General features: G+C 40.0%; 4 protein-coding genes and 2 long non-coding RNA genes across 6 annotated transcripts; 4 read left to right on the top strand and 2 right to left on the bottom strand.

The window, feature by feature from the left end:
- The first annotated feature begins 4,844 nt into the window (after window positions 1-4,844).
- Window positions 4,845-10,856, top strand: LOC124284453 (N-alpha-acetyltransferase 30-like). The gene is given in 5 exon segments (XM_046720533.1): window positions 4,845-5,522; window positions 6,324-6,447; window positions 8,837-8,892; window positions 10,596-10,661; window positions 10,663-10,856. Coding segments are annotated over 5 exon segments (837 nt in total). The 5' UTR covers window positions 4,845-5,003; the 3' UTR covers window positions 10,735-10,856.
- A 5,791-nt stretch (window positions 10,857-16,647) lies between these two features.
- On the top strand, window positions 16,648-31,003 carry LOC124284455 (actophorin-like). Its single transcript, XM_046720535.1, has 4 exons — window positions 16,648-16,888; window positions 24,055-24,193; window positions 26,319-26,448; window positions 27,639-31,003. The coding sequence occupies exons 1-4, from the start codon at window positions 16,886-16,888 to the stop codon at window positions 27,799-27,801; spliced, it is 435 nt and encodes a 144-aa protein (XP_046576491.1). The 5' UTR covers window positions 16,648-16,885; the 3' UTR covers window positions 27,802-31,003.
- A 2,414-nt stretch (window positions 31,004-33,417) lies between these two features.
- LOC124284450 (microtubule-associated proteins 1A/1B light chain 3C-like) lies at window positions 33,418-47,341 on the top strand. The gene is made up of 4 exons (XM_046720531.1): window positions 33,418-33,588; window positions 45,411-45,466; window positions 45,728-45,834; window positions 46,791-47,341. The coding sequence occupies exons 1-4, from the start codon at window positions 33,534-33,536 to the stop codon at window positions 46,954-46,956; spliced, it is 384 nt and encodes a 127-aa protein (XP_046576487.1). The 5' UTR covers window positions 33,418-33,533; the 3' UTR covers window positions 46,957-47,341.
- A 3,976-nt stretch (window positions 47,342-51,317) lies between these two features.
- LOC124284448 lies at window positions 51,318-51,757 on the bottom strand. The gene is made up of 2 exons (XR_006900553.1): window positions 51,669-51,757; window positions 51,318-51,568 (listed from the first exon to the last, which is right to left on the bottom strand). It is a non-coding gene; the product is annotated as an uncharacterized LOC124284448 (long non-coding RNA).
- On the top strand, window positions 51,441-52,824 carry LOC124284449. The gene is made up of 2 exons (XR_006900554.1): window positions 51,441-51,538; window positions 51,602-52,824. It is a non-coding gene; the product is annotated as an uncharacterized LOC124284449 (long non-coding RNA).
- Window positions 52,825-53,732: 908 nt separating this feature from the next.
- Window positions 53,733-69,407, bottom strand: LOC124284447 (TALPID3 protein-like). The gene is given in 16 exon segments (XM_046720530.1): window positions 53,733-54,290; window positions 54,321-54,816; window positions 55,268-55,405; window positions 55,607-55,792; window positions 56,585-56,885; window positions 57,319-57,395; window positions 60,131-60,264; window positions 60,267-60,419; window positions 61,709-61,991; window positions 62,729-63,017; window positions 64,192-64,427; window positions 65,659-65,786; window positions 66,128-66,360; window positions 66,742-66,867; window positions 67,560-67,774; window positions 69,289-69,407. Coding segments are annotated over 14 exon segments (2,961 nt in total). The 5' UTR covers window positions 67,749-67,774; window positions 69,289-69,407; the 3' UTR covers window positions 53,733-54,290; window positions 54,321-54,328.
- Between the last annotated feature and the right edge of the window lie 2,682 nt (window positions 69,408-72,089).

Raw genomic sequence — 72,089 nt, 5'->3', positions numbered from 1 at the left:
TTGGTAATTACAAGACTGCAATTCATAGCAGTGGAAGTTACAAATGAGGAAAGTTAATTTTGTAGCTTCCTGCTTGTATCACTTCCAATATGTCACTGTTTATTAGTATATACTGTAATATATTAAGTCAAGCTGCAATCCATGTGATATCTCTTGACTCGAGTTTTCTACCTGCAGAGGTGGTGTGGGTAGTCTCATGATTAAAGCATCTGCTCGTCTCATCCAGGTTTGATTGCCCACATAGGTACAATGTGTGAAGTCATTATCTGGTGTCCCCAGCCGTAATATTGCTGCAATATTGTATAACTATATTTACTCACTCCCTCTAAAAACCTGTGAAGATTCAGGTTAGAATTGATCTTCAGTAACCCATGCTTGTTGTAAGAGGCGACTAACGGGATTGGGGTGGTCAGGTTCACTGACTTGGTTGACACATGTCATCGTATCCCAATTGCATAGATCAATGCTCATGCTGTTGATCACTGGATTGTCTGGTCCAGGCTTGATTATTTACAGACCGCCGCTATATAGCTTGAATATTGCTGAGTTTGGCGTAATACTAAACTCTCTCACTCCCTCTAAATGTCTGTCTGAACCATATGAGGGATGGACAAGACCACCAGCCTGCTAGTCTTGTTTGGTTTTGTTAATGTTAAAAGTATCCTAATGGCTTGTAAAATTTCATACATTTAGTGATGGGATGGGGGTGTTTTACCCTGTTATAACCATTCAGGCTAGTAGATACTCTTTAACCATTCAGCCGAGTAGATACTCTTTATTAGTTTTCATCACTGATATAGTTTAAACATACTTTGAACTTGATGAAATTAACAAAAGTATTACATAATATGAGAACTGACTTGTTTACAAGATATGTAACTTCAAAAGGAAGACATAAATGTTTGTAACTGGTGATCCAGTTTGTGCCATGAAACATATGTAAAAAAACCCATCTCGATGATAAAGTCTGGTGGTTATGACACCACCCACTTCTTGTCAAGAATGGGATTTAGATACCTTCCCCATGACCTTGATTGTCCCCAGTAATACAGTATTGTATAGTTTTATACTCTTGATATGAATAATAAGTTATCAACAAACACCTGCGCTGTTTGAATTTACATCATCCTTTCAACCATGTGTTTGTACTGATTGTATAGCAGGCAGATTGTCATTGTTAAAAAATACAAATAAACATAATCAATGTTCCTCGAGTTGTTTGTCTTGCCCACCATGATGCTGTGTTCAGTACTTCTTTCCTTGCTGCAGATTTAGGTCTGCAAGGCATGTGGAGCTTATGTTGTAGTTAGACCTCGGCAGGTCTTTCACTAACTGCTTCTATTTAGACATCCACTCTGAAACTCCTGAGCTTTGGAGCTGAAATGCTGTAATGGTCCTAGCTATGATGTCTTTAAAAAGTGCTCACAGAATTCCTGTCTGAGTTTAAACATTAAAGCCATATTGAAAATGTAATATTTTTATCATTCATCCACTGTTGCATGAATTGTTATAAATTTGCATGTGTAGGGATATGATTTGCAGAGTACCATAGTACATGTTTCTTGTGGTGCTTTTTGATGTTTGACCCATATACTTTGCAGGTGCCTGTTCAATATTTCTGCATGTCCTTTTTCTGAAATTGTGTTTGTTTGAACCCAGCTATGGACCCCTACATTGTGAGAATACAACGCATTCTGATCCACTTTAGCTTCTCCATAAGCATGATCAGTACTTTTATCCTTGTCAGAGGTCAAGGTCGAAACACCATTTCTATCCTGTACAAACAATATGCTGAAAGTGAAAGGTGAGTGAGTGGGTTTAGTTTTATGCTGCATTCAGCAATATTCCAGCTATATGGCGGCAGTCTGTAAGTAATCGAGTCTGGATCAGACAATCCAGTGATCAACAGCATGAGCATCGATCTGCGCAATTGGGAACCGATGACATGTGTCAACAAGGTCAGCAAGCCTGACCACCCGATCCTGTTACTCGCCTCTTACAACAAGCATAGTCACTTTTGTGGCAAGCATTGGTTGCTGAAGACCTATTCTACCCCGGATCTTATGCTGAAAGGTATTAACGGTACACAAATGGTAAAAACTTGTTGCAGGTGTTAAGCCAAAGGGTTGCCAAGGGTTGACATTGTTGCAATTCACAAATCACGGTCAGGGATTCTATTTGAAAGTTTTGGTAGGGGCACCGATTAATGCACATGGTTGATCATGCATGTATTACTTCTTTCTGGGAATCAGTGCCTCGTAGCTCAATTGACCGCCTCTGTGGTGTAGTGGTGAGAGCGTCAGGTCGTGGGTTCGATCCCCGACCGCGTCATACCAAAAGACGTTAAAATATGGTACTTGTTGGTCCCTGCCTGGCGCTCGGCATTAATGGGTACAACAAGGACTGGCCGTCTCGAAGTCAGTATAATGTGTCTGAGTGAGGTATCCATGCTTCACTGCGGCATGGTATCTCAGTGGGCTAGCACTATAAAACCAGCTTAAGTCTGGGCTAGTACAAGCAGCCGCACATACGACACACGTGCATGCACGTCGTCATATGAGCGAAATATTCTCAAGCACGACGTTAAATCCAATTTCACCTCACCTCACCTCTTAGCTCAATTGGTGTGTTATGCTTGTAAGAGAACCAATTGTGCTGCATTCAAATACCGGTATACAAATTATGAACAGACACAAATAATATACATTTTGGGGATTCTACAAGTCTTCATTGTTGATATCCCAAGAAATATTTCAACAATCTCACAGCCTAACATATAGACATTATATTTGGGATTACACTTTATCAGTATTGTACAGGTTCTAGAACTTTTTGGGATTGGGATTCAAACCTACTCTCAGAGTGAGACACCTAATCGCCAACACACCAAGTCAGCAATCTAACCAACTCAGACATTCTGGCTTCCACAAAAAATGGAAGTCTGACAACTGAAAGTGTAGATCACATACTTTGTGTACCCCTCTGACAAGTGTAAAGTGGCACAATTCCTGAAAGCTGTAAATCCAAAATATAACCTGTTACATTTAACCACATTTTTCATCAGTTCTTGAAAAAGAAATGAATTTGACTCCAGAAGATATAAAAAATCTTTATGATCAATATATTACAGTTATATAGAAAGGACCTAAAAGGACCTGATGATCTGTAAACATGCTATAACAGACAATTGTGTTGCACCACAACTCAAGCATTTTCTTCTGTCAGATGTATGTGATGAGACATGGCTGGTGATGCTGAACACAGACATCACTGGGGATAGGTCCTTACTACATTATTAATGTCATCCATCTAAGGCTGACGAGTAAGAGTTTATTTTGTTCATAACCTTTGCATTGAAGGATAATAACTAAGAACACTGCTTCTTGCCTCCATTAACACTCAGATAGTAAGCATATGATGTTATTTGAAAGACCATCAAACATCAGGGAACATTATTACCAAACAATATTCTCTTGCTGTTTAAGTTCTCTAAAAGACTACAGATTATGATGCATTTTTTCTATAGGAACAACAAAATAACAGACTATACACAAGCATCACTGTGAAGATATGTTGCTAAACTGTCTTTTGTCACTACTTTTCTTCAACTTGGGCACAAAAGAGTCCCAATATACCAATTCACAGTTGCTCAGTTACCACATACACTCATTCAGACATATTCTTGTTTTCTCTTCAAAGTTTTATCACTTAGGCTGTGGCTGTTTAGCTGGTTCAAAACCTTCTTTTTCAATCTTCTCCTTGTAACGTAAATAATCACGTCGTCTGTCAAAGTATTTTACCTGAAAAAGAAATCAACAATTTGATTAAGCATCTTAACCATTTACTCATAGGCATGGGAAGATTGGTAAAATCACTGAACATTCATATGCTTGTTGTCTTGTCTATTATTTTGTAAAACTGCTCTAGCTTATTAACATTTGATTTGATGCATAGTTATATTGTTCAAGAAAAGTTTAATGCATTCAAACCTGCGAATGTACGTTATTATTCCAGTTGTAGAACTTATTTCATCGTTTTGTTAGCACTGACCCATGTTCTTGAGCACAGCTCTTCAAATGACTTTCTACTTTTTTGACATTTTGACACATCTTCTTTTGACTTTTCCAAGCATGCCCAGTATTCATCTCGAGCACCCCAACACTGTTTCCTCGCTTCTTGATTCGGTGCTTGAGACATTTCTCAATATTCTGAAAATAAAACTACATAGAGTTACGTGAGTACAAGACAGGCCATTAATCTGCCACTTTTTGTCAACATTCTTTTGTTATCAGGGGTCCAACACCTGACCATGTCAAATATATTTTACTCTCCATAAGTTTAATTAACTGTTTTCTAGTAATACATGGTGTACTGTTGCTTTGTGGATCACCTGGACAAGAGACCATGCACTGGTATACTATTGCATCAACTGTCAATGTCATGCTGTTTTCTTTTAGCAAAATTATTTGTTTTTTAAATAAAACGAAATTATTTACTTTAAATTATTCCATTCATGTATCAGTTGCGTCTATATTGGTAATAAACACTACATTACCTATCGCTAAGTAAGGAATGCCAAGTTACATGAATGACCTCAGTAACACATGCAGCTTATTATTCCGGAAGTGACCAAACAACTCTGGTGGAAAATCCTCCGCGAAGAAAAATAAAGAAATAGTATTTACTGATATTTATATTTTTGTTGCCTCATCGAGAGGGCATGTTTAGTTGCGTTTCCATGGAACACCACGAGGTACAATTCGTTCCCTGAAATAACGTTGTGATGTTAATATCTTATTTTCACTACTGCGTTGTAATCTGACGAAGGAAGTGAATCACATCAATTCACGCATGCGCTCTTGAGAGTGCTGCAATGGTGGACAACAACATGGAGGAAAAACTGAGTCACGTTTCTGTAATGATTGTAAATCAACAATTAGACTCAGTTATAATATACTAATGAATCATAATAATGGCATATTAATCAAACTTTCTCTATAGCCATGGCTGATAATATTATAGATAGAGGATCGGAAATAGAATCTGATGTGCAAACTGTTGCAAATGTGAACGAGACAAGCGAAACTAAGGACCTCACTAAGGTCGATTTTGTGAAAAATCCAGCTGATGGATTAGTGCTAAACAGCAAAATCAAACACAGGAAGGAGGCAAATGGGTTAATAAATCACATTTTGAAAGCCCCAGAAGAATATGATCAAGCAGAGAGTGGCGATTCTGGCCAAGGAAGTAGCTGCCAAGACTGTGAACATGGTCATCCTGATACAGATGTGTCCGAAGTGGCAGTTGGCCTATCGTCGTTGTCAGTGTCAAGCCAGTCCCAACAAGCTCAACTTTCACCAGTATCTCAAAGAGACATTAGAGAAGGCATTGAATATGTTGTGTATGAATCCGAAAAACAGATGCCAGATATAATGAGGCTCATTACGAAAGACTTGTCAGAACCTTATTCAATTTATACTTACAGATACTTCATTCATAATTGGCCCAAACTGTGCTTCCTGGTAAGAGATTTGCTATTTTGATTCACATGCACTATTTACAACTGCAGTGGTAAGCCTTTGTACATGAATGCACATTGATGGATAGATTTGTATGTTGCATGTTATAAGAGTATTTTGGTCTATGCTCTAATCAGGTGTAAGGAGTTTTTGTGATACTTAATTTTGAATGGTTCTCTGGTCAGTGCAGTTTTGGTGGCTATTTTGCAATTTCTGATGTTAATATTTCATAAATTTCTTTCAATTGTGTTATTTGCAGATCAGAGTTGAAAACATTCCATCAGTTGGGAATGACATTTTGAATTGATGCACGTTCTAATCTTCTGCTATTACCATAGACAATGTGCTCTGTCCTAGGGCAGGTAAACATCAGTCTGTTGATTGTTTGAAATGTAAAACTGGAAAAGGAGGTGCCTTTCAAAGTCTAACTATTGTATCAATATATATGTAAAGCTCTCCTGTCTATTTCACTATTCTGTTTATGCTAAGGGTAAATATTTCTTATAACACATGCTTTGAATGCCAAGTCTGAACTCATGTTCACATTCCATTGATTACCTTGCATGGTCCATTGTGTATGTTTGTGTATGTCCGAAAATTCGGATGAACTTTTCTGAATTTGCTCTGAGAAGAAAGGAAACATTCATTTTATTTAAGTGAGTAAACAGTTGTATTTGATTTGAGCAATACTTTGAACATAAGTTTGACTTCCAGGTTCACCATACCAATGTCTTTTCATTTCATGTGGTAAAGCCCTATAACCTGCCTCTCCAGGATTCCCAATTTTATTTTTTACTTTTCCAGGCAATGGACCAGGAGAAGTGTGTAGGGGCTATTGTCTGCAAGCTAGACATGCACAAGAAGATGGTCCGTAGAGGCTACATAGCCATGCTAGCTATAGATGCAGATTATAGGAGAAGGAAAATAGGTGAGCTATGACCTAATGCCTCACGTTTTTTGTTCAGCATGATAATAGATAAGGTGGCTAAAATGATTGATAATCTGAAATATCATAAGTAGAAAGACTGATTAGTGATTACCAATATGAAATTGAACTAAAGCTGAATTCTTTTGTACTACATGTGATGTTTAAGTCATTCATGTGTTAATTGTGTATAATTCATTTGCATATAAACTATGACATAATTTGGTGATTTACAGTAAACTATAACAAACACACTTATGATAATAATATTTTATTGCCCAAGAGGGAATTTGTTTTACATCAGATGCTATGATAGAATAACAGCATAAGATTGTTGTACATTTAGTATTGTAACATATAGATTTAAGATGTATTCGACATTAAACTAGCAATAACAATCCCTGCTGAGCAACATAAAGATTTAAAGAAGTATATGAAATAAGAATAACAGTATCAATGTATGCTGAGCCTGCTAAGTAAGAAGATAACAGAACTGGGTTATAATGAACTGATGTCAAACTCTGGGGTTTTCCCTGCCACTTGCAGTTGACATGGTTGAAATGTGACCTACTCCTACTGTATACAGAACTAAAGTTAGTGATCCCTTTGATTTCAATGTAGCCACAGGTTACTGTATTAACAATTTACATTGCAAACTATAAAGGTTTGTTAGTAGTTTCATATACATTTTGGGTAGGGGCGGTGGGGTAGCCTCATGATTAAAGTGTTCGCTCGCCACGCCAAAGGCGGATTTCGATTCCCCACATGGGTACAATGTGTGAAGCCCAATTCTGGTGTCCTCTGTCATGATATTGCTGGAATATTGCTAAAAGTGGCGTAAAACCATACTCACTCACTCACTCCACATTTTGGGTAATTAGGTTTCAGTATTTTCCTATGTATATTTATTTAGACCTCAGAGGCCCCAAGTCTGTGGGAAATGCCAAGAAGATTCCAAATATGAAATTAAAATGTTCCCCATTGCTGTTCCTATAGTTATAACTGGTTCTATGGCTTGGTGGAGATGTTTATTTCTCTCATAAGCAGACCAAGAAAGTGGAAGTGGTTATGAGGTTTAGTGAGAGATAAACACATATTGCACATTGTTTGGGGCATGTAATTGTCACATGCATGAAAACAAATTCACAGTATCTGCAACAGTTTGTTTCTTTTACAGACTCACAATTTAACATGTTCTGCATGCGCACATACAAACTGTTTCCTCGAAATATTGCCCTTATACATCAACTAATGAGAGATCTCATTTTATTGGTATTTCTCTGTTGTGAGTGAGTGACTTTAGTTTTACGCTGCTTTTAGCAATATTCTAGCAATATCATGGTGGGGGGACAACAGAAATAGACTTGACACATTGTACCTGTGTGGGGAATCGAACCTGGTCTTTGGGGTGACCAGTGAACGCTTTACAGGGCTCCAGATAAGGGCCGCATCGGCGTATGTACGGATACAAAATATGCACGATCCGGTAGCAAATAATTTAGAAAATGTAGCAGGTACGCACCACAGCAATGGTGTACGGTCTTAGAATCATTTACAAACGTATTTATCTGAAAAAAATATTGGTTTATTGTTTATTGACCTGTTTACACAAGACTATCAATGTTGTGGTGCATATATGAAACGAAACACAAGATTACTGATACGCCATTAAATTCCACTCAGTACTCTAAATGTACTCTTAAGGTTTTCCAGTACTCCTGTAGTGAAAAAAATATGGAGTACGTACTCCTGATGTTAAAAAATATCTGGAGCCCTGCTTTAACCACTAGGCTACCCCACTTCCCTCTCTTTCGTAACATACTGGTACCGATAATTCACCATTTGCCTTATGGGGAATTATTTTAACTGGGTGGTTGGTTACTCATCACATATTTCAATTACAAGGAGCTTTGCTCACAATATTACTCACTCAATTGTCTGGTCACGACTTGAATATTTTCAGGGCAGCTGTCATACAGCTAATGTCAGTTTTGTTACAGCCTTGTAAGTGAATGTAATCATCATTTATGTGGTCGATGCTGGGGTAACCCAAGATGGGCTACTTTGTGGCTGGAATGATGCTAAGAGCAGTTTTAGAACCCAACATTTTCACTTCTCATTTATATGAGACTTTTGAATTTAATGATGACTTAATGTTTGTTAAATAATTTATGTAGTTTATTGCAAATCTATTAGATGTCATTTGGCAATGATATTATTATGTATACATGTTTTGTGTTACACTATTCTTATCTGGTTTGTGAAAAACCTTGTGTATGTCTGTGAATGTTGTTGTGCACATTTGAGATCAGAGGAAAGGACATTGTTATTGTTTCAAATGTGTCTTTCACTATTATTATCCATTCCTAATTAGTTTGTTTATTTTCCTCAGGATCCAATTTAGTGACGAAGGCAATCAGAGCCATGATAGCTGATGACTGTGATGAAGTAAGTATTGAAGATTTGTTAGACTGTCTCTTCATGGGGGATGTCCAATGTTCACTAAGCAAAAAAAGTCAAACCCTTTTTTAAGGTCATGGAAACTGTAACATTTATATGGATTAAGGTGAAGTGACTGGAAATGTTACTGCAAGTAGGGAAAAATATAACATTTTGAATTTATGTGAAAGTATATACAAGCTATATGATTTGAAGATTCGCATTCGCCAAATAAAGTACAGCAACGTGCAATAAACTTTGACAAAGTACTATGACTGTGTCCCAGTGCACCCAGCTGTGAATGGGTACCTCATAAGGATGGGAAAACCACATTATTTTGGTGGGCTTAGTGGCTGCAAGAGTTGTGTGCTCCCCAGGGAGTTAAGATTGAAAAGATTGACAATGTGCCCTTGAGATTAACGTCCAACGATCGAGTGAAAACAAAGCACATTTGAGCAGCTGGGCTGGATATTGGTGCTATGCAATTATTAGTGTGTGCGTGCATGCATCCATCTGTGCATCTGTCAACATGTTGGCATCACTTTTGATAGTGGAAATACCCACTTCAAAAAAATAAACAAAAACTCTCTACATCATGATGTATTAGGCAGCAGTTTTAAAAAGTATATAGCAATAGCATTATGTCATTCAAAGACCAGAAATTGCCTAATGGACATTCAGACTTCTACTCACTTGTGTCGACCTAGGCATCTCTGAGTACTCCACCAAGTCAAGAGAGACACCACCCATGCAGCCCAGCTTCTGTTTTCTTGACGAGTATATCAAAGGCTGGCACATCCCAACACACATGGAGAGGCTTTATTACTTATCAATGCTTATTCTCAGATCTACGATCTTTGTCTTGTAGTCAGCTTTCAAGTTTGTTTACTCATTCTCCACAAAGCATTCGATTGGAATGTTTGTCACGGTTTTAAACAGTTCTTTGCAGACATATTCTACTCTGCACTTATAAGCAATGCTGTGTGGATTAATGCAAGGTTGGATTAAGAGTCATATTGTAACCATGTATACAACTGCAGTTTTTTACGCTTAAAAGGGTGGTGAGGTAGCCTAATTGCTAAAGCGTCTGCTCATCGAGATGAAGACCTGAGTTCAATTCCCCACATGGATACAATGCGTGAAGCCCATTTCTGGTGTCCTCCGTTGTGATATTGAGTAAAACCATACTCCCTAACTCACTAAGGAGGGTGCTACATTTCGCTTATTGTTAAATAAAGGTACAGGGGTATATTGCAGTGGTGTGTTTGACATGTTACTCACACTGGTGCAGCACATGAACAGATACACATAAGAAGCCAGGTTAAACTGCACTTTTTTGCAGGAATAGGTTTATGAAAAATGTGCACTCATTGGTCTGAAATTACACAATAGAATGTTCCCAAGAGACTGAATTATTTTGACTGCCCAAATACAACTACTGGTATCCAGTGTGAAGGATCTTGAGAGAAAATACTAAATTTCTAAAGAAATAAAGACAAGAATTTCTTGATGTCAATTTGTGTTTGTTTTGAGGTACTGGGCCGCGTTTTACAAAGTGATCATAGTGCTACCACTATCGTATCTCCTATACTTTAACATAGAGTTATGACAGTCATAGTCCTAAAATTGCTTTGTGAAACAGAACCCTGGATGTTTTGGAGTGTATAGAATTGTCTGTTGCCCTAATATGGTCATGTTTACCTTTGTTTCAGGTTGTCCTGGAGACGGAGATCACAAACAAGGCAGCATTGCGACTGTATGAGAACCTGGGTTTTGTCCCGAGACAAACGACTGTTTCGATATTACTTGAATGGTGTGGATGCTCTCAGGTTGAAACTCTGGCTTAGATAGGACACTATCAGAACTTCCCAATATTTTTGATTTCAGATGAATAATACAGATGTGTAAATTATTTGTGACACTTTGTTGTGGAGCTTTCAGAGAATAAATCTCCATGTATGTACACTTTTAAACTGATTGTTGTGTTATTGTTTCTTGTCTTCAGTTGATCTTCAAGGTTGTTCATAGATCTTGAACTAACACTTTCATTTGAAGGGTCCTACAAGACAAGTTGTCTCATCACTGATTGGATTTTGAATAAACAATTACTCTTAGAAACACCATTTTGAAGTGAGTCAGTGAGTGAGTTCAGTTTTACGCAGCACTCAGCAATATTCCAGCTATATGGCGGCAGTCTGTCAATAATCGAGTCTGGACCAGACAATCCAGTGATCAACAGCATGAGCATCGATCTGTGCAGTTGGGAATCGATGACATGTGTCAACCAAGCCAGCTAGCCTGACCACCGGATCCGTTAGTCGCCTCTTAGGACAAGCATGGGTTACTGAAGGTTCATTCTAACCCAGACCTTCAGGGGTGACCATTTTGAAGTGAAACCACACACTTTATCCTACACAGTGGATATTTGAATAACAGTACTTAATTATCTACTGTTCAAAGTTTGCTAAAGATTACATTTTCATTATATCGAAATTCATCTAACAAATAAAAATTGAAATATCCCTATACATAATGATTGGGTAACCCCACCCGGACCTCAATTTCGAGGGGCGGTGGGGTAGCCTAGTGAAGCGTTCGCTCATCACGCGGAAGACCCTGGTTCGTTTCCCCACATGGGTACAATATGTAAAGCCCATTTCCGGTGTCCCCCGCCCTGATATTGCTGGAATATTGCTAAATGCGGGATAGAACCATACTCACTCATCTCAATTTCGCGATGAACAGACAGAGACATACAGCAAGGGAAGGTATAGATGAATGTAATTGTCAGAGAACCTAGTAACACTTGGTAGTTGGTATTGCAACCACTTATCGTCAAAGACGACAATAGAAAAGTTAGGCAGATGCATAGACAAGTTTGAAACTGGAATAACACAACCTCACATTTGTAACGGCCTTTGGTGGCATCCAAAGTGTCATATCATTAGGCCATGGTACTGATACCAGGTGTTTGGATCAGCAACCAGACGACATGTTGGTGGTCGACAGCGTTCTGTCACACAGCGGGGAAAACAGGTTCTCCTGATCGTAGTAAGACGACATTGCTTAATGACTGCCCCACACACTCAGAAATGACCAGCGGAACGCCAATGGCGTTAACGTTTCTACTCAGTGTGAATCTTCTACGCGAAGCTGGCCTCCGATCAAGGAGCCAGCATATCACAGGCAGCCACGTTGGAATTGGGCTTAAGATCACGCCTTTTGGACGGACCAGGGCCTAGATTTTCGAAGCTCTCTTAGCGCTAAGATAGTCGTAAGTTAATGTTAATGTATGGCACTTACGACTATCTTAGCGCTAAGAGAGCTTCGAAAATCTAAGCCCAGGGCCCCGTTCCACAAAGCGATCGTAGCGCTAAGATGATCGTAACCCCCATACTTTAAAGGTCACATGCAACCAAAAAATCAAACATAATTAAAACACAATTATCACTTCTTCATGACATATAATATGCATTGCTGATTATGAAAAAACAAATAAACAAAATTATAAGCGTATAATCGCAAATCAAAAGTGCAATAGTTTGTACTTGGGTTTACCTCCCTCGAAACGAAGCAGCCGGGATACCGAACCCAGTCAGAGCGGGTGGGTGTGCACTCAAGTGGAACGGCTGGTTCATTAGCAGATGCCGTCTTCACGGCTCATTGTGTGTGTATATATAGAGATGTTGGGTTTTGTAAATACATGCTCATTTTTTATGTATAACATTTTGCAATCAACAGACATCATAACATGTCATGTGTTCAAGTATCACACCTGCCTGTCTGTGTAATTACATAATGTGACAGAGACCGAACTCGGGCCATAAATCAATGCGTTTTGTTTATGGTGTATAGACTGATTGGTGTTAAGTTCAAATTGCATGTGGTCAGTGATCGCAGTTGTATATTGAATATTGTCATTAGCAGACAGGCAGGCAGACACACAGGTGTCAATAACACAAGACATTGAGTTTTGTCTGTGACAGCGACATATCTATATCACAGTTAGAAATTGTGTCAACGCTAAATAATGACATTGCTTTTAAGTATCGAACTGAGAAAGTGACTCGGTAAGAAGAACGTGTGGTGAAATAGACAAATGAAATTACATAAACAGTTTATTTACTGTAATAACATATAAAAAGCTCGCGCCTGTGAGATATCAACAAAACGTTATGAAAATAGCTCACACCAAAGCCTTCACCGAGTACTAGTATTCACCAGACAGCCCGCTATCAAGTTGCGCGAACCTATTTCACTCCGCACGTGCTATGAGCGCAGCCAAGCTGTTGAAACCCGTATTCCCCAGAAAAGTCTGGGGAAAATTAGTGAAACGTTTGAACTCCGATTTCGCGCGTTTTTTTTTTCATCGCGTTATTTTTCAACTTTATAAGTTGAATTTGCATTTTTTTACGATTTGTTTCGGTAAGTCCATACCGAAAGGTATCAGAATCTGCAAAGTTGTGTTTTACGTTGCATGTGACCTTTAACATAGACTTACGACTGTCGTAGACCAACCGTTCATGGGTTCCTGAAGACAGGATCTTCACGGATTATGTTTATTATTCATAAGTACAGATGCAATACATAAATACATAACTTAATAAAACTATTATATGTGATTGAAGTAACTGAAAATACAGGAATATATTAATATTTTTGAACAGGTTCAAACCATACTGAACGATTTTGAATGGGCTGAAATCTCAGAGCAGCAACGCATTTCCCCGCATTTTATATACGTTTTAGTTAAACTCTCCTTAGGTTCAAGTTTGAGTGTATTATCTGTTTATATTGTCTACAAAGCCATCCTCTGTGTCGGAGAATTACTCGTACATCACGTACTGATAACAAATGGTAGAGGCCAGCGTGGGTTATCTCCCTTTGATGTGGCATACAGCCCGATGTCCAGCTCACAGATAAGGAGAGCCCAACGAGGCTGTTAAACGGTTGATCTCACCGTATCTTACCAATATGTTGTGTGGGTGTGAAATTTACCATAAAGATGATCTTGGAGTCCTTTGGGAACAGTTATCGCCAGACATATTTCAAACATGGTCAGATATATGTAAAGCTATATATTGACACTTACATGAAAGCTATTCATCGCGTTAAGTCCCCGTGGCGTGTATCTGGCTGTGGTGACACGACTATCGATGGGGTACGTGTACAGGCAGGTATTGGGGTATTCAATACCCCTCATCACAAACTGGCCCATATGACGCGTTTATATGACCTTTTGATATTAAAAATTGTGGTTTGATTAAGAATGTTTTCATTTTTATCTTATTGCCTCCATACTAACGCATTCTTAAAGTACTCATTTATAATATTTCAAATCTAAATATTCACATCGTTTATACATAATTTTCATAGTCGTGGGTGTATTGTTTGAGTGTGTGTGGTGGGGATGGGGTGGGGGTGAGGACGATGGGGTTATAGGTTGTAGGTTATAGTCACAATCGTTTACTCAACACCCGGACACCTAAGATTTCCAAATGTAGCAGTGTAAGGAGTTTGTCATAGAGTTACGTGGGGTAGATCAGTATTGGCTTAATCACTCAGACTTAATCACTCAGTGATGTAGACAAGTGTTTTCTGATTCATATAGCCACGTGATCTGGACAAGCCTTGTCTTAGTCATAAAGATACAAGTTGTGGATGTGTATTGTCAAAGACATATAGACACCTGTAGTTGAGAAGTAATATTCATGCCACGGAGACACGTGCGGTGGATTATTGTTAAAAAATGGCACATATTTCCTCTTCTCATATATACTTCCCATCAAAAGTTTAGACTCATTAGTATAAATTTAGCCACTTACTTCAGGCAACTGTTCTAAACTAAAATTTGCAAAAATATTCCATACTGTTTAAAGGTACTATTTACACATGAACTGATGTATTATAACACAAATTCGTAACGTTAAAAACATTATTGTCATGAGTTCAATAAATGATAAAAATCATCGCAAATTGGCGAATTCTTAACAAAACTTTACACCAAAACACAGCTGTTCACATGCACGATATTTGCACATGCTTTTGAGCAATTTTATGCTTAATCCTCGTGCAATTCATCTGCATAAGGTTTGCAGTTGGTTCCCCCAAGTTAGTGGAGAAATCAATCTTCGTTGTAACCATACAAATATACATAATATATAGTGAGTGTTTTAAGTGAGTCTAAACTTTTGAAGGGGAGTGTATGTATGGGGTTATGACTGGGGGTAGGTCCATATCCCATTTTACTTAAAGGTCAGAGTTTGTCCTTGAAAAGCTGCAGGCCCTAAGGACCCAGAACCTGTGACAACTAACAAACTGAGTTAAAGAGTTTAATTTAACTCTAGTGACTGACTAGTCTTCATTTACAACAAAATATTTTTAAAAATGAGAAATTACCCAATGATATTTTCTGAAATTAATACTCTTAGTTATTGGGGATGAAAAAGCTGTCGGCCATAAGGACCTGCAGAAAACAAAAGCTGTGGGTCCGAGTGGTTTTCAGTCGGCTTCGGGCCTAAGGACCGACGTTAATTTCGAACCCCGATAAACGTCCAACTTATTTTTCGTTTTTCACAAATATGACACTTGGTAAGGAATGCAGTAACCGGATATTATGAGGGTTTACCTGTTACAGTGAGTGAGTGAGTATGCTCACGCACCCACCATACGTTGGTTGTAGATTTCACGACCTGCTACACGTATGGCTTGTCTGTAACAATAAGCTGACCCACTGTGAATGAACTGGCATATCCTTAACAAACAGACCGACTGACTGAACCATTTGGACCCTTCTTGGGCATATATAAACGGAATCTTTACTGTATAGTGGAAACGTACAAGTTTGTGTGGTACGTACAACCTTTCGCCAGGAACTGATTAGGAGGGGACGTATATCACTGTCATAAGCACCACATGCATGTGACATACACTGTGGAGGTGATCCTATTGGCTTTCAGGCCTCAGGGAGCGGTGGGGTAGCCTTGTGGTCAAAACGTTCGCTTGTCACACTGAAGACCCGGGTTCGATTCCCGAAATGGGTATAATGTGTGAAGCCCATTTCCTGTGTCCCCTGCCTTGATATTGCTGGAATATTGCTAAAAGCGGCGTAAAACCATACTCACTGACTTTAGGGTTCAATGAATGTAGCGCCCCTGCTAGTCCATACATGCACACGGGAGTACACGCATTGTATTGAAGTGCATTTCAACAGGCAAGATACGGTAGGACTGTGTGGTGACGCTCAGAACCACCCTAGGCCCTTGACACAAGATATGAAGGTGATCTCAGTGACCCTTAAAATGCCAATAGAGCACCCGTGACCTCAAATGAGTCCAGATTTCGTGTAGGAAGTACAGCATGTCAACATGGAAAGATTGAGGATGGGTGCAGTTCCTGCAACCCAGACAACGGCTGCGGCAGCGACTGTTGAGGTACTGTGGGTGAGAACTTGTTGTCTTCCTGCACTGTTATATATGCCGCCCTCAAAGAAGTCACGTGACACGCTGGTTCCACCTACCTGGTCCCTCCACTTGGATCAGCGTCTAACAAACAACGCTGTCCGTCAAGACCACTGACCAAACAATAAATATATGTCAAATCAGGCCGAGATCTTTAGCGATTGAGTGTAATTGAATGTTAAGACGATTCTTCGCTCTCCCCATTTTACCAAATATGGCACCAGGCGGTCTTGCGCCTGTCTGACACGAGAAGCACGTGCTCTCACCACGCAAGTATGTTCAGCCTCGCAATCCGAGACAGCAAATAGTTCGCACTGCGCAGTGAGCCTAGAGGTTATATTTAGTGGCAGTCGTACTTCTACTAGGAGGGATTGTCGCGAACAGACAAAGTGGACCCATAAATGAGTTTGTGTCTATTTTTACAAGGATACGGCTGATTCCCTATAGTACGGTTGATGTATTATTCCGCCTTACCTGAGCCAGAGCAACGACGATAAGCGAAAGTATTTGGAACACCTTGGAATTATTACATTATTTGAACCATGGTAAGTAAGACCAAATTTATTATATTTTACACCGATTAGGTAAAATCAATCAATGCTTCTGCTCTTTAATGCCAATTTTGGCATCAAAATGGTGTATGAAACCAATAACAGTTTCAATTGTTTAAAGAATTCCGTGACCCGAATTGGTCCACCTTACATTTAGGGTAATGTCAAACACACATTCCACACAAATACGTTTGCGAGTAACGAGCTCCAGCTTCCGTTCCTTTCCAACCTTGTATGTTTATTTTTTTTAACAATTCCTTCACTTGCTGAATCCCGAATCCTTTTCCACACAACTTTCAGAACTTAAAATGGATGGTGTAAATATTTATGTCTTCCAAATTGCCACCTCTATCTATCTGTCAATTAGGCACGGTCTTCTTCAGTGATGTGTTTATAATCTAGCGATACATTCCTCAAGAGAGAGCTTCACCTGGCTTGTTAATTCGGATTTTGACATATTAACGAGGCGTGGTGAGCTCGTTAGAACCTGGGCATGGGTCGGGAGGGGATATCGTTACTATCTACGGGGCCATCATTTCGTCCTCACCCCCTGTGTGCCCACGTATCGGTAGTTAGCACCCCCGGGAGATTGGGCTGCAATACCACGGGGGTCACCATTTCCCATGAAACGTATCCTGACATTTAGTCTCAGAATCTATTTAAAAATATAAATATTACCCAAAAATAATAAAAATCATAAAATCTTAAAGAAGCCCAGAACAATTCTTATTTTCAGGCTATACTTGCCCAATCATTCTAGACTAAATTTGGTCCCTATGTTAACTGTTCTCTAATACATAACTACGTATCTAAACATTACCTAACTCGATATTTGTCAGAGATGTCATGTTTAGACACTATACGTTATGGTACAATTACAGAAAAATAACACGGGCCTGCTTCTCCTTTTACTTCAACTTCTTATGATATTGGTTCGTAACAAAATATTGATATCTCCATTTTAATTGCTATGTTTTAGGCTACATTTCGGTGTATAAATGATCATATATATTCATATATTTGTATTTCATTGCTATCTGTTTCTGGTGATCAACGTCAATCGTAGCTAAGAATATAAACAGTGCTATACCCAGGGATTCGTGCGCTAGTTGGTACGTATGTTTTTGGATGCATTTGTAAAATACTTGTCTATCTTGCTTTGTTCAAGTCTCACTGGGTCACGTCACCTGGTGAGGATTGGATTCCCGATATATAGAGTTTGCGTGTCTAACAGTGTAACGGAGACGAGCTGTTAGAACACACGCGTTATGCATGAAGCAGCACACTCACCGTATTTCCTCTGAAAATATCCCCGTTAAGAAATACATCGGATGAGTTTGGGACATAATGTAAGAATAGTTTCCAATACACACCTGATCTCGAATATCTTCAGCAGGATCGATGACTTTAATTACGCAATGCATGTCATCATGTCCCAAATGCGTAGATCGATGCTCACGATGTCAATCACTGGATTGTTTGGTTGAAAACAACATACTACGGATTTAAACTTTTACTACGATGTTTTGGTGCAAATACACACCATATTAATGAAGAGATCCAGAGGGGGTATTAACAACAGATCGATGTATGTTCAGAACTTAGAGCTTCTGGTTGTGGAAAGTCGGTACAGTTACACACCAGGTAAACTATACCGAAATACATGTAATCAGGAGAGAGAGAGAGAGAGAGAGAGAGAGAGAGAGAGAGAGAGAGAGAGAGAGAGAGAGAGAGAGAGAGAGAGAGAGAGAGAGAGAGAGAGAGAGAGAGAGAGAGAGAGAGAGAGAGAGAGAGAGAGTATACTAGTAGTGCTATACCCGAGCAAACATGACTGATAGTTATTTCACGCGAAATCTAAAAACCCAGTTTACAAGCGCCATGGGAGTGCTACAAGACTTTCTTTACCACGAAGTACGCAGGGCTTCACGATGAACGCATGTTTTATCTAGTAATTCTGATTACATAGCCGATAGGGACCAAAAACGATGGGTTGGTTTAGTGCGTTAATTGTATCGCAACGCATTTTCAAACTTTGAATTTAAACAAATGTTCCAGGGAGGTGGAGTAAGGGTCTGAATGATTCCTATCTCCCCAACGTTTTGTAGACAGTTAAACTGGCCCAATATTGAAGCAAACCTCCTGACGAATGAGTTTAACAGAACTCTGACGTAAAACACCATCTTGTTAAGTCTCCATTTCATATGAAATCCGTTTTTCATGCAACTGAATATAGAATATTTGTTGACTTAAAACATCAGTCTTAACGATACCTTCATGTGTTGCAAAAGACGGATCACGTTAAATAGCTTTTTAGATTAAAGTATACATTTCTATTAGAAAATTATTATATATGCTAGCGTTTAATTTATCAAAATGTACACCTCCTTCATGTTATATGTTATTTCAGTTATATTTCATTTTCATAACTTTGTTAAGTTTCTTACCTTGAATCACACATATCCCCTCAATACCCTGAGACGAACTTGTCCTTTACACTTGTAAACCATAGTGTGTAATATGACCTTCTTTCGATAACATACAGGGTGCTAGTATTTATTTTTTTCAACGGAAGCAGATGTACCAAATGTCAATGTGTAATTAAAAAACACTTATTCACTTAAGCGTAGCTACACGATTCCGTCAGTTCTTCTACATACAAAATTATTAAACATAGGAAATGACTAGTATTAATAGAAATCTGTGGCAAGCTGCGCCGAACATGGTGCAGGTGTCGACTTGGTGTTTATGTTCAAGGAATGGAGATGAGAGTAACACGACAGGAAATGACCCTAAATACAGTTGTGGACAACGTTGTTGACGTCATGTATGTATTGGTGATCGTCACCAACATCCACAATACAAGCATATCCGAGTGGACCAGAATCGGACTGAAAACAATTACCCCACAGTAAACTATTTCCTTAGAATGAGTTCATTTTCCCTTACAATTATCACTTAATGCACCCCCAGCCTTGTGCCAACATATCGCGTGTGAGTGATGTAATAAGTAGGCTGTAATCCCCGACAGGCAATATCATGGGATATTTCACAACTCCGCAAGGCAGGTATGTGAGATACCGTGCGCAAAGCGTATACCTAAGTACCGTTACTCTATACAAGGAGTTCTGGCTAGTTACAAGAGAATCCCACCTATGTCCGCGTGGCAGGCATTAAAACCCAAGCCGCAGCCATGAACACATCAAGAACCGCCATATACATATCTACGGTTCTGTACCAATAACTGTTCCGGAAAACGTATTTTCGGTCTCTGAATGAAGGAGAAAGTAAAACAATGGTTCGAAGGCCGTCACGTAGTCTGGTGCTTGTGTAGGCAAGATGGTTGTCCATAGCTCACAGTTACGCGTTTGTTGTTATTTCCACACCCAAATACCTCCCTTCCATCTGTTGGCATGGCGCCACTTGCATCAGAAGCGACGAGAATTCACGTAGACTGACGTCGACAGCACGGCCGAGGGCATTTCCTTTCACTCCGAACCTCCTCGGCTAATTTCGGAACTGGTGCATCAGATTGGTATTTCGGCACTGTGGGTTATCTCTAAGAGTATGGAGATCTTCCTCTGCATTCCTCCGTAACATGCAGTTGGAAGAATGGTCGCGACGGCAGACAAGACTTAAACATGGCCCACTGCCAATATTAAGATGCCGAACAATCAGATGACGTAATCGTTACTTCGATAGCTCGAAGTTTGCCAACCTTTACTTGTGGAATGTCTTAAAATAGAATATTTATCATGTTTCCCAAGAGGCGAAAGGTGCATCGTATACTTATATCTATTATGATGTATTTAGAGATGTGTTTTGCGATAAATATACAGGTTTACTTAGATTATTGTCGAGATGACAGGATACGGACTTGAATCTTGAAACACATGTCGGTTGCGTTTACGTTAATGAAATAACACATGACAACATCTAATTCTCATAACTGTAAGAGATATAACTTTACTTGGTTTACTTTCTTGGTTTTCTACCAAATTCACCGAAGATGAGTGAGTGAGTTGTGTTTTACGCCGTTTTTAAGCAGTATTCCTGCAATATCACGGCATATGCCACAGAAATGGGCTTCACACATTGTACCCATGTCTTTCTGACAAGCAAACGTTTTTACCACTAGGCTACTCCACCGCCCCCTTACCCGAAGATGTCAGTATAAACAACAACGAATGGCCATATAACATTGTTCCCTTGAGGTGACTCGAACTCGGGCTGTGTTTGTGATGAACCAATACTTACCACTAGGCTGCACACAACCTCGAATTAATATTACTTTTGGAAATAACGAGTGAGTATTTTCTTACGCTGCTTTTAGCAATATTCCAGCAATGTATCACGGTGACACAATTTCTACCCATGTGGTGAATGAACCCGGACCTTCAGCGAGTGCTTTAACCACTTGCCTACCCTACCACCCTTTACAAATGAACTCTCCGGGTATTCCGGGTATGCATGTCGCGCACATGTGGATCGAATGAACACTATATTGGCCTATTGCGTTTCTGGTGTTCCCCGCCGTGATATTGCTGGAATATTGCTAAAAGCGGCGTAAAACTAAACTCAGTCAGTCAGTCAGTCAACGCAACACCATGGCTTTGGTCACTACTCTTTATTTCAATATCTCTGGTCTGCCTCGTCCACTCCGGAATATTTACAGACTGAGCCCATACATTTGTAGTCAGGCTCATAGTCCCTGAACTACATTATTTTCCCCAATGCCTAGCCCTCCCTGCAATGCTACATACCTAAATGAAGCAAGTCTAGATTTTATAATCTCCCAACTCACTCGGGTTTCTTTTCGATTTAAATGGGCTTATTTGTTACTATCACGATTATATATATTCAGGGTCTAAGCGTTAGTCTAATACATTGGAATATCGCTCAGTGCAGCGTTAATCAACATTCAAACATTCACTTAAACCGGGGGCGGTGGGGTAGCCTGATGGTTAAAGCGTTCGCTCGTCACGCCGAAGTCCCGGGTTCGAATCCCCACATGGGTACAATGTGTGAAGCCCATTTCAGGTGTGCCCGCCGTAATGTTGCTGGAATATTGCTAAAAGCGGCGTAAAACCAAACTCACTCACTCACTAAAACCTGTTACTGTGTCCGCCAGCTGTTATATGTTCAGAATGGTGTCGTAAAATGCTACTCACTAACAGACAAGCCCCTTCTCATCTACCGTGCTTGAAATAGAAGGAGAGTATGTGAACTGATCCACTGCTCTGGGAGCGAGCTGATGCTGTGTTACTGACAACGTCTCAACGTCTAAACAAACAACGGTGCTGGTTGCTTACGTACAGTAATCTTATCAAAGGCCATGTTGGCCGATTTCCCAACTCCACGAACATATCATGTTGTGACTTATATCTTGCAGAACAAGTTTGTTAAACTCATAAATATTGTGTATATTTAGCCAAATGACAGCAATGGTAATAAAATATATGCCACAACGTGTTTACAGTAGTACCTATATGTTACTCATTAAGCTCTCAAAATACTTTCTCTTTGTGAGAATCCCCTGTGCATTTTAGTCCCCCATTCAAGAGAGGTATAGATATATATAGGTTTGTAGCAGGGCTAGCGGACCATGGCACCCTATCTGTTACATTTCGGTCACAAAAAACTCTACTTCGTCTTTCAGCAGGGATGGGTTAAATGGCTTCTTCTGTTTCACCTGTCGGTGTTGTCAGACATTGTGGGTTTGTGGGTTAAAGAGCTCGCACTGAGAGATTTTAACTACATTATAGTTTGTCTCACAGTCCCTGAACCGCATTATTTCCCCTTCTACCTAGCCCTTTCTGCAATGCTAACGCCAAAAATGAAGCAAATCAAGATTTCCTCAGGTCTGAATCTCACTGGTATTCCTTTTCAATTAAAAAGGATATATTTGTTTCTATGAAAATTACACAGAGAGAGAGAGAGAGAGAGAGAGAGAGAGAGAGAGAGAGAGAGAGAGAGAGAGAGAGAGAGAGAGAGAGAGAGAGAGAGAGAGAGAGAGAGAGAGAGAGAGAGAGAGAGAGAGAGAGAGAGAGAGAGTAAACGGTAGTCTACATTTTAACTTACAGAGCTGATATTCTAATAAGATTGCAATACCTTTCTCTCACGTCAAGTAAATGTATACTGTTTAACTGTTTGTGCCAATCCATTTGCTTTATATGGTTCACAGACTTGATGCTAATAGACAAGTTTGGATGGGTCCAAAGAAGAAAACCCAACATATTATTAATTGTTTGTGACGACCGGCTTAGTAGAATGTATATAATTAGGTGCATGATTTATCTTGATAACAAAGGAAAGTACAGACCCCGGGATTTATCGCCGCCAAAATAGGGTCTTCTGACTCGAAGTCTAGCTACTCGAAAATGATTACGAATGGTTTGCGCCGGCACTCTCCTCAAACCATGCTTGTACTGCTATGGTTGACGTAACAGTTCGATTCCGCAAATGAAGTACCCGGATGTACCTATCCTGGGCTGAAGTGGTAATCCGAGGTCTACAACTTCGAGGCCGATCTTGTATAGAATTGGTTTGTTGATATCGGTCCCATAAACGACTAATGGTAAACATTGAGGTGGTGTGCAACGGCAGATTGAGACTCTCCAGCTTCCAGACGTCCAATGGCAATGTTTCGATTTACGGGTCCCCGTAACGATATGCTTTCATCTAGCTATAAAATACCAATGACCGTCGGAAAGTAAAACGGCCTTTACATAGGCAATGTCCCTGCTCACGATTCCTCAGAAGTGCACGTGCATATTGACGCTTAACGTAAACGTGCATTATAGTTTGGCATGAAATGCATGTGGACCCAGTTTTTTGTAAATATCTCTTCATCCAATGACCCAATCGATCTCAAACTGTGCAAGCGGATGTTTTGTCAGACAACCTAATCACATTGTAAATCACCGATTTTATGCATTTGTATTAAAGAATCTGTCTATGTAACTGTCAACAAAATAAACAGCAGAACGCAAACTGCTTGCAGAGGGAGGGAGCCAATGACCTGTAACAGCGGCACAATGTATGAAGCCCATTTCTGGTGTCCCCACCGTGAAATTGCTGGAATATTGCGTAAAACTGAACCTAAAATCATTCACTCAGTGATATAAAGACGGCCCGTTGATGTACACAAGTCTGTGTTTCAGGCGATGAGCGGTGTTGCGGTGAACGAGGAGTGTGTGACGGTGTTCGAGAACCTGAAGATGGGCCGTCAGTTCCTCTACATAATCTACAGGGTCACCGACGACCTCCGAACGATCAAGGTGGAAGAAATCGGTTCCCACTGTGAGTACAGGCCCGCTACCAACACACTAGAACAGCCACAGGGCTGTGTAGTCACACTGAAGGATGCGGGAGTTAGTTTGTGTGTAGACCCTAACGCTTAGTCTCTGAATAAAGATAATTTTGATAGTAACAAACAAACCCATTTAAACTGAAAAGGAGCCTCAGGGCTTTAGCACTACAGGGAGGGCTAGGCAGTAGGGGAAATGATGTGGTTCAGGGACTGTGAGACAGACTAGTAGACAATCTGTACAAACTCACTATAGAACAAGGGGCTATATAGTTACACTGTAAGTGCGGGGTTCACTGCGAGAGTAGGCAATCTCTACCCACACACCAAAACGGGTCTATAAAATCATGCTGTAGAGTACAACAGTGTTGATGTATTAGAAGTTTAAGTTATAGAACATACTCGTGGACACGATTCCACGTTAAAGATTGTAGTAGTCTGTCTCACAGTCCCCGAACCACATTATTTTCCTTATTGCCTAGCCCTCCCTGCAATGCTAAAGCCTCCGTGGTGTAGTGGTTAGAAAGTCCGCCCGGAGAACGGAAGGTCGTGGGTTCGATCCCCGACCGCGTCATACCAAAAGACGTTAAAATATGGTACTTGTTCATCCCTGCCTGGCGCTCAGCATTAATGGGTACAACAAGGACTGGTCGGCTCGGAGTCAGTATAATGTGTCTGAGTTGGGTATTCATGCTTCACTGCGGCATGGTATCTCAGTGGGCTAGCACTATAAAACCAGCTTAAGTCTGGGCTAGTACAAGCAGCCGCACATACACACACACGCATGCACGTCGTCATATGAGCGAAATATTCTCAAGCATGACGTTAAACCCAAGTTCACCTCACCTCACCTAAATGAGGCAAGCCTAAATTTCCTAAGGTTCTGAATTTCCCATCTCACTGGGACTCCTTTTCAATTGAAATGGGTATATTTCAAGCTACTATGAAATTGTATATATTCAGAGATTTGCGTTAGTCTAAGAGTGTAGATGTGTGTCTCTCGGTTCAAATACATTCATTCATATAGGCTGTCTGACAACAAAGATCACTCACGCAACGAAACGCAACGCAATGTAGATGGAAAACTCTTCATTGCAACGTGTGAAGCATTGGTTACTCTCCATGTTCTTGTCAGTGAACGAACCTATAAGACGAACAGTCAAATCTACATAGAGTTTATATAGGGAAGCTATCGTTTGTTTAATGTTGTCATCGTCCAAACCATTGGTTCTGTGAGTGACTGTGAGTGACCCCACCCTGAGGACTTTCATCCATAATCATAGTGTCAACGTTTTGTCTGTTTGGTCCGGAATCGAATATACTATTCACACTTTGCTAAGGATCAAATCATTGATTCAACAGAAAACTGTGATGAGGGGTCTAATTTGATTTAAATATCTAAGGTTATTGTAAACATGGATCTAGGTTTCAGTATGTCACTGCATCTTGTGAATCCCATACCTGCTATTGACAGGTGTTGTGAACTTGTCAATGACTCGTTCCATGATTTGCAAAATGGTTGATTGGTGCCATGAAAACCATTTTTATGGTTACTCATGCACCAAGTGCATAAGGTTAGATTAAAGTGGCTGTTTGCCTAAAGAGGGGTTACCATAATATTATTTATCCAGATTTAAATGGATACAATTTCAAATTATAAATCTATGTTTAAGTAAAGTTGGGATTTTTTGTGATCTTTAGCAAAGTGTGAGTCGTAAATTTAAAGGTTGTGGTTACTTCTGAAGTATCTATAAATCTAAACAGTTAATGGAGATCGGGGTTAGAACTGGTCTTCGGGAACCCTCGACTTAAGGGATCGGGTGGTCGGATTTGGTTGACACATGACATCGTATCCCAATAGATGGATGCTCATGGTGTCAGTCACTGGATTGTCTGGTCCAGACCGCCATCATATAGCTGGAATATTGCCGAGTGCGACGTTAAACAACAAACAAACAAACACAATTTTATTAATATATGGTCATCTGTGACGTGTGTGAAAAACAATAGCTGTTAACAACAAAGGTAGTGTAAACCTACGTATATCTTCATAGGAATATAGTATCTGTTCACAGCAAATGTTTTGTCCATCTATATGTAAGTCTTGCTGTTTTCCAGACCAAACATACGAAGACTTTGTACAGAGACTGAAAGATGCTGAGTCCAAGAGGCAATGCCGGTATGCAGTGTTCGATGTCAAGTTCTACCAGAACGCCATGCCACAACAGAGGCTGGCATTCTTCCTCTGGTGAGTCCTGTTCATTACTTTCGTAAGGGGGCGGTGGGGTAGCCTAGTGGTTAAAGCGTTGGCTCGCCATGCCGAAGACCCGGGTTCGAATCCCCACATGGGCACAATGTGTGAAGCCCATTTCTGGTGTCCCCCGCCGTGATGTTGCTGGAATATTGCTAAAAGCGGCGTAAAACCAAACTCAGTCAGTCAGTCCTTTCGTAAGAGGCGACTATTGGGATCGGGTGGTCAGGCTCGTTGACTTGGTTGACACATGTCATCGTATCCCAGTTGCATAGATCCATGCTCATGCTGTTGATCACTGGATTGTCTGGTCCAGACATGCTTATCTACAGACCGCCGCCATATAGCTGGAATATTGCTGAGAGCGGCGTAAACAACAACCAAGCAACCAACCTTTGCCAAAGACACACATCACACTTGTCGGTAGCTGTCGAGATATAGGGGGTACTATATCAAAGAGAATAGTTGAAGGTCCAGTCAGCAATATTTCAGTCTTTTTGAGGCAGTCTGCATTTAATGGGAGTATGGACTAGACGAAACAACGGTTAGAAAATACCCATATCGTTGTCTGACGAGGCTGATCCTCGGTCCAATTTGTCGCATATTACGACGAGTGTGTGTGTCTGTCTTTGAGAAGTTTGTTAACGCTTATATACTGAACAGCAAAAGAAACGCAAGTTTCGAAAAAATGAAGTCTCATGAAGGTAAGCGTTTATGTTTATGGAACGTTCATGGTAAAGTGACGTAATGATCCCAGATGAGATGATGTCATGCAATTTGACGTCCATACGAAACATTCGCAGAAACACACCAATAGTGCAGCAAAATCATAATTTTAGCACGTGCATAGACGGTTATGGATGAAAAGCATGCATCTCACTCTGAGGTATCCTTTATAAAGGTTTGTGTCAAAAAACAGTTCAGTATTGACTCTAGGAGGTGTTCACGCCACACAAACGATAGAATAAATGATTAGACATAATTTGGGTTGTCTTCAATTAAAAAACTTGACAAAAAGCCAGACTTGCGTTTCTTTTGCTGTTCAGTATACTTCCCTACTTTGTTTTAAGAGTATGTGTAATTTGGATAACCGCTGTCTGTTTCTTGTTGTTTCCAATATCATCAATTAGGTATTCATATTCGGGTCCCTATTCCAGTTATATAACCGTGTTTGTGTTGGCCTGCAGGAGTCCGGACACGGCCACCACCCAACAGAAGATGTTGTATTCCTCCAGTAAAATGACATTGTTGAAGAAGTTGGAGGGCATCCCAGTTGTACTCCAATGCAACGACGAAGACGACCTTTCTATGTGCAACGTTCTAGACAGATGCATCAGCAAGTATAAATGATCAAAACCATCTCATCGTATTTCTAAAGTGGCGCTGACCAAGAGTTGGACGCGTTGCCATGGTAGCTCGCACGTGACACAACACAATATTACACTGTCATTGTCACAATCTTAAGTGACGTGTGCACCATGGAGTGTTTCGGATTTCGATGATTCCCAGGTGTATCGGAACCGGTAGTGACGTCAGCAACATTCAGACATCTAGGAATATACATGTACCCAATAGCCCGCGCACAACTGTAGTGGATACGACATTCCAATTACGTCAGCTTCTTAGTCAGCTTACAATGTGTATGCAAGGATTGCTTTCCTGGAGCCAACAGGCCATTCTCAAAGATGGCACACATAGACACCAATGGAGCGAGTACAGAGCTAGAACAGAGCTTAAACAGAGCACATACGTCAAACGCTGATCCAGCTTCTACTTGGAAAAGGATGGGTGAATTTTGTGAAGCCGAGAGATGGATCTAATTATCCGCGATGCAAATTACGAAGTGTGTTTGATAAACCTGTTCTTTGTGTTGAAAATCACCATATGGATTTGTCGTAGTGTTGTCATGCGTTACAATTAGAATGCCCTGTCACCTATAAAACTGTGAATTGTATGAATAATGAGCATGCGTCAAAATGAGGGTTGGGGTACGTATCCTCTGGGACACTCCGGGTTCCGTTTATATAAAAAGAACAAGTCATGGAAGGAACTTGAACTAAACTAGTGCATGGTGCCAATTCAATACACGCCAGCTGAACGGTCGCGAGTTCGCAGGAATACAGGTGTGAACCAGAACAGATTCTTACCAGGGGTCTTCGCCACCGTCACCTGCACCTGCGTAAAAGACCTTGGACTGAAACACGTTTGGCACCAGTAGGCCACGACGTTGCATCATGGGCAATACTCGTACATGGATACTAAGGCGTAAATAGAAGAGCTTGCATATTGCTTAAATGACTGTGTATGGCAAGGTTCCACAAACCGGTCTTCGGAGAGCAACGCTTGTCCAAGATGGGCCTTATGACGACTGAATTTAGGGGCTGACCAAGCATAAAAAATCTCAAACCACCCAAACCCTCTCCCCACACAACCCCACGCCACCCAATGAATACTGAATACTTATAGTCACACCCTTTATTTAGAAATGCCTGATAGTTACCGGGGATCGTCAGGCAACATTGGCTATTTATCTAGGTAGATGTGTGTATCCTTAGCTGCATACGACGTATAACTGGCTGTCCGTTTCTGTGGCCAGAACGGGCAAGTGGTATTTCCAAAGTCGCCTGCCAGGAAGTTGTCTGCACCGAATCGTACTGGTGTTGTGGAACGAAGATATGTTACACTTTGTCAATGGTGGTATCTGTGTAAATGTTGGAGTGCTCTCCCATAATCATATGTTGTGTAAATTATATATACAGGTAAAGATGTTGTGAGCTTAGACACATGCTGTTGTATATCTGGAACTACTCCACTCAAAAGCTTCGATTCTGAGCATTAGAACTACACACGGCGTCTTTTCAAGATGTCATATGATATACTAAATAACATTTAAATATTCGAGGACAAGACGTCACTGACAACATATTTAGTTGTCATGGTAGCATCATTTTAAGTCGTGAAAGGATATCGTGAATTTGCACATGGTCACAGAGCATCAGCTATTTATCACTGCGGTCTCCCAAAATCAGGCGTTTTGATACCGTGTGAACGTCCCCGTAGGAGATCACGTCAGGTGAATTCAGCTTTTCGTTCTTCATCTCGATTCTGAAATTCTAAATTGTAGAAAAACCTCACAACACATAATTATTCTTTTGATGGCATTCCCTTCCCGGCGTAGATGTCATGGCGTCCATCAACGACACGGTGTATAAACTATTTACAACAATACGATGGTAATGCCTTATTTATCAACATTCGGAACTTGTCGTTTTAGTTGATGGTGGATACAAGATTGGTTACACTGGTTTGGTCAGTCGTAGCGTGAGTATAGAAATCTCGACCCTGATTGGGTGATTGTTCATGTGCATGACGGATGTTAATGGGATTTACTGTCTGATCCCTTGCAAGGTGAACACACACAGGTATAAGGCCTTCCGTTAATCTAGAATGAACAGTTGTATGTTTCTCAAAATGCATACTTACATGATGACTGTCTTTTCTCGCTTCCATGAAAAGGCTTCAAAAGAAACGAATTGATACAATTATACACATATCTTAACTAACTGATACATAAATAAATAGATGCAGTGTATTCCGACTCGCGGATTCATATATGATAGGGCGTTGGATGTTGTTTTGTAATTGGTTTGTCTTATACTATATCAAAATCAGTATCTTGAATTGTTTTACAATTCTTCCGCAACTTTTGACAATTCCTTTGGTATTATACGGTTATGAGTTTAAAAGTCTGTAATGCTTACATTGACACGGCCAATGGCGGGCATTAGTTCAACACTTTAGACACTAATAATGTATTCGGAGAAAACGTCAAAACCCATTGGGTGCAGTGTCAATGTAGAGAGGCAAGCCTAATGTCCAGAAACGCCTGGAGTGAGGAAAAAAATATATATCATATCCATCTGCACAGCATTATCACAAATAGTTCATGTGCATAGATCGATGAATATTATTTAGTTGTTTACTGTGTCCGCTCTATGTAACGTGTGTCCAGTGTGCTATCATGGACGTTAGTAGCTGCTGTTGTGTCAATTGCAGCTGTAACGAAACAGTCGTCGACTTTGCGAAATGAAGTCACGCTGAAAATCAGATATATCTTTGCCATTTATTAATTAACGAAAATTCTTGACATTTGTTTTCCTTTAGAACAAGTACTATGTTTTGTATATTTTGCCCTGTTCATAATATGGAGATCACTGTCAGTGCAGAGAGTGCTGCAGTCGAACTGGGTCACCGCCGTTTTATGCAATTTTATTTTGATGTTGTATGGGCATTTCTGGATATAGTATTAACATGATTAAAGCGAACTAACGAAGTGCTTAGTGACTGGTGAAAGACGTAACTGCATGTAGAGTCCCTCTATACCCCGTGCCCCTCCCCTTCTGTGTTATGTATATGATAAGATGTGAAGCGTATTGTTTTTTAACATGTGCCAGTTGGATGTTATGCTTCAATTTATAGAACGACATTTTACCAATGTTTGACATATTTTGTACATCATTTTCTTTTGAATACATGCGTCATTATCCTCACAGAGTGACTTTTGTTGTTGTTTTCATTTATGTTCTGTAAATATATACAGTCCGTTTGACTTCATTTGAGACCGGTGAAAAAAGGTTGTTTAACAAACGATAATTATTTTGTCACTTTTAGCTGTTTCTTACGAGGGGGGACCACTTGCTGATAGAACCGCCAGGTGTGCGTGTTATACGTGTGAAATTGAAATTTCACTGCACACGCTTGTTGGTTACCTGGCTGTTCTACCAGCAAGTTGTCATCCCTCGTAAGAAATAGCGAAAAGTGACAACAAAATAATGATCGTTTGTTAAACAACTTTTTTATTCGGGTGTCCAAAATTATGAGACAAATCATCAGAGTTGGTCTGTCGATTTCATGTGACTGTGCAAAGTTTGATTTGCTGCATATATTAGATTTTGTGTTAGTGGGCAATTCATCGGTCTCAAAAGAAGTCAAACGGACTATAGTTTGAAATGGTTCTGCAGTCCCTGCACCATATGATTAACACAAAAGCCCGCAATGACGCTAATCTCGGGCTCATTTAAATATAAATGGAGTTAGTCGGTCCTATCAAAAAAGTGTCTAATTATCCTAACAGAAGGTATTGCTTAAGTACAGTAGACAATGGAAATAACAGACTACACGGGGCTTGAGAAATCTTTCGTTGACATACGTTTTCTTTGGAAACGATCCGCCGTCTTATCTATTCCATTCACAAACAAGACAGATGATTTGACAAAACAAAGCGCGTTATTGACATACATTTACTGATACACGCCTCTACAAACGAAAACTACAAGGCCGAATATGAACATATTGATGGAAGATATCTCACAATCGAAAGCACGAGCATTCCTTGTTGACAAGATTTGCCTCACAGTAGAGGCAAGATCAGTTTAATGGTATTCATTTGCTTCAAAACTACTGAATTAAAATTACAATAGGTCACTTTTGTTTTACCAAGTACTGCAAGCTCTGCAAATTAGTGTAGAAAGGCCTATTGATTGATGCGGCTGTAAAATACTTGTCGGTTCAGCAAAGGGAAATGTTTAGTGTTGATTATATCATGGACAAATGAACACGGTAAGAGGACATGGCATGTCCGCGGAATGTTTCTGGTGAGTGTTTCGAGTGAGTGAACTGTTCAGTGGGAAACAGTCTATGTGAAGCTGGTGTATGACTACACAACACGAGGTTAACGCTGATGCTGACAGTGGCTGAATGAGTGACGTGTTGTCAAGACAGGAGACACCTACAACTTGTTCCTCACAATGTAACTATAGGGGGAATCCAACCCGAGTCTGCAACGTGACATGGAACCATTTGAACGGCTGGCTTTCCCACCCCAAAGACAGCGCGTCCTATGTATAATTTGTATTTGGTACCGGAGGCTTGACACCGAGAAAGGATATACTGAGTAATAATTACTAATATATGAACTATATCTATAAAAATACAATCCGACAGAAATGGAAACATTTATCTTACTCTACTCAAATATTACTGACACAAGATTGACAGTTATGTGTTGGAGGTTATGAGAGTGAAACCCGACAGTTATAAGCTGGAGGTTAGGAGTAAGAAGACATTTTGAACTTTTAAACGGCAAATTACATAACAAACAACAAAGACCCCCATATAACAAACAACAAAGACTCCCCAATAAATAAAAAAAATAAAAATACCCCCTACCCCACCCCAAAGCAAGACAAAGAACACAACAACCCCAAAACAACGAAATAACAAAGAACAAACAAACAAAACAACAGAACAATTACAAAAAGAACAACCCACGACCCCCTTCCCAGCCAACCCCAACCCCAAAAAAACCTCCAAATACCCCAAACCGAAAAACACCCTCCTCCAAAAACAAACCCAACAAAAACACTTAAAAAACTAACAAAAACAAACAAACAGCAACAAAACAAAACAAACAAACAACACACAACACACAACAACACACCACACACACACACACACACACACACACACACACACACACACACACACCCCAAACGAACAAACAACATCCCAACAACAACAAACAAAACAAAACAAAATATACCCAAACAAAAAACAATCGTGATTCAAGGTGATAAGCATTTAGTAATATCAGCGATTTGAAACTTATCAGTGGTCACCTTACTTTGCTTACTTTCTTAATAATCAAATGAATGAGAAAGCACGGCACTGATGGTCATGTTTCACTGAACTTGATGTTCAAAGCAAAATATCATCAATCTTTCAGATCGTTGCAGATGGATGCTTTAAATGTTCAAATCTACATATGACTGTTATATTCATGACATCTATTCAACATTACTTTTTGTATGTATTGATGAAAACAAAAACTCTCTTCATTGTATTTTTAGTGGCTATCAAAGTTGTACTCTAATGAGAATAACGTCCCTTAGTCGTCCAATCAGCGCGGGGAACGTGACGTCACAAGCGATTCTTGCATCAAAACATCTGACTCTGAGTTGGCTGCCGGAACAGGATTGAGACCATTTGTTTCTGTTGTCATTAAGTTAAATTAAGTTACAACAATGCCTACACCCCAAGAACCAACGGGGAGGACTTTTAAACAACGGAAAAGCTTCGGTAAGTTCAATTATTATCAGGGTCACTCAGCACCTGTTTACAACTTCAGTCCCCACTGTCAAGGCTGTTGACAGCTCAATGCCACGAAAGATGTAAGATCTTTCACCAGGTTCAGTCTTTTGTAATCTCTAATAACCTCGATTGAAACAAAATAATAGTACAGATTATTATAAATAGTATATATTTACTTTCTGTATTGTTTATACTGCTGAGAAAAACTTTGTCACGAACGGAGTTAATCGAAAATACTTTGTAAAGTAAATCACATGATCTAGACATATTACCCATAATCTTTCTACATAAGAATGATATGAACACAAAGATGCAAAATCAAAGGTTTTACACACTTCCAGTGTTGATCAAACTTGGGTAAGTCAAACACAGCAGTATAAATTATGTGTCTGTATATTTTGTGTCATATCTACGTTCCCTAGATTACTTTTATCACTTATTCTATTTTTGACTGCCGTTCATAACCCCGTGAGCCTGGTGAGCTGACATTAATTTTGTGACATTCATAGTCTCCATGTCTGGCTCCATGGATATGGGTTGAAGTTATGGTCTAGACACTAAGGAGTACACAGCAGGAAGTGGAAACACTAATGCTTTAATGTCTTCTTGATTAGTATACAAGACACATGTTATTGTAACATTAAACTAAATCTTACATTAGATATTTTTAAGGAATTTTTTTATTAACTAATGCTGAATTAGACGTTACATGTGTTACAGATGCTACTGTTTGGCTAAAAAACCCTAAAGAATTCGAAGAAAAATCTACATTAATGATATAATAAGAGTAATATGACCATGAGTGACTTGTCCTACTTTCTCTTAGATTAGCAATATCAGTTGTCGTGCTGTGCATACTTATTCTTCTGTACAATTAGTCTTGAGTTGTTAGATTTCCGATTATATTGATGTATGTGCTGTTGTGTGAGACCATAGTGGCCCAAGTCATGCATGTAGTTATAACAGTTATGTGATAATGAACTTGGCAGTGACCCAGCATCAGAGCACCTTCCTGGGTGTCCATAGGAGGCTGTGGACAGAGAAGGATTGATAGTGTGACTGACAGTCAGCTTGTCAATATCTGCTAACCTGATCAAAGTTCCACAAATAAGACCAGATATAACGTGACATGATGTGGATACTATAGACAGTTCACTATTAATAGGTCATGAAATGAGAATCAGGTTGTCTCTGATGTTTCACGCTGATAATATTGATATTGATATTAAGGTATTTTAATGATTTACATAGACTCACAATGAACCAATGATGCAGGAAGTGGAAAGTCTTGATCTAGAAACCATGCTTATAGATTGTCCCGTTTTCATGCATTTGTTTTCAAAAGATCATGCAATGAAGTGTTTTGAGGCATGAGTTTTCTTGTTACAAGGTATTGATTGGTTTTGCCCAGCTATTTGTTTGTGTAGCAGTAAGGAGAGAACTGATTTCAGGTTCATAGTAGTATATTCACTGATTGAATACAGGCAACACACATGCATTAAGTCACCTGCAGGCCTAAATACATTAAGAAGGTGGTACATCTTGCTTATTGTTAATTACACAGCAACGACATTAGAATCTATGTCGAAACATCGCCTGTACAGAATAAAGAAGTTGTTTATCCATAAAAATAGTCCTCATTCTTCATCTACCCAACTTCTAGAACGCCAATCAAAGAAGTAATAAAAACTAAATGAAATTTTTACTGCATTGTGCTAGATTTTTGTGTTTTTTGTGTGTATATTTCCAGCTTTTGGGGATTCTTAATGTTTAAAAAACAAAAAGCCGTTCCTTTGCTTCTGGTAAAATGTTTGCTTGCCTGAGAACGATTGAACAAATATATTAAAAATGCCAATGTGCTAATACATTTTGAGGTGAAAGGTTGCTTGATGTGAAAAGAACAAATCATTGCTGTTGAATATACTGTCAGCTTTTTTGCATTTTAACAGAAACATTTGGTGTTCTACTCAATGACCAATGACTAGGTAGTGGCACTGGCAAGAACATTATTCAAAATTGATGTATTAAATGGTGAAATTTGATTCCTAGCCTGAGTGGCCAAACTCATTATGTTTCCCATTATGACTGCCTGGTACTAGTGGTAGTGAATGCGAGTGAATGAATATCAACACCAATCTCTCTGTGGACAACCAGCTGGTGGGTTGTGATAATGACTGTGAACCACATGGTGCACTTCATCATCATCACAGCCACAAACACCATGAACATTTTGCTTAGAATGGTGAGTCAAGCCAGGTGTGACACACAAATAAACTCAGGTTCCTAGGAAAAGTATGTTGTTCATGGTCAGTGCCCTAGTGTATGTCACAAAACATGATCTATACTTGAGCTGTGTCTGTTTGCTTGCTTGTTTGTTTGGTTTGTTTGTTTAACGCCGCACTCAGCAATATTCCAGCTATATCAGTATATGGCGGTGGTTTGTAAATAATCGGGTCTGGACCAGATAATCCAGTGATTGACATCATGAACATCGATCTATGCAATTCGGATATGACATATCAACCAAGTCAGCGAACCTGACCACCGGATCCCGTTGGTCGCCTTTTACAACAAGCATGGTTTGCTGAAGACCAATTCTAATGCTTGTACTATTCCACACTGATTCTGGTGTTATAGATCTAGTTACCAGCCATTGCCATCTTTGTTAAACTAACATCTAGTCTCTGAAATGAACACATTTTACAGAAAAAAGGGTTCATAATTAGTAATCATAAAATGTAATGAAAAGGAGCCGATAAACTTTTTTTATTTTCATGAAACTGTGGCAATCTAGACTTGCATGGGCTTTCTTGGATATATTTGTTTCAGTGACAGAAAAACAGTTCATTAATGACAATCATGAAATATAATGAAAAGGAGCCCATAGACTTTCTTAATTTTCCTGAAATTGTGGTAATCAGGATCCGGTTGTATCATTGCTTCATTAACTAATGTCAACATTAAGCCCTAATGATACATTAAATCCTTAATGCATCATTAGTTAATGGCATCATTAAAAACGGTTGTATCAAACACTTATTAGCGTATCATTATCTAATGACCTCCTAATGTAAATATTTTCATTAAATCCGGGGATTCCCCTAATTTTTTCCCACAATTCCGCGCTGTAAACATGTAATTGTTACTCTAGGTTGTCTGTCAAAATGGCATCTTTAGGGCTAAACCCCTCGGAACAAAAACAAACATTTCGACTGCTGTGAAGAAACACGTCTAAATAATTCTGAAACGTCGCCGATAAACCTAGAATCGGTTGGGATGTTTTGGAAAATACACGAACACGAATGCCGAAGTGAGCTTTCCGCCATATTGGATAGTGTTTACAAATTCAAGTTTAAGCTAAAGGCCAGTCATAGGACGCCTATTACATCATGTATATTTCATATTCAGTTGTGACAAATGCATCGCTGAGTTCCTCATACATTTTAGAATCAAATTCCAAATGGTCTTTGTCACTAAAACCAAGTGTCTAAGATAAAACGAAACATATTGGGTGTGAAAACGGGACGTTGTGCTCATTACACAGCTCTTGCTAGAAATATAAACAACCTCAAATATCAGATTTTATACTGTGCAGCATTTTCTCAATTTTTTAGACTTCAGTTCGTCTTTTTGTAGCATGCATGAGCTCAATATTTTTAGAATATGCACGGAAAGAGTATCGTAGTAGCAAGAACTAGAAAACTTAAAAAGTTCTGTGCAGATACAATACTGAAAATTTATATATTCATACAAAATCCTGCATTCTGTGCAGTCATGACACCATGCGAGACGCCTTTTCAAAAATCATGGAGAATGACATAGGCAATTATCGAGCATTTGAATGACTTTTCAATGAAAACAATAAAAATTTATAAACAATCACCGCATGCAGATAGTCAGAATGTTTCCGATTTTCTGACTTTTTCATCATACATTTATGGACAAAGGTTCCCTCGAAAATCATGGGCACCCAAATATCCACAAAGCCGTCATTTCATGAGAAATCGGTCATCGGTAGTGATGTCATACATCAACATTGTTTGACATATGTGACAATTTCTTTGAGGTGAAGGTCAGTTGAATAAGATTAAACACAATCACACTGTCCTGCGGATTACACTTGTATTATTAATGTATACTTTCATATGATCGTTCACATATGGTTTCATGAAACTAATTTCATTATCAACATTTAGTATTTTAAACCTAAGTAAAACTGACATAATAAATAAAAATGATTTATTTATATCATGAAGTGTATATATGCACACGTTTTTAAAGGATATGTCTTGTTCATTGAATTTGTTAATGTTGTGTTATAGACAAAACAATGGCGTATAATCATTGGCCAGGTGCGCGTTTGTCACAAATGTTTTGAGTATCATTGTTTTCCATAATTCCGAGAACAAAACAGCACGAAAATAGTGTGTACTTATTCACAGCAAATTGTCGCCAAGTGATCTGAGTTACAATGACTTAGTATTAAGCATACCGGAGTGAGGCCCCCTTATCTTTATAAGCGTGTGACCTTTATGTAGCCATTTGACGTCATAGGGGAAAATCCATTTTCAACACATATTGCGAGTCACTTTTAAGATTGAGTGTATAACGTTATATACGAAAGCACACAAACTAATTTAACACATACCTATGTCATTCAGGTATCAGGCAGAATTTTGTCCGATTACACTTTCCATAATGATACCAAATTGAAAATATAATAGCAGAGTATTTTTATCAGTGCACGATAAAAAGCAGAGGAATTTACTGTTTTTAACGCATAACAAAATGAGGAGTAACATTCAGCAGTGTCTACCTTTTCAAACTGAGTTTATACCATGAGCTATGACATTTAATTCTCTACATTTCTGTGTAATTTTATAGCTGCAGGTAGATCCAGTGCGGTGCAAACGAAATTCTGGCGCAATGTTCACTTTTCCAGGAAGTTTAATGACGCTCTAATGATACCCCAGGACCTTCATTAAGTTAATGACGCACTAATGACAACAGAGCATCATTAAAACGTTAGTACAACAGAATTTAATGATACATTAGTTAATGAACGTTTAATGGCACGTTAATGCTTCATTAAAGTTTGATACAACTGGGTCCTGGACTTACATGAGCTTTCTTGGATATATATTTTTTCAGGGTCTGTATGACAGACTACTATGATGTGTACAGGGATCGAACTTTCCATTCTCTGGGCAGATGCCCTGACAAAGGCTAGAGAGTCGGTCACTGAGCATCTTTGGCAGGAACATCATTAGTATGTCAGTGATGATGTGGTCCAGTATGCCTCAGATATATTTGTTTTTACACTGTAGATTGGTGAATGTTAATCCTGGGGAGGTATGTACACATGAATTCCGTTTACATACAGTCATGCGTCAAGTAAGTGCTTTATGTCTGGTGGAATGTTGAAGTGTTCCTGGTCATGCTGACATAGCTGCTTTGTTGTCTTATTTTTTACTGTTAACAAAATGATGGTTTGTAGAGCTGTGTATCGTTGCCTATGTGGCGAGACGATATATCCCGATGCCAGTTTAATGAGGCGAGATGATATAAGATGAAAGTATTAGCAAGGAACCTGCGAGACAATTATTATCATGATACAATGTTGGCGTTACGATACGTATTCCAATACTTTACAATTTCTAATAACAGAATATATTTGATAGATAAAATGACTGAAACTTCATTTGTTATACAGAACTTGTGTTACATTCTTACACACTTAAAAGGTTGGTCATCTAATAAAGTTTCAGCATTTAATGCTTAAGAACGTACAGTCAAACATATTCAGTATACCTTAATCTAATATATATAAGCTTGCAACTGAAGTTTCCCTTGGGAAGTTGTGTTTCTTAGTGGTGTTCCGATTAATTGAAATAATTGAAGATTGGTCGCAGTGACCAAACGACCAAGCAATCGATCTCATTTTCTCATAATCGAACATAAACGATTTTGGAACTACTGTTTTAGTCTTTGAAATACTTGACAATGGAACATATCTTAGAAGTTGTCAGGGCCTGGAAACATGTTTATTTCTTAGAAAACTCACTTCACTAACTGAAAAGTCATGACTGAATATTTCTCTAAGACTCCAGGAAGTTTATGTTCATGATATATTAGTCATCTCTGTAAAGAAACAAGTTGCATCATGTTATACTTTTCTGCAGTAACAACCTGGATAGGAAAATCTGAAAAATGACGCTAACCAATTTTTTTCGATGATTGTTCGTTGGTAATGAAGCAATCATCGATTGTGAGATTTGAACCAATTCCCAACACTAGTGTTTCTGCACCAATGCTCTCACAAACAATTCAATGTAATTTATACCAGAATTCAGAATCACTGAAAAAAGTATGCTTTCTAAATTTTATCTTCTCTCAGTTCTCTTTCTTAACGAAGCTAAGACATCATTCATAGTTGTTAATAAATGGTGTTAAAACATATTTCGATTACTTGATGACAAGTATTTTACAGTTCACAGAGTTTGAAAGATTTTCACATTCTTTCACTTATACACCAACTCCTTTGTTCATGTAAAAAAGATAACAGACACAAACAAATTCCTATAAGGTTCAGTTAGTTTTTAAAATTTAGAAGAATTTCAAAGAGACTCCCTTCCTATAGCTAATGCAATACTCCTTACAACTTTAAGTAGTATTTAAGCTCTATCGGGATATATCGTCTCTTGTGGCGATACATCGATGTATCATGGACCTTTGCGATATAACTATTCTGATACATTGCCTAAATGTGTTTTGTATCGATGCACTCATATCTCGTAGTTGACAATGCAAACATTGATACTATTGATGAATCGTTACACCACTGTGGTTAAAGCTTTGGCTTGTCACGCCGAAGACCCGGGTTCGATTCCCCACATGGGTACAATGTGTGAAGCCCATTTCTGGTGTTCCCCCGCCGTGATGTAGCTGGAATATTGCTAAAAGCGGCGTAAAACCAAACTCAGTCAGTCAGTCGTTACACCACTAGTGGTTTGACTTTCACATGTTGTTAACATGGGTTGGTAAGGAGACCAGTCTATTGACAAAGGCTGCCTTGAACAGTGGTAGGCAAAAGCACTGGAATGATGGTTACTGGTAGTTTGATCATGTTGATACATGAAATATTGAACATCCTTATCAAACTTGTCAAAAGTCTCAAATAATTAGCAATACTGGTGTATGGAACAGCAGTTCACTGTGCAGAGCTGCAACCCATGCCACACACCTATAATCTTGGGTTTGAATCCATGATGTCCTAGGTTTGTCAGCACCATGCCTGTGCTTATGGTATTTTCTGACATGGTACAGGTCAGAGCCTTGCATCACTTCAGGCTCTCCATCCACATTAAACTGACATGTTGTGATAACAGAAATACAGTTCGATGCAGTGTTAATATACCCAACTTGGTATACATACTTTCCTTTAGTGTTTAAACTGAACTCACGAACTACTGAAGTAAAGTAGGCCCCACTCTATATTTGTAGCTCTTGTTTCTTTGAAAGGAGGGGTGGTGGGGTAGCCTGGTGGTTAAAGCGTTCGCTCGTCACTCCTAAGACCTGGATTCGATACCCTACATGGGTACATTGTGTGAAGCACTTTTCTGGTGTCCCTTGCCGTGATATTGCTGGAATATTGCTAAAAGCAGCGTAAAACGAAAGTAATTCACTCTTTGAAAGGCATTTAGAAGTTGGATGAATATATTTTGATCCATACAAAGATGTGATCCATACAAATGTGTGATATATTCACTAGATGGCTTCTGTATGACATTGTGTAGTCAGTGTGAAGTGGGCGGAGACAGTAAGCATCTTATCTGACATTGAACTACATCAGGTTAGACCATGGACTTGTGTTACGATAAGATTACACTGTCAGTGATGATATTGCCCTTGACATGAAACGGGATGATTGTGTCATCGTGATCATGTTGATTAGCTTGTAGTTTAAGGTAGAAGGATGACTGTGTAAGATCAGTTGAAAATGGGTCATTGTGTGTTTGATTGTATTCATTCTGTTGATGCATGCTGTGTGATAGATACAGGTACACTGAAGATGACATGAAGTTATCATTGACACAACTGTTTATTTCATGGATATATTTTCAATTAATTATCCTCAAGACCTCCACATAACCAGATTAACTATTGTAAACCCTGACCTCTATCATGTATAATTTTCATATATTTTGTGCCAAGGTAATAAAAGATCTTAACAAATAAAACAAAAATTAGTAAGTGGTCAGTAAATGTTTTACTTGTAGGAATTTAAATTTACTATGGATTCATGATGTTTCATTTCAACTAGTTCAAAGTATTGTCGTGTTAACAAAGACATACAGCAAATTATGATAGAAATATTTCAAAGTTTATCATAAAATTAAAAGCAATTATTTGTGCTTTCTCTAAAATTTGGGTTCATCTGTAAGCATATGTTTCAGTTTGGCATTGTCCTGAGCTGTTCATTATCAGACCTGGACACTTTGTCATTAGTTTTTTGCCCCAGATGGATTTCGAGTTACCTCAGGGTCGTATAGTACATAGTAGGCACAAAGGTTCTTATCATTAATCAACTCCTGGTTTTCCAGTATGTGATCACTCATTGCTAGCTGTGTACATGTTTATTATGATGGTAAACCGTTCACTCAGAGATGTAGGTATTATTGAATACCTGTGGCATGTATCATGCATACTGCATGGCTTGCTATAGTTGCAGTGTGGAAAGTAATATATTTTAAAAGTCAATATGAGAAATGATGCAGCCTCAACAAACTGATATACAATATAGTCAGGAAGTTGTGGCAGATGTTGGAGATTACAGACAATAAAATATAGATCGTGTGGTATATCATTGCATATCGCACTCCCATAACAGTTTGTGACTTTAAATATCTGCTCCCAATGCAGAATCTGTTCATGTAGCAAGTCTGTTACATGGTTAAAAATCAGTAATACAAACACCCACTGAGGTTCTTGGTTGGAGTAGGTCCCCAGTAAGTTTGTTTCATGAGGCGACCAAATGGATATGGAGGCCACTTATGGTGTAACTATGCAACAATACAGTATAGCGTCGTGATACGAGGCTCACAATACAAGACCCGTGAAGGTCCGGGTTAGAATGAACCTTCAGTAACCCATGCTTGTCGTAAGAGGCGACCAAAGTTCTGTTCACGGTGTCAAGTGGTAACCTGACCATCCGTTGTTGTAAATAATGTCAAGTTATTGCTTGCTGATAACCTTACTCACATTTTGCTGAGTTAATCTAAAGAATATTTATTGAAATTTTAATGTAAAATTCATAAAAAGATTAAACACATCTACCATGAATGCTTTCACCAAGCAGTAAAATTAAATTTCATATTCATTTCTTTTTTTTGTTGACAAGGTACTTCCCATGTTATGTGCTTGTGGTAATGACTGCATTAGGATAGAAACATCAGACTTCGATATGGTGTTCATAATGCATAATCCACTCTACACAGCTGTAGAAAAAAGTGTGCACAATACACAAGAAAGTACCGGTACTTCTTGAGTATGTTTTTTTACGCCACTTAGCAATATTCCAGCAATATCACAACAGGGGGCACCAGAAATGGGCTTCACACATTGTGTCCGTGTGGGGAATCGAACCTGGGTCATCGGCGTGACAAGCAAATGCTTTAACTACTCGACTGTGCCACAGCCCCACAAAACACAGGATTACTAGAGAGCCTGTAGATGCTGTCGCCTTATTTATCATATATCAAGCAGGGTGAAAAGGTTGATTATATGGTCCTAAGATTATAGCATAGCAATGGCCTATCTGTACTCAATGTGATGACATTATGTCCTGACGCATCTAATGTGACCTACCGTAATTGCCATATTAAGCTCTCTGCTCCAATAAGCACCAAATTCTAACCAATCTGTGTGTAATCTTCAAGTGCTGGCATGTAGCATACTTTCTTGTGTATTACACATTTAACTGAAAACTGCTCTGTAGAACAGGTATATATAGTTGCCTAGTTACTATTATAAAAATTGTTTTAGTTTGATCACCATTGGAATTAAGTCTGTCCACAACCACCTATTCTCTGAAAATAATTGGATGCGTTGGGGTAGCCTTGTGGTTAAAGCGTTCATCATGCCAAAGACCCAGGTTCAGTTCCCTTTATGGGTACAAAAAGTGAAGCCCATTATGGGTGTACCCTGCCGTAATATTGCTGGAATATTGCTAAAGGTTGTGTAAAACCATACTCACTGAGAGTAATTAAAATCATGTATGGTTTTAGTAATTACCCCTTGTCTGTTGTACAGCCCGTGAAACAAATATGCCCAATATAGACCATTTAAGTCGAGACAATGTGGCAAGGCTAGATTACTATAGTTTCTGAAAATGATGAAAGTCTGTGTGCTCCTTATTATATTTTCTTAATATACATTATGAACTGTTTTTCCTGTAATATATGGTCATTTCAAAGACTAGCTATACACTCTAGTTTCAATTTATTGGGGCTTACTGAGGCAAATACGGTATGTCGTTAGGTTTCAAGTTGTGTGGGGTAAGGCTGAGGTCAGGTAGCAGGACTCTATTTGAACATAACATACTGTCTAGTCCACTTTCTGCCCTTGTCTGGCCAGGGGTGTTGTGTAAGGTGGGTTGATGGTGTATCAGCACAGTGTGTAGCCTTGCTCAAAGGCTGTACTCAATGCTAAGCCAGTGGATGTATAGTAATTCTATCCTTTAAAGAGGCAAGTCTAAGGACCCAAGTCTGGTATTTATGTATTTTTTTTCAGAAAGCATCATTTAAACTCTTAATCATTACCTGAGAGACTTGTGCAAGTTTAGTATATCCGCACAGCGTGTAGTTTTTGCTCCAAGGCTGCACTGAATGCAAAGCCCATGGATGTATGGTAATTCCATCCTTTATAGAGTCAAGTCTAGATAAGTTGACAGTACAACAAGGATGTCAGGCTTCTATTTATATTTTTTTAGAAATTATCATGTAAACTATTAATTATTACCTTAGAGACTTATGCAAGTCTACACTGTGTGCTTCACTGACTGATAGTGCAAGATGGGCCTCAGCGCTGTAGCAAGGACATGTATACCTGGAAGTTATCTGGGATCACAAGTCTTAGTAATGTGGGAAGTGGCTTTTAGCCTACAGTAAAGGCTAATTGAAAAGTCTGGTTTATGTTATACTTTTGATTAATTAAGTGTTGTGGTGAGTTGATGCTGGCACCCATTGTTCATGAATGTTTAAGTGAAAATAATTGTCAACTTTGTAAATGTCCATTTTATAGAAACTAATGGGTGTAAGGAAGCTGTGTTGTGATCGAAGTGTTTAGGAAAATTTCACATGGCAAGTACCTGTTTCTGTCATTTCTCAAGATTGAGAAGTGGGCTTGTATACAACATGTACTATGCACTATTGCCATACACACTTTCTACTCCTGATGATTCTTTGTCATATGTATATGTATATAAAGGTAACCTGAGCCCTAGTACCTATATTGATGTGTATTTGTCACTTTACACGGTGACCTATTTGTCACTTTACACGGTGACCTATTTGTCACTTTACACGGTGACCTATTTGTCACTTTACACGGTGACGTATTTGTCACTTTACACACAGTGACGGCACTTTACACAGTGATTTGTCATTTACACAGTGATGTATTTGTCACTTTACACAGTGGTGTATTTGTCACTTTACACAGTGATGTATTTGTCACTTTACACAGTGTGTATTTGTATTTGTCACTTTAGTGTTTTTTGTCACTTTACATATGTGTATTTTACTTTGCAGCCACCAGGAAGGAGGAGGTGGAAGGCATCCGACAGAAGTTCCCAACCAAAATACCTGTGAGTTGCCTCAGTGTTAATACTATGCCAGGAGACTTGTGAGAGCTAATTTGTAACCATGGTAAATCATCCAGGGCGATAACAATATGTGTGAATGTTGCGTAAAAGCATTTTAGTCATGCACATATGCTACACCATTTTGTGGTCATTGAGTGCAAACTCTTGTAATTGATCATAAAAGATATTTATTTAGATGCAGGCTCATAAACATGATCAGCTTGTCATCAATTGGTATTGTTGACAAAAGTGTATCTACTATAGGTGATTGTGGAGAGGTACCACAAGGAGAACCAGCTGCCAGTGCTGGACAAGACCAAGTTCCTTGTACCACAGGAGCTCACCATGTCACAGTTCGTCACCATCATCAGGTTAGCTGACATCACCACTCTTTGTGCTGTTCATGGCGTGTATGCCCAGAGTGGGCATGTATGTCAAAGTTGTCCTAGGCCTAGCTGTTTGTTGTGTAGTGCTGCGTCCCTTGAGTTCACTAGAATAAATTGATCATGGGTGTGAATGCAGGTTTGCTCTAATTAAGTTTCTAGATTTGTCAGCGCATAGTCATGCCCCGGATGTTACCGAAGTAGTTAACATCTGACATCTGCATCACTTCATTCTTTCACACCTCATTTATTTGACACCCTATAACATAATCCTTTCAATGCTGAGTAATGCAACATTAAACCCAGCTCGTTCACTAGTATGCTTTCATCAATGTAAAAATGTAATGGTATGATTGATTCTTTTGAGGTGTTATGCTGAGTGAGTTTAGTTTTACTCTACCTTTAGCAATATTTCATCAATAACATGGCATAAGACACTAAAAAGGGACTTTACACATAGTACCCATATGGGGAATTGAACATGGGTCTTCAGTGTAATGAGAGAGCACTTTAACCACTAGACTACCAAATGGCCCCGGAGTGAGTGAGTGAGTTTAGGTTTACGCCGCACTCAGCAATATTCCACCTATTTGACAGCGGTCTGTAAATAATCGAGTCTTAACCAGACAATCCAGTGATCAACAGCATGAGCATTGATCTGCGCAATTGGGAAGCATTGACAAAGACATTTGTCAACCAAGCCAGCGTGCCTGAAGATCCCGTTAGTCGCCTCTTGCGACAAGCATGGGTTCTTGAAGGTTCATTCTAGCCCGGACCTTCACGGGTCAAATGGCCCCGGAGCTGTTATGGAATACCCTAAAGGTTAGGGAGTTATAGGACCAAGGTTCACTTCCTTACATACAACATGTCAAGCCTTATCTTGTCTTGTTGCTGCTGCAGTATATATCCTTTCTTTTAATATTTAAAAAAAATTTTTTTTTCAGGAACAGGATGTCGTTGAATGCAAACCAAGCATTTTATCTGATCATAAATAACAAAAGCATTTCCAGCATGTCATCCACAATGGCAGAGATCTATCGCGACGAGAAGGATGAAGATGGTTTCCTCTATATGACCTATGCCTCGCAGGAGATGTTTGGGGGACACTGATAACAGGGAGATAACTCTTGACTAGAATCATAAGTGCTGGCAAGTGTGAGGAACAAACAAGTTTCACAGTCCAAGGTCTTCAGTGAAAATTAAACTTTATAACTATCAGCTGTAGACTCTCTGTGATGGAAGTCTTTCTGATGGTGAAACTGTTGTAACTGATTCCTCCATCTTTCATATTTGTTTTTGCGTGGTCATGTATCCGTGCTGTAGTTCTGTTCCTATATTGATCTCATCATTCAATGGCCAATGTCGTCTTTTGTTCTGTCTGTTTTGTGAGATGTTTTACATGTATGTACATAGCAGGGCTCCAGATAAGGGCCATATCGGCGTATGTACGGATATAAAATGTGCACGATATGGCAGGAAATAATTTAGAAAACGTAGCAGATACGCACTACAGCAATGGTGTACGGTTTTGGAATCATTTACAGACGTATTTATCTGAAAAAGTATTGTTTTATTGTTTATTGACCTGTTTACACAAGAGTAGCAGTGTTGTGGTGCATATATGAAACGAAACACAAGATTACTGATACTCCATTAAATTCCATTAAGTACTCTAAATGTACTCTTAAGGCTTTCCAGTACTCCTGCATTGAAAAATTAAGGAGTACGTACTCCTGATGTTGAAAATTTATCTGGAGCCCTGCATAGGACAGGTTTAAGCAATATAAATGCATGTTATCTATGTAGATAAGATCTGCACCATCAGCACATACACACACATGTTGTAAACTTTGAAAATGCATGAAGTGCTAGTACTGATAATGTTAATGTACTTATTACTAAGAGTCAGCTGTTGCTCTCAATACAGTTTGGTCTGGAGTTCCTGTTTCTGAGTGCTGAATAATAACAATTAAGTTGAGAAAATAAATGTGCTCTTTTCATTACCTCATGTTTAGCCAAGATGTCACCTAATTTTAGAAATTTTGACAGCAAATGGGATTAATATTTATTTATTTTTTGGTCCATTTTCATTTGTATGTTTTGATACTTGCCAATGGAAAACAAAATGTTAACTTATCATGTTTGTGAAGTAAGAGGAAATTTTAGAAACAATTTTTGAATGCAATTAATTGGGTAGCTGTGTGTGGGCTTTGTAATCTATGGGTTGATATTCCTTATGTTTTAGTTGTACTCTTATATCACACAGGGATTTATCTAGGATTCCACACTGATAGCCATTCACTGTACAAATACTGATTAATTTGTTTATTTTGAAAGAATTTTTTTTGTTGATACTTCATATTTCAGAGGTAGTTGGATATTTCCATTTAACATTGAATTCAATGCAATAATAATGCTAAAGGTTATATCCTCTACCGTATTACTGGTCATGTAACCTCAGTGAAATACAAGCCAACAAAGTCATACCATCAACTACAGCAATAACAACTGAGTGGGGAAATCTGTTATGTCGTTGTGGGAGTTTGTACTGACATAAGTTGCAGAGTCGGTGCTGAATGTTTGTTAACCATTCCCGTGAAACCAAAGCTGTTTACCCTACTGTAGGTGTGCTGAGTGCAACACATGCCCATTAATTATGTTACTTGTATGAGAACAGTTATCTCCCATGTCAGTTTAGCTACAGCATGTGTGGATGTGAGGGAGTGGCCATGTGATACTGATGTCTGGATGGATTATGTTTGTATATACACCAGGAAATCCAGGGTCGGATAAATGGGATCAAGCATCATTCTTTAGTTTCCTCTTATTTTTATGTTTATTTTGACAAGCAACCCATTATATTCCTGATGGGGTGTATGTTTCCATTATTATGCATAAAATGGTACAAAATATAATATTGGAGTTTGCTGATTAAAGATAGAAAATGGTATAAAGCATATTGCAGAGTTAAAGGGAGATTACTTTGTGAACTGCCTTGTTACTAAGGTTACTGAACAAAGGATGTAAGCATTGCAAGTGTATCTTTATTCGTTGGCTTGGGGTGAATTTTTACATTTGCTTTTGACTATTCAAGAGGACCTACGTAAATATTGGGGTTAATTTATTTTCAGAAGTACATATAAATTGTTGTTGGGCTCAAAAGAATCTTAATATGAGTTACTGAAAGGAAGTTAAGACCACCTGATTCCTTCCTATTTTACTATAGTTAATCTGAGAATGGTCTGACGGGTAACTTTAGTGATGTGAAAGAATTGATGGTCCTTAACTTGTTTTGAGTAGAATATATAGGTATGTGGACACACTGAAGTTTCAAATTTGTGTTGTTTCCATTGGGTAGGGTTTGATGACCTTGTTTATCTTGTGTTGAAGCAAGTGGTGTAAACAAGTGATTCATGTTGTAAACAAGCATCAGTAAACCTGGCAATATTTGCCTGGTTGTGATAACAAGGGCATCTCAAGGTCAAAGATCACTCTGCATGCTGAACATTAGAATTATGATTTTGTACTCATTTTGAATGTTTCTATCACCTTTAGCATGCTAAACTTTGTTCAAATGCAAAATTATGTGTTTTTTATCTGGTTTACTTTCTAACATTTTTGCCAGACATGTACAAATGTTTCACTGATGTCCTTCTGAAATAAGACCCCAAAAGAATTACATTCTATCAAAGTTACTTTCCAGTACCAGTTTTAATCCTTGATGATCATATTACATTAATCATTCATGCCTAAGAGATTACATATTGACCATTAACCCCAAAGAGGTCATTTTGGTTTGCTAATATTAATGTTGACAGATTGGCATTGGTCCCATGTGAATCTTGTGTCATGGGAATGTTTACCTAGAGCCAGTCCGTCATTCCATCCTTTAGCAAGTCTCCCATGAGCAGTCCCGAGTCTGCTGATGCGGCATTAAATTGAACGAAAGTTCAGTGACCGACATGGCTGACAACAAGGAGCTATTTGGGGCGAAGTTGGTCCACAAGATTAGATTATAAAATTGTGATGGTATCATGATAGGTCTGGAGTGAAATCTGTAACAAGATTTGCACTGAATCAAAGTTAGTTTTAAATCAGATACAAGAAACAGTTATCCATGTTTTGTTTTTGAAGTGTCACACAGGTCTTTCATGAACATTATTGAAAAATGAAGTGAATTATATCATTGGAGGGAGATTGAGAATTTAATCAACATTTGTATATAATGTAGAAGTTGTAGCCCGTATCGTAATCAGCTTGCAGTTATAGCAGATCTCTACTAACCCATGCCTGTTGTCAGACACCATCTTATTGATTTTCTAAGTGTTGTACGAAACAATCTTAGCACTAAGGTTATAGTAGTAACTCACACACCTTAACACAGACTTGCGTCAGTCTTAGCGCTAAGGTTGTTTCGTACAAGACCACTCTGGTAAGGCTCAGTGACTTATCATCAGCCTACAGTAGATCCCATTAACACATGCCTGTTGTAAGACACCATCTGATTGGCTGGTTAATCTTAGTGATGTGGTAGGTTGCATATCAAGATGACCCAGTGGTATGTTGTTCATTATATCAATCACTGGTTTAACCAGCCTACACTTAAATATTTACAGGCTGCTACGATATAGCTGGAATAGAGCTGACTGCAGTTTTAATCAACAAGCAACTGATAGTTTCATACAAACCATTTCCGTTATCGCAAGCAGTGTATTTTGTTGGATGTTATTGTAAATAGAAAGTCCACTTACTATGCAGCAAATATAAACCAAAGGTTACTTTTGTCATGAGTCAGCAAACAGACGTCTATATATCTGACCTACTTAGCCAGATGTTTTGATGTGTTAGTTGTATTTACTAGGTTTATCTCTTGCAAGTTGTCTGGATAATGTTACCTATTTCTGTTTACCTGTGCAGCTGTTGCCAGGCTGGAGGGTCAGGTCTGTTAGTTCTTCAATCACATGACACCTGCTGCTGTAGAAACTCGACGTATGCTGCATCTGTCACATGACACCATGCTACTATAGTCACGTGATACTTGCCGCAGTCACATGACACACCTGCAGTCACATGATACACCTGCAGTGACATGACACACCTGCAGTCAAATGACAAAACTACTGTTGCAGTCACACAACACACCTGTAACCCGTGAAGATCCGGGTTAAAATTGATCTTCAGCAACCCATGCTTGTCGTAAGAGGCGACTAACCGGATTGGTTCGTCAGGCTTGCTGACTTGGTTGACATGTCATCGTATACCAGTTGCGAAGATCGATGCTCATGCTGTTCATCACTGGATTGTCTGATCCAGACTCAATTATTTACAGACTGCCGTCATATAGCTGGAATATTGCTGAGTACGGTGTAAACTAGACTCACTCAATCACCTGCTACTGTAGTCACAAGAAACATTTGCAGCTCGAGTCACATGACACACCTGCAGTGACACCTACCACTGTAGTTCTAGCACACAACACCTGCTGTAGTGACATGACACCTCCTACCACTGTAGTTCTACCACACCTGCTGTAGCCTCATGACACCTCCTACCACTGTAGTTCTACCACACCTGCTGTAGTGATGTGACACCTCCTACCACACCTGCTGTAGTGATGTGACACCTACCACTAGTTCTAGCACACCTGCTGTAGTGACATGACACCTACCACTGTAGTTCTACCACACCTGCTGTAGTGATGTGACACCTCCTACCACACCTGCTGTAGTGATGTGACACCTACCACTAGTTCTAGCACACCTGCTGTAGTGACATGACACCTCCTACCACACCTGCTGTAGTGATGTGACACCTTTTACCACTAGTTCTAGCACACCTGCTGTAGTGACATGACACTTCCTACCACTGTAGTTCTACCACACCTGCTGTACCATCATGACACACCTGTCACCTGCTGTAGTCCCATGACATACCTCCTCAATTTCATCAGCTGTATTCTTCTATGGAAACATATATGGTTGCAGGGGTCTTGTGTCAATGAACTGTGATTAAAACACCCTCCAGTATGTCTCTGGTTGTAGGTGACATTAACCAAATACACACTCTGATAAAGTTAAGTTATCATCATCATCAGTGATAGAGGTTTCAAAAGCATACAATATTGTATGTGATTGTCGTGAACAAATTTGCTAGTGTATATATGTACTTACGCATCACATGTGATAAATTTGAAGAGTGTTTGAGCAAAATGGGCTGGGAACTGTTTAACAAAGACAGATAATCAAACTGTATGCAATTTGTTTTTTGAGGAAAGAAATTCCTTTGATAATGTGATATATTTGTGATATGGTGAGATATTAAGCTAATAACATCATCGGGTGGCATCATAGTCACACACTGTTTGGTCCCACTTACTGGTGACAGGTTTCTTTTCACAGTGGGTTTGTCTAATACTCTTTTGGTTCATGCTGATGCTTAAAGGTCGGACTAGGTCGCACAAACTGTAACGTAGGGGTATAGCGAGCTGTAGCCGTGATGGAACGAAACTTTCACACATCCATAGCAGCATGTATGAGGTCACAAGCAACTATGTTGATCCAGTAGATTATAACAATGTTTGAAATATAGCCTAGAAGTTAAGGATTTCTTGTTGTAACCCTAAAATATGATTCAAATATTTGGAGGGTTCCTAGATTTCAGGACCACAAGGACCTCCATAATTCTGAATACAAAATACATATTAATGATGAATCAATTACATAGGTCTAAGGTAAGTTTCAGGAGTTGGTTTAGAGTAAGACTTTCAACAAGACTTACAAGATGTTGATGGTCCGGCCTTTAAGATATGATGTGGGTATATAAAGAATGTGATCCGTTGTAAGCATATGCTGTATGACTATTCTCCACTATGGGCAGTCCTACAGCCTCACTGTGCCTTGTCCCAGACCTCAGCATGGGGAGATTGTCTATGTGCTGACTCTGTACATATGATATACATATTAAACATGCTATGTTTCATTAGACTTGACTTTGTTTCTTCAAACTTCTCTCAGCTGTAGAATGGTCTAATATGACTCTTTGTTATCAGAACCGGATTGAGCCCTGTAGGGCTTCTCTTCAAAAAACACCAATGAAGATCCTGGTTAGAATTGGTCTTTAGTAACCCATGCTAGTCGCAAGAGACGACTAACGGGATCGGGTGGTCAGGATCGCTGAGTTGGTTGACACACATGTCAACTGTGTAAATTGTGTAGATTGATGCTCATGATGTTGATCACTGGATTGTGTGGTCCAGACTCAATTATTTACAGACTGCCGCCATATAGCTGGAAGATTGCTGAGTGCGGCGTAAAACAAAAAACCAACGGACCAAACCAACTCTTCCCCAAACAACCAATGCTTGTATTAGAGGTGACTACGTGGACTGGGTTGTCAGACTTGGTGGCTTCACTGAATGCATGTCAATCGCACCACACTGACTGCTGCTGATATCAATACTTAGTAGTTTTGTGGTTTGTGTTTGAGCATTAACTGGAATGAACGCAGGTTTAGACCACACTGTCCATTCTCAGCTGATTCACTGTCAACCAGTCATTAGTTGTCACAGGCATGTGATGACCCTGTGGGAATTCTGTGGTGTCCAAAGATACAAGCGAATTTTTCAGATGCAAGAGTCGGTGACTTAGTTGTTACATTGCATGTTTCAGTACCCCAATGATGTGTTTTGTTCACTACATCAATCACTGGATTGTCAGGTCAAGACACATTTATATACAGGCCATCATGTAGCTTGAATATTGCCCAGAGCAGCATCGAATCAGACAGAACAAACATGAGACACCAGGAATCTTTGCTTTCCCAGATTGCAGTAAACATGTTTGGTAACAACATGTTGTTTCCAGTGAGATGAAACACGAACTACGGACTTCAATCTCATGTGTTTATTACAAGGAATGTAAGCTTATCACAGAATGGGCTGGAGTGAGATAGCACGGACTGACCTTGAGTAGGTCAGTGTCCCAGTGAGTCTCCCAGTGTTTATACAATACACATCAGTATTCACATTCTAATTATGCACACTGTAATTATGAGTATAAAAAATTGATTCAAACGGACGGAATTTAACATGAAATATTTTGTACCAAAGTTGGAAAAATATACATAGTTATTTATTCAGAATGGCAGATCTATACACCTAGTATCAAAGACCTGATCGATTAAAAGGCTATACTGCTAAATTATATTAGTGAACATTCTACAAATACTACAATTGTGATAGGACTTCCACACCATTATCATGATTTACACGAAAAAACCTGGAAAAAGTTCATTACAATTTGTAACTGAATCTTAGCCTAACATGTAAATATAACAACATATGTCAAACTCATAATATGTGGAAATGTTGCATACTTGAACAGGGTGTGACCTAGAACTGATATGTAGCATATGGAACGAAAATAAATTATAGCTATTTCACTACACATTGACTGTACTGACCTACAGCTGTTGCATGGTGTCACTACATGTTGTCTGTGATGTCAATCTCTGACAAATCTTCACTGTCGTCTGCATGCCCTGTAGATGGCATCTTCACAGACATTTTGATCGGGCCGGAACTAGCCAATCGCCGCAGTTCAAATTCACTGATGGAGTCCCCAACCTCACTCTCAAACGAGTATGTGAGGCCAAGTGACCGACCAGAAGAATTTAGACGGTCTGGACTTATCCCTCCAGAACGACTACCGGTAACTTCACTGGAAGCCCGCATTGACCCCAGGCTCGGGGGCCGTTCTCTGCCCGATTGGCTGAATGTACCAGTCAGTCTGCCCGATCCCATGCCGTCCGATTGGCCAAGAGTGCCTGTCAATCTTCCTGACCCCATGCCGCCATCAGATTGGCTGAAGGTCTGTGAGAGGTACCCAGACTGCATGTAGTGGTCAGTGTTCATCTGGTCAGGGGTGAGGGTTCGTGTACCCTGTTCACTCATGGTCTGAGTACCGTTCATCACTGAAACACATGTACACATAGATGACGACAGGAAGTTCACGATGTAATGAAGCCAAAGCCCTTATAATTGATTATGAGTAAAACTTGTTCGATATCAAAATCCTTCAAAAGTAAACCTTCATGATTTGATTTTTGTAATTTTTTATATCCAGAGCATTTATAAAGATGAGGTCACAGCTGGTAGTAGTCTGTATATTACAAACTCAATCATTTCATACTGTGACATAATCCCAAACCTTATCAAAAAGAAAATAATTTAAGCCAACTGACCTTGAAGGAACAACCACCAAAGGTCACAATAAATATTTGTATTTATGTACCAAGATTCAACACAAACTATTTTTTCAAAATTTAGATAATGTAGCTGGACAACAATATTCATTCAATAATGAAAGGTCACTCCAGTGAGAGCTTTACATGAATTTTGTTTATAAACATTGTAATTCCTCACTCTGATCCATGTCCAAAGACTCCCGGAACTCCTCGGAGCTTGTCCTGACAGAGATGATCTTTGAACTGGCCCTGGGAGGCTCCGTCATCTCCAGTGGGTCTGAGAACCGAGTTGCCTGAGGTGGCTTCCGTGCTTTTGCTGTGTGGAAAAGAGTCAGTGTGAATGCATTTACAGATCATACAGTAGATTACATGTACAGTAGTATCTCAGCTATCACACACACTTGCCAGGAACAGTAAACACTGCTCACAATGTAACATTAAAACAATCAAGAACACAGCCAACAGATCTACTTTGGGAAAAGCAGCGATGGCTGACACAAGACTCAAGTTAACCTACCTCTCTGTGTGGGAGATCTGCTGCGAGGCATGGCAGACACGGGACCACTGTCCGTCCTACGAGGAGGGGACCGAGATGTGGGTGATGTTGTCCTCTGTTGACTACGGCTCTCTTTCAGGTCTTCCACTCTCATTGTGGTGTCCTTGACAGGGCTGCCGTCCTTAGTGGGGCTTGCCTGTACCGCTCCTGGAACCAGCAGGTGAAAGTTTGTTTGTTTAACACCACACAAGCATGGGTTGCTGAAGACCAATTCTAACCTGGATCTTCATGGGTCAGCAGAAGAAAGAGTTCAGTATTTCAGAAACATTGCAGTTGTTTTCATGATGGAGGAGAGCCGAAAGTGACACAGACCATTAGTGCTGGGAATTGGTCAAAATCTCATAATTGATGATTGATTCATTACAACCTAAATAATTGGTTAGCGTCATTTATGAAATTTTCCTGATTATTTTGTTAATGGACATGTAGTTCTTTGGTGTTTTAGCAAATTGCACAAAAGGCATTGGTAACCATCTTTAAAGGATGACTAATAGGTTAGGAACATTAATTTCTTGGAGTCTTGAAGATAAATTCAATCATGACTTGGGACGAGCTTGTAGTGGTCATGAAATGTAACAGACAAAACCAACCTTGTGAAAAATATTGTTAATGCAAACAAGTGTTCCAGAATTGTTTGTAGGAGAGCATGATCGATTGCTTAGTCCTTTAGTCACTGCGTGACACACCACCACTACAGACCATAGACATTACTACATAGAGTGAATCTTTAGAGCAAGGGTTTGGATCTGAAAGACTAAGGATAATAGTAAACTGAATCTGGGAAACTGAGATAAGTTTTATTACAGGAAGTTGTTGCACACAAAAGGATATTTCAGATATTTTTTTCATTTGTGAAACTCTCATTGCATGGTGAAAATACAACAAAACGGTTCTTGTGCCACAGCTTGGAAATATACACTGTCCTCATCTGAAACTCACCTCTGTAGCCATCTTCTACTTCCTCCTCCTCCTCCATGTCATTGCTGGCACGGATATAGGTGACCCTGTGTGGCGCCACCTGGCCTACACTTATCTCCCCTAGACTCTTGCCGGTGGTGTTGAGGAGATTCTGTGCACGACCTTGAGGCATGTCGTACTGACCGTAGTTGAATCCAGGGTAGGCTGGCAGCGCCGGCTGCTGCTGGAGACTCATTACGTACTGCAGGACAGGGTCCCGGTCCGGCGCCGCCACAGAACGGTACAGGAACTCACCCTCACTCTTAGACACCTCAGTATCGTCCTGCAACACAGAGAGGCAGATACTAATGCCTGTTAGACAAACACTAATTCTGTCCTAAAATCTTGTCATGATACATAAACCACTAGATCTCTGGATTTAAAGATGCACTCGGCTCAGGCTTCTGCCATCAATAAATCAGCCGCCATCCATGGCCCCCATCCATCAATTATTTACTTAACATTTAGTTACACAGGGCAAAAGTAAAAACAGAAGTAAATAAATGATTCTGTCTGATGTCATCAAACAAAAGAAAAGTCAGTCCATTCAGGATGCTTGAGGTTAGTTATCCTTCAACTATTTACATTCAGGACAGATAAAACATAATTCTTCATAGCAAATTAGTCCTACTGTAAGTAAGAATTCTATTGATATGTATTCTCAGTTAAGATATATATGGCATGATTCGTAGAAAGTCTCATTGTTTTCAACCTACCAGGTCGAGGTCATCTGTGTCACGCAGTGTGCTGGCAGTGCTAACATCGGCACGTCTCGAACCTCGCGGGCGGGTCACTGGTAAATGAAAATAAAATGTGCAAAATTGGGGCCAAAATCATGCTGCCACAACAATTGTATTCCTATCACAAAGCCAAACTACACCGGCAAGTTTTCCATGTCTAGGTAGGTAGGTATGTAAGGTTTTAGGGCGACCTTGGGCCTTAAAAGGCCTATATGCTCCCATTCCATGTCTATTGATGTAACAAGAGTTAGCTCCCTTGGTTAATCTCTGCTGCTCATGATCAAAAACAAATACTGCCACTTTGAACAAACTTTTAGTTACATCTTAGGGACCAATCATAATTTATGGCTAGTGGGGTGGTGATGATTTTTATGGAGAAACATAAAAATGCTTAATTAACACCACCACCCCACCCACCCCCACCCAAATTTTGTACAAAGTAAGTGGCCCACCCTAAACAACACCCGTTGGGAAGTTGGGCACTTGAGATCACTTGGCAACCTGTGTCTCACACAAGAAACACTATCATGTTGTTTATTCCAGGAAGTATCAGTATATTGGCAGCGTATAGAAGATTGAGTTGGGTTTAACTGACTGACTGACTGACTGACTGAGTTTGGTTTTACGCTGCTTTTACGGCGTGACGAGCCAATGCTTTAACCACTAGGCTACCTCAGCGCCCTGTTGGGTTTAACACCACTATCAGTCACCTTACAGCATGGCATGTCCACTTCATGTGGGAGGTACATTTAGTGAGCCTCAGTTACGGTCAAGTGCTAACTGATGAAGCAAGCATCATTATCAGTGAACCTGTGAACGGTACCAGATCCTGGCACTACTAAGGAATGTAACCTTGCACCTCTTGGACACCCACCCTGCATAATCTGTTGAGCATTAACACTGTAGAGTGCTTGATGCTGACTGATTAAAATTAAGTATACAGTGGACTCTGTCAATATCGGCCTCTGTAAACACCGGCACTCTGTCTACATTGGCACAAAGTTTCAGTCCCGGCAGAAATGCACTTAATTATCATTTATAAACATCTGTAAACATCGGCATCTGTCTACTCAGGATATCGGCATTGTTTTTCAGTCCCAACGAACAAATTGTTATTAAAACGAATCTGTAAAACCTGGCACATGAAGGATGGCGCAACCCTTTATTACAATTAGGTCGAAATGATGTAACAACACAATTCGCGGTTACTCCCGAGATTATTCAAAAACGGGAAGTGTCAATCAGTTTCTTGTTAATTAGTGAGTGATACGTCGTACGTGTCACTTACATAGAGTAATTAACTCTTTCAACACCAGTCAACCAGAGGCATTTACTGCCATGACACCGAGTTCCCAGAGACTCTAAGGTCACAGATGAAGCCTATGTTTATGAAGAAAATTATTATAAAAAGATTTCTTAAATAATATGTATGGTCGCCTATTTCCCGATATCAGTACCGTCCTCACAAAACGAAAACTTTTAGATTCAGACGAAAGTTTTGTGTAACATTATGCTATTCTGAACATATTAAGCAAGAAATCGCTACCTATACGTAAATTATGGAACTTATTGGGCGTATCGTGCTAGGTTATGACCTGTGACAAAAATGCTTCATGCATACATTTTCGCATTAAACATCCTGTCCGAGCATGAAGAAGCGCCGAAAGCCGAGATGTCACTTGTCAGTGACTTGACTTACATTACATGATCTCAACAAAAACGATGGAAATAGTAATTTTATATGTACGTTTGACAACTTTTATGAATGCTATTGTTGATTTTATTCATTAGTTTATTCAATTTGTTTAATGATTTCCTCGAAACATCGTTACTTTGCTCTTTGACAATATTATCGTGTACCCGCTGCCGAAGCATGTGTCCAAGAATCGTTGTTTTCAATAACATTGCGAAAAATAGTTTATAATTTTAATTCTGCCGATAATATATGATCAACTGAAATTTAATAAGTGTTTTCAGACATTTTTATTTGAATGAATAAACATGAATGTGCATTCAGACACTGCCTTGTTTCTTATTCAAACATGTTGTTAATGCTAAAGCGACAGTACGACAGTGAACTTCCCGTGTGCGCGCCGGCGTCATAAGCTAACTTGCAACCGGCCTAAACCGTCACTCTGTCAAAACCGGCATTTTTATTTAGTCCCGCGTGATGCCGGTATTGACAGACTACACACTATGTATAAAATCAAATAAAGCCTTTTCACTTATGCATATGAATATTTACAGCCTTGTTTCCATATATAACGTCATCAAATATACAGTGAGAAGACCTCAAATATATAAAAAAACACAGATGTTTTTTCACCTAAGCTTCTCCTGCACAGTTCAAGAATTGATAAATGCGTGAAACATCAGCTCATTCTCTTATACATAATGTTGACATAATCAAAACTGGGTCATTTAAGGCCCATTCCCTCCAAGCTGCGACAATTTCTCTCCGTAGTGTTGCATCTCTTAGGCAGGCCAGGGCACCGTTCCTCAAAGCGATCGTAACGCTACGACAATCGTAAGTCTATGTTAAAGCATGGGGGTTACGATCATCTTAGCGCTACAATCGCTTTGTGGAATGGGGCCCTGATACCTATGGTTGGTTCGAATCCCAATTTCCCCCATGATACATCTAAGTTTGTCGTCATCATACCAGAGCTGCACAAAGTGGTAAATGTCTGAGACCGGCATCACTTCTTGCTTTCCTCCCACAATGAGCTGACTCTGCAATATAACGGGAAATCTGAACCCACTTCACTCACTCATGGAGACAACTTACTTTCTTCATATGGGAAGGGTGCAGCTTGTCCCTCACTACGACTTAGTAGCCACTGCCCTTCCGACACCGTCTCGTTGATGGTCTCCGTCATGCTGGTTACCGGCGATGAACTGAAGTCTGACATCCCTGGACTCGGTGACCGATGGCGCTGTGGGCTGGGTGAACGACGCTGGGGACTCGGTGAGCGATGGCGCTTTGGAGAGCGGCTTGCAGAAGAGAGGTCTCTGTCGCTGAGTGAACGTAACAGACGTTCTGCTGGGTCTTCAGGGATCTCCGCCAAGTTGTCTCCCTGGAATTGACAGGATCATAATACATACCTTCCAGAGCTATAGATATTGTCTTAAGAAGTACATCAGAAAGTAGAAGAAGAATAAACTAATTGTTTCTCCTTTTTCAACTGGTGTTGGAGGTTGGGGTAACCATTTCATATCATTACATCAATTCTTTGTCCTGTCAAAGTGTCAGAAAGTGAGTGAGTGAGTGAGTTAAGATTTAGAGTCACATCGTCAGTATTTCAGCCATATTGTGACTAAAACTAGTTCTAAATTTGTAATACATACATATAATATATAAAACCCTGTCAACGAAGGACAGTAAAACCACTAGATTATCACAGATTGAGTTAAAACTAGCTAACATATATCTTTAAAAGTAGAAAATTATTTCTGGACAATACAATGTAAAATTGGGCTATAGATCGCCAACAACTGAAGGTAGATCACCATACTAGGGACCATGGGGACTTACAGTACCTTTGCTACCTGCATGGACCCTAGCTGGATTTACACCATCCCTTCAGCCATTGGCGTTTATACCGAGAATTAGCCATACATTAAAATGACAAAAATACTACGATTAAAACACCTGTTACACATAAATTTACTTGAAATGTTTTGGGACTTACGTAAGTGTCAGAAAGAGGGACAGAGTGAAGGATGACAAAAAATGCACCAAGCTTTACGATTCTCTGAAGTAATGTGTGAGTGAGTTTAGTTTTATGCTGCACTCAGCAATATTGCAGCTATATGGCAGCGGTCTGTAAATAATCGAGTATGGACCAGACAATCCAGTGATCAATAGCATGAGCATCAATCTATGCAATTGGGATACGATGACATGTGTCAACCAAGCCAGCAAGCCTGACCACCCGATCCTGTTAGTCGCCTTTTATGACAAGCATGGGTTACTGAAGATCAATTCTAACCCGCATCTTCACAGGTTAAGATTTTAAAATAAGAGTGAGTGAGTGAGTATGGTTTTACGCCGCTTTTAGCAATATTCCAGCAATATCACAGTGGGGGGTCACCAGAAATGGGCTTCACACATTGTACCCATATGGGGAATCGAACCCAGGTCTTCGGCATGACGAGCGGACGCTTTAACCACTAGGCTGCCCCTTAGAATAAGAGATGCTGTTATTCCCGATAATCTCCAAGTTATAGTAGGAAATCTTTGATGACTTCATGTGCTAGTCTGTTAACATCTTATCCTTGTAAAACAGTTCTTCTAACACTGCTTCCAGCCAATGATGACATGGACTAGCTTTATTGCACCACAGTAAACAAAGTAGCTACTTACATGGGCTTGTTCTGGTCAGCCTGGGTGGAGGGTGGGCCATGGTCTGGAGTTTCTTCTGGGAGGGGCGGGGTCACCTCTGCCGGTACCTCAGGTGTTGGTTGGACCTGGGCTTGAGGTGGTGGTGAGGTTGCTACAGTTACCATCTGTGGTGGAGGTGGTGGGGAAGGTGGGGGAGGTGAGACTGGCTCGTCATGGGGTAGTTCTGGGGGAGGGGTAGTGATGGGCGTGGCCACATCATGCCTTGAGTCTGGAAAGAAACTTGCATCTTCTGACTCCCTGATGGCTGAAAAGAACATATGAGAGATAAAGGATGTGAAATTAATATATTTCTGTGTTGTAAAACACATTTGCCCTTTGCTTTATTCTGTGGTCAGTTATTCAAAACCATCAGTTATAGTGAGTACTTGAATGAGTAAATGTTTCATGTTGACACAGCTATGATCAACTTTGGGTCAGACAAACAAGCGGTTGATAGCCAAAGCCGTCTAATAACACAATATCAGCCAGGTCATCATTGTCACATCCATAATCTTTTATGCACAAAGTGATGGGGGACATTCTCTGACATGAGAGTGAGTGAGTGAGTGAGTTTGGTTTTACACCACTTTTCGCAATATTCAAGCAATGTCACAGTGGTTGATACCAAAAATGGGCTTTACACATTGTGACCATGCAGGAATTGAACCTCGGTCTTTGACGTGACAAGCAAACACTTTAACTACCCTACCACCCTACTGTAATATGCAATCCCAGTGGATTAAATATAAAGAGGAACCCTTCTGAAGACATTAAAGAATTCCCCCCCCTGTCACCTGTGTTTGACCACTAATCATGAAGTAACACTCAGTGACATGATGATTACATGTGATGGTATCCTGGTCAGATGATGCCCCTATCAATCAATGGTTTATCTGGTCCAGAGTTAATTATTTACAGTTTTTCCTGAAATAGTGGAAAAAACCAGTTAAATGAAAAAAATATGAGAGAAATTGAAATATATATATTTATATAAGGTATTACCTCTCAGTTGACGCAGCTCTTCACTGATGTCTAGCGATACTGAAGTTTCTGGTTCAGATTCGGGCTCTGTAAGCGGTACCACTGGCGTGACAGGTATCACTTGAGGTGGTGGTGGTGGTGGAGACACAAAATGTCGTCGCTCACTCTCACGGAACATTCTTGTATCATCTACTGGAGAGCCAGTTGGCGTTACAGGAGGGGAGATAACTCTCATTGGCGACATCACAGGGCTTGTCTTTGGAGTAGGCTGTGGTGTTCTAATACGACCTTGACGAGGTGATTCCTGGAACTAATTGTCAGGATCAGGTAAAGAAAAGCTATACAGTAGTGAACATCTAATGTTTTGAAGATTGTAAGGGTGAGCCGGAGAGTGAGTATAACATTGTCCATCTTTCAGCAGTTTGCAGCAATATCATGGCAGGGGATACCAGAAATGGGACCACACATTGTCTCTTGTGAGGAATCAAACCGGGGCCTTAGGTCTTATGGTGAGTAAACACTTTAACCACTTGGCTACTCCACTAACTGGTGTGAAGACGGCAAAGACCCGTGGTTCGATTCCCCAATATGGGTACAATGTGTGAAGCTCATTTCTGGTGTCAGTGATATAGCTGGAATATTGCTAAAAGCAGCGTAACACTAAACTCACTCACTCACTAACCAACCAGTGAGTAGGATATGATGATCCAACTACAGTGAAACCTCATTAGACTGGAAACTGAACATTCTGTACCATCTTGACAAGGAATAGTACTCCATACCTTTATTAAACTAAAAACTTAATCCAGTTGATTTCAAAAGGATTTCGCTTGAATTCACTTGGAACAATGACATTCAATCAACCAAGTCACATAGTCTGACCACCTAATCCTTTTGGTCACCTCTACCAAGAAGCATTCTAACCTGGAGGTGAGGTGAGGTGAGGTGAAATTGGGTTTAACGTGTTAATTGAGAATATTTATTCATATGACGACCTGCATGTGTGTGTATGTGTATGTGCGGCTGCTTGTACTAGCCATGACTTAAGCTGGTTTTATAGTGCTAGCCCACTGAGATACCATGCCGCAGTGAAGCATGAATACCCCACTCAGACATATTATACTGACTCCGAGCCGACCAGTCCTTGTTCATTCTAACCTGGAATTCCCAGAGGAAAAGAGAATCTAAGACTTGTGTTAGTGCCATACTGATGTAATTACACTTGATGCCCTCAGTCCCCAACTTTCACAGACAGTCAACAGGGTACAGATTTCACACTGTGGGGACAGTGGCATAATAGCTGATCCCCTGCAAACAATTTTGTTGTGGTTGTTAGGATTTTCAATTTAGTTGACTGCATGTCATTGTTCCCTATAGGTGTTCACTGCTCATAATATCATTCACTGGATTAGTTTTCTTAATCCTGTGGAAAACATTTTCGAAAATATGGACCTTTGAGATAAGAGTAACTTTATTTGTTGTACCTGCTGACTGTAATCTTCTTCATCCTCTACACGTGCCATGTCTTCCTCCGCACCGTCCTGCCTCCTTCTTTCACCGTCCCTCGCCGTCAGTCCATCTTCTTGACTGCGCTGTCCCAGCATGACGGTCAGCTGCTCGGAGAGGACCTCACGTACCAGGGCATTGACCAGATGGTTGTCTACCGGCTGACCAGCATCCACAAACAGCTTCAGGCCAGTCTGACCGATGGTGTCCATCACTGGGGAGGTAGACAGACATTTAGTCTCACAAATAAAGTCATCTTATTTGAACATATCCAAAGAAATGTAATCCAAAAGAAGTCCAGAAGAATTTCATTTCAGGCCTTGAGCAGACGCAATCTGGACTTGCTGAATCATTCCAGACTTGATTTGGACTTCCTGATAAATTTATTCTCTTGAGACTGGGAGACAGACTAATGGGGAGGAATAATTATTTCAAATTAATCATTCCATCCGCCCATTCTATAGTGACATCTTGATATGTTTTTGGTTGTATTATATAAAGCAAATTTTTTTCCATATTCAATGGCCAAGAACCAGCTACATCAATCAACAGCAAGTAATGGTGACAATGATAATTCATGGTGCTGACATGAGTTGCTAAAAACAGAACAGAAATAAACCAGAAATAGTATCCCCAAACCTAAGCCGATCTGATGATTCTGTTTGCTGGAACCTCATCACAGTTTGATACATCAATCTGCTTTAGTCTTTGGATTACATAACCGCCTCCGTGGTGTAGTGGTTAGAGCGTCCGCCCGGAGAGCGGAAGGTCGCGGGTTCAATCCCCGACCGCGTCATACCAAAAGACGTTAAAATATGGTACTTGTTGGTCCCTGCCTGGCGCTCGGAATTAATGGGTACAACAAGGACTGGTCGGGTCGGAGTCAGTATAATGTGTCTGAGTGGGGTATTCATGCTTCACTGCGGCATGGTATCTCAGTGGGCTACCACTATAAAACCAGCTTCAGTCTGTGCTAGTACAAGCAGCCGCACATACACATACACACGCATGCACCTCGTCATATGAGCGAAATATTCTCAAGCGCGATGTAAAACCCAATTTCACCTCACCTCACCTTTGATTACATAATAACACAAAGACTGTTTATAAGGTCCCAACATGTTCTTAAGAAGAAAGCAACATCAAAGTTAGACTTCAAGGTATTGATCTCACATAAAACCTATAACTGTACAGTATCAGTTTCTGATTTCCTATTTTTATTGAATGAAGAATACATTCAGGCATTTTTACTCTGTATGATAATATTATGATATATAATATAATAAAATAATACATAATCTATTGGGACACACATCACACAACTGCTCCTGGACCTAACAAAAGTGACACAACTAAATATTTAGGGTGTTCACTGCAGTGCTAAGGCCACTGTGACATCCTTTACCAGAAATATATTTTTTGAAAGAAAATGGACAGTGACCCACCCAGTAAAGACTCGTCATCCACACTCTCATCGGTGTGGACAGATGGCGCTGGTTCATGAGGGATGGGGTCGGCAGGTCGCAGTGGATATACTTCCGTAAGAACTCTCGCCATCAACTCCTGCTCAATCCTGTTAACAAGAAACACATATTGTGTCAGCAGACAACAGAGGGGGAAATATACACTATCCTCAATTTCTCATGGTATTTTGGAAAAATTCATTATTTTATTAAAACATTTTTTATATGTGTATGTATTACTGCTCAACCTCAAACTCCTGAAATATGGCGGTGGCATGTAAATAATTCAGTCTGGACCAGGCAATCCAGTGATTGATATTACAAGCAATGATCTGACCAGATACATTACGTCAGCGTAGGTTGCCGATGGTGATTTAAAATCCAATCTCACACATATTGACATTTCTTTATTACTCTGAACATGTTTGCCCTTGTTTGAGACAAGACTCACCACTGCACGGCCTTGTTCTGCATCAAGTCTCTCTGTCTCAGGTCCTCCGCCAGCATGTCGGAGGTGATCTGAGACTCCAGCTTCATGGACTGGGGTAGTCTGGCCACAGGGGGAGGGAACTCTGGCCCATATGGCTCCGGCTCAGGTGGAGGCTGGTGTCCTGGTAGAGCTATACCGACCCCAGACTGGTCGAAATCTTCCTCCTCCTCCTCTTCATCCTCCTCGTCTTCACTCTGGGAATCAGCACCACATGGATTAGCATAAGATAGGCAATACCTGATAGCATCAAACAGCTAACTTTGAAGGAAGACATCAAGCCATACCCTAAGGTTGAAAGGCATAAGGTTCGCTTCTGTTGCATGTTGCAATATGAGGTTCAAAAAGGGGTTGCATTGGGGACCTAGCTACATTCCCGCATATGTTAGTAGTGATATGACTCACTGACTGAGTTTGGTTTTACACTGCTTTTAGCAATATTCCAGCAACATCACAGCTGGGGACACCAGAAATGGGCTTCACACATTGTACCCATGTAAGGAATCGAACCCAGGTCTTCAGCGTGAGTAGTGATATGAGATGAAAAATAACGTTGCATTGGGGACTTAGCTACATACCCTCTGTTGTCGGTAGTGATATGAAGTGTCAAACTGGGATCTCCTGGGCGACTGAGGAGACTGAATATACACTTCGCGTTGAGCAGACGTCTCCGACATGCTGTCAATGTCAACAGGAGGAAGCACCTGAAAACACAAAAACGTTTAATGGTGCTTTGAACAGTTCTCTTGCTACATGGTGTGCAAACCTAATGTGGGAAAAAAACAAGAAGTGATGTGAGTGAGTGAGAGTGAGTGAGAATGGTTTTGCACCGCTTTTAGCAATATTCCAGCAATATCACGGTGGGGGGACACCAGAAATGGGCTTCACACATTCTACCCATGTGGGGAATGAGACCTTGGTTTTCAGCGTGACAAGTGAACGCTTCAACCACTAGGCTAACCCACCGCCTTCACAAGAAGTGATGTAGGTCTCATACATTTACCACTGTGGTTACACCCTCCAGGATGAGGAAGGTGCTGGCAAACCTTTAAACATACTCATGGTGACCCATGCAGTAAATTAAAGTTTACCTACAGTTGTACATCTTTTATTTGTTTGTTTGTTGTTTAAAACCGCACTCAGGCAATATTTCAGCTATATGGCGGCGGTCTGTAAATAATCAAGTCTGGACCAGACAATCCAGTGATCAACAGCATGAACATCGATCTATGCAACTGGGATACAACGACATCAACCAAGTCAGTGAGTCTGACCACCTGATCCCATTAGTTGCCCCTTACAAGCATGGGTTATTGAAGACCAATTCTAACCCGGATCATGACAGGCTTTGGTACATGTACCCATTCACTCTAATCTCACTTACACACTGACTTACCTGCTTGCTTAGTTCTGGGGACCTCTCAGGTTCAACTTCCTCTGTGGGGATGGTCACCATAGCGACATTAGTGCCTGCAGTTACCAGTGGTTTCACAGGAGGCGGCACAAAGGTCGAGGCTGAAGAAGGTCCAGGTTGTGGCATTCTCAGTCCGGGTTCGAGCCTGGGTTTCTGTAGCGGTATGGCCATTGGAACCAGTTGACCAGGAACCAGAGCTGAGGAAGATGAAGGAATGGTTTTATTTGACTACTGATGGATCAGTATTCTGTGTAGGACTGCCTTGTAGTAACTGTATACCACATGTTGTAATAAACGCTTTTGAAACAGCAATATTGCCTGTGTTCCTGTAGACTGGGAATTACAATAGGTTTCTTTATTTTGTATTGCAGACTGCTGTACACTTTTTAAACAGCAATATTGCCTGTGTTCCTGTAGACTAGGAATTACAATATGCAACAAGTTTCTTTATTTTTTGTATTGCTTAAGTTAAAATTTACACAGATATTTGCTCACAAATGTTTTCCTTCAACTTTGATTCATGAAACCGCAGAAATAATAACAACAATAATGAGGGAACTTATACCGCTCAATACTCCACACCGGTGACTTATCCCATTGGGTACCCATTTTCTGCTGGGTGAACTGAGGCAATTTGAACAAACTCACTTGCCTAAGGTGAGACCACATGTATCACATGTGTTTCGTTGTGGGGCAGGACCGAAGTCCTAAAAACTCTCAGGAGTCAAGCTGCCAAGCACGGTCACCAATCCAAAGACTCTCCGAACTCAACGTTGCTTAACTTCAACTAATTTGTGACATGAGCTCTATGCCACCAAATGCAGAATTGATTTGTCTCTTACCTGTTTTCATACATAAGTATCCACCATTTTTGTAATAATGGTATGTATCCAGTGTCAGGGCACAAGTATTACTTACATGCATCACCGACAGCCAGGGGTATGTATCCAGTGTCAGGGCACAAGTATTACTTACATGCATCACCGACAGCCAGGGGTATGTATCCAGTGTCAGGGCACAAGTATTACTTACATGCATCACCGACAGCCAGGGTATGTATCCAGTGTCAGGGCACAAGTATTACTTACATGCATCACCGACAGCCAGGGGTATGTATCCAGTGTCAGGGCACAAGTATTACTTACATGCATCACCGACAGCCAGGGGTATGTATCCAGTGTCAGGGCACAAGTATTGCCCATGCATCACCGACAGCCAGGGGTATGTATCCAGTGTCAGGGCACATAGTAATGCCCCATGCATCACCGACAGCCAGGGTATGTATCCAGTGTCAGGGCACAAGTATTACTTACATGCATCACCGACAGCCAGGGGTATGTATCCAGTGTCAGGGCACAAGTATTACTTACATGCATCACCGACAGCCAGGGGTATGTATCCAGTGTCAGGGCACAAGTATTACTTACATGCATCACCGACAGCCAGGGGTATGTATCCAGTGTCAGGGCACAAGTATTACTTACATGCATCACCGACAGCCAGGGGTATGTATCCAGTGTCAGGGCACAAGTATTACTTACATGCATCACCGACAGCCAGGGTATGTATCCAGTGTCAGGGCACAAGTATTACTTACATGCATCACCGACAGCCAGGGGTATGTATCCAGTGTCAGGGCACAAGTATTACTTACATGCATCACCGACAGCCAGGGGTATGTATCCAGTGTCAGGGCACAAGTATTACTTACATGCATCACCGACAGCCAGGGTATGTATCCAGTGTCAGGGCTGAAGTAATACTGTCTTGGAGCAGAAACAGCACCAGCCTGTGGATGGATGGATGACTTGGACACTGATTTTGTTTGGGTCTTGGAAGATTTCACATCTGTACCTGCAAACAGAACCAGCATTATCAACTCTTCCAACAAGCATGATGTCTGTCTTTAGTTTTTTAATAAATAGAGTAAGTATGGTTTTTTACGCCGATCTCAGCAATATTCCAGCATCATCACGGCATGGAACACCAGAAATGGGCTTCACACATTGTACCCATGTGGGGAATCAAACCTGGGTCTTCGGTGTGACGAGCAGACTAACAGCAGGCTAACCCACCGCCCCTGGAATCAGTAGAAGAGACCAGCAAATGAAACTTATGAAACTTGATTCAACTTACCCCTGCTATCCCTTTATATCAACCCAAAAGATATAAATTAAGCACAATGGCTGTTCCATTTTCAAAACTATCTCTAACTTCAAAGCTTTTGACAAAGTCATATAAACTGGACTTTTGACACACTGCTACTGAACTTTTTGCGGTGAGTTTTGGCTACTTCTTGCATCATATCCTCCATTATTTTGCATTGGCGGAGCCAAGGGGAGGTTCAGGGGGTTCGAAAACTCTGGCTACTTCTTGCATCACATCCCCCCAAATCTGCTGGCAGAGTTGCCCGAGGGTGTTAGAGTGATACCTTTGACAGACGCAGTAGCACGGCGAGACTTGGTGCTGCTCTGGTAGTGATGAGATTCTTTCACTGTTGTTCTGGTCTTCTGGATTGGAGCTTTTCCATAGATCTTGGTCAGGTAATCTGTCCCTTTAGCTGTCTGGAGTGCATGGTAACAAATAAAATTTACATGATGTACCATATCCAACTCAGAAAATTGACTAAGGCGTTTGTCATAACATTTGAGATCAGAGATCTCGTTCAAATGTTGATAATGTTTTACTAGTTAAAGTGATACACAGAAAAATGAGAACATCATTATTAAATGGACCACTGATTGGTCTCGCCATTTGTTTGGGGGCATGTTGACCACTCTATCTGCTAGAACAACTTATGATAAGTAATGGATGACAGCGATAAGAGTCTAGTTAATAACATGAAGAGCTGATTTGAAAATGTAGGATCACAAACAATGTCATGCCCGGTCCATAAGCACGTGCTTGTAGTTCCTGGTGAGCTATAAAGTAACATGAAATTATAGAACGTATTACCTTGCTTAGAGATCCTATCTTCTGCTTCTCTGTCATCCCAATCTGAGCCTTCCTGATGCCGGTGTCAACTCTAGCTTGACCTTGACCTCTGGCACTGGTCCTGATTGGCTGGGATTTCCCACCTACTTTAGCAGACATTGCGTTCTTCTTGGTCTCCATGTTGATTAGCTCCAGCTCAACTTCTCTCTGTCAAGTGTAATGTGGCAGTCTTTAACACCTGAGTAATTCACAGCTGTTAGTTGGGTTAATAATTGAGGCTGGAGGTTTCACATAAAATAAGAATCTGTCTTAATGATCACAATGCTCAAAGAATACAGGATTTTTACTAAAAATATAATACCAGAATATAGAAAAATGTTAAGACTAAAAACAAAAATACCTGTGCTTGAATAGAGAAATTATAAATATTTTTAGAATTATCATAACATGTTAGGAGCAACTTAATGAATGTGATATTGGATGAAGCATCACTACGTCATAGTGGCCCAGAGATATATTTCTATGGAGGTTTACTCACATCGATCTCTTTTTGTAGAGAAGAAATACAACCGTCCACGACGTGCATGATGCGTGCACGCTCCACCACCGTGCTGCAACACATTGTTAGTCTCATGGTCAGGTATGAGTTGAAAGATAATCAGGTAACTCATTAATTAAACATGATCATTGGAAAAATGTCTCTGAAAAGTAGGATATAGTATTGAGTTGTTTCCATTGAAACCTCGATGCTTGAGAATGTAGAATGTCCAATGTGTAGGCTGACTCAACTGTCCTGTGAATTTGCATCCAAAACCATGTAGGCTGACTCACCTGTCCTGTTACAGTCTCTAGGACACTGTAGGCCGATTCACCTGTCCTAAGATTGTGTCTCTAGGAAGGTGTAGGCTTACTCACCTGTCCTATGACTGTGTCTCTTGGATGCTGTAGGCTGACTCACCTGTCCTGTGACTACGTATCCAAGACAATGTAGGCTGACTCACCTGTCCTAAGATTGTCTTTCTAGGAAGGTGTAAGCTTACTCACATGTCCTGTGATCGTCTCTCTCACTAAGGACAATGTCAACTGTCTTACCTGTCCTGTGATAGTCTGTAGGACATTGTAGGCTGACTCACCTGTCCTGTGATTGTCTCTCTAGGACAATGTCAGCTGTCTTACCTGTACTGTGATAGTCTGTAGGACATTGTAGGCTGACTCACCTGTCCTGTGATTGTCTCTCTAGGACAATATCAGCTGTCTTACCTGTACTGTGATAGTCTGTAGGACATTGACTCACCTGTCCTGTGATTGTCTCTCTAGGACAATGTCAGCTGTCTTACCTGTGTGATAGTCTGTAGGACATTGTAGGCTGACTCACCTGTCCTGTGAGTGTCTCTAGGACAATGTCAGCTGTCTTACCTGTACTGTGATAGTCTGTAGGACATTGTAGGCTGACTCACCTGTCCTGTGATTGTCTCTCTAGGACAATGTCAGCTGTCTTACCTGTACTATGATAGTCTGTAGGACATTGTAGGCTGACTCACCTGTCCTGTGATTGTCTCTCTAGGACAATGTCAGCTG

Source organism: Haliotis rubra, unplaced genomic scaffold, assembly GCF_003918875.1.
Source record: "Haliotis rubra isolate DU_JTF1 unplaced genomic scaffold, ASM391887v1 Scf337, whole genome shotgun sequence".
Classification (NCBI taxonomy): Eukaryota; Metazoa; Mollusca; class Gastropoda; order Lepetellida; family Haliotidae; genus Haliotis; species Haliotis rubra.
This window is presented reverse-complemented; position numbering and strand designations above follow the sequence as displayed.

Bases quoted from the DNA above. Each gene is read 5' to 3' on its own strand.
- LOC124284455 (XM_046720535.1), top strand. The intron at 24,194-26,318 runs GTGAGTACAGGC...GCTGTTTTCCAG, and splicing joins GGAAGAAATCGGTTCCCACT to ACCAAACATACGAAGACTTT. The intron at 26,449-27,638 runs GTGAGTCCTGTT...GTTGGCCTGCAG, and splicing joins AGGCTGGCATTCTTCCTCTG to GAGTCCGGACACGGCCACCA.
- LOC124284450 (XM_046720531.1), top strand. From the start codon at position 33,534: ATGCCTACACCCCAAGAACCAACGGGGAGGACTTTTAAACAACGGAAA. The intron at 45,467-45,727 runs GTGAGTTGCCTC...TATCTACTATAG, and splicing joins AGTTCCCAACCAAAATACCT to GTGATTGTGGAGAGGTACCA. The intron at 45,835-46,790 runs GTTAGCTGACAT...TTTTTTTTTCAG, and splicing joins CAGTTCGTCACCATCATCAG to GAACAGGATGTCGTTGAATG.